We start from the raw sequence: 59,763 nt of genomic DNA, 5'->3' as shown, positions 1-59,763 counted from the left end.
TCATTGAAGGGTTTTCGAAGATTGCGAAACCAATGACAGCGTTGCTAGGCAACAAAGTTGAGTTCAAGTGGACCCAGAAATGCCAAGAGGCCTTTGAAGCGCTGAAAGAGAAGTTGACAACAGCGCCTGTCCTAGTCTTGCCTGATGTGCACAAGCCCTTCTCGGTGTATTGCGATGCTTGTTACACAGGTTTGGGATGTGTGTTGATGCAAGAGGGAAGAGTTGTGGCTTACTCGTCCCGACAGTTGAAGGTTCATGAGAAGAACTACCCAATCCATGATCTAGAGTTGGCAGCAGTGGTTCACGCACTGAAGACATGGAGGCACTATCTGTATGGACAGAAATGCGATGTTTACACAGACCACAAGAGTCTGAAGTACATATTCACTCAGTCAGAGTTGAACATGAGGCAACGAAGATGGTTAGAATTGATCAAAGACTATGAGTTGGAGATTCATTACCATCCAGGCAAAGCAAACGTAGTGGCAGATGCTCTGAGCAGAAAGAGTCAAGTCAATCTGATGGTCGCTCGCCCGATGCCTTATGAGTTGGCCAAGGAGTTTGACAGGTTGAGTCTCGGATTTCTGAACAATTCGCGAGGAGTTACAGTTGAGTTGGAACCTACCTTGGAGCGCGAAATCAAAGAAGCGCAGAAGAATGATGAAAAGATCAGTGAGATTCGGCGATTGATTCTAGATGGCAGAGGCAAAGATTTTCGAGAAGATGCAGAAGGTGTGGTATGGTTCAAAGACCGCTTGTGTGTTCCCAATGTCCAGTCTATTCGGGAGTTGATTCTTAAGGAAGCTCATGAGACAGCTTATTCGATTCACCCTGGCAGTGAGAAGATGTATCAGGATCTGAAGAAGAAATTCTGGTGGTACGGAATGAAAAGAGAAATCGCAGAGCATGTGGCTATGTGCGATAGTTGTCGAAGAATTAAGGCAGAACACCAGAGACCAGCTGGATTGTTGCAACCGTTGCAGATCCCTCAGTGGAAATGGGATGAAATTGGTATGGATTTCATAGTCGGATTGCCTCGCACTCGAGCCGGCTACGATTCCATTTGGGTAGTAGTGGACCGCTTGACCAAGTCAGCCCACTTCATACCTGTCAAGACCAACTACAACAGTGCAGTATTGGCAGAATTGTATATGTCTCGGATCGTTTGTCTTCATGGTGTGCCAAAGAAGATAGTGTCAGACAGAGGAACGCAGTTCACCTCTCATTTCTGGCAGCAGTTGCATGAAGCCTTGGGCACGCATCTGAATTTCAGTTCAGCTTATCACCCGCAGACAGATGGTCAGACTGAAAGAACCAATCAAATTCTTGAAGATATGTTGAGAGCCTGTGCGTTGCAAGATCAGTCCGGATGGGACAAGCGATTGCCTTATGCAGAGTTTTCCTATAACAACAGTTATCAGGCCAGTTTGAAGATGTCACCGTTTCAAGCGCTGTATGGAAGGAGTTGCAGAACTCCGTTGCAATGGGATCAGCCTGGAGAAAAGCAAGTGTTTGGGCCAGACATTTTGCTTGAAGCCGAAGAGAACATCAAGATGGTTCGAGAGAATGTGAAGATAGCGCAATCGAGGCAGCGAAGCTATGCAGACACAAGAAGAAGAGAGCTGAGTTTCGAAGTCGGAGACTTTGTTTATCTGAAAGTGTCACCGATCAGAGGAGTCAGAAGATTCGGAGTCAAAGGCAAGCTGGCACCCCGCTACATTGGTCCGTATCAGATTCTTGCAAGACGTGGAGAAGTGGCCTATCAGCTCAGTTTGCCAGAGAATTTGTCTGCTGTGCATGATGTCTTTCATGTGTCTCAATTGAAGAAGTGTTTGCGTGTGCCAGAAGAGCAGTTGCCAGTGGAAGGTCTTGAGGTCCAGGAGGACTTGACCTACGTTGAGAAGCCAGCTCAGATCCTTGAGGTTGCAGATAGAGTCACCCGAAGGAAGACCGTCAGAATGTGCAAAGTCAGATGGAGTCACCACTCTGAGGAAGAAGCAACCTGGGAGCGTGAAGATGATCTGATGGCCAAGTACCCGGAGCTCTTTGCTAGCCAGCCCTGAATCTCGAGGGCGAGATTCTTTTAAGGGGGATAGGTTTGTAACGCCCCGAATTTTGCAGTTGAATTTTTTCTTTTCTTTACTTGCCAAAATTCGGGCGTTACCTTTTCCTTTTCTTTTTCCCCTCGCTAAACCTTGACCTTTTCCAAAGTTCTAGCGGGATCCGGTTTGGAATTCCCGTACGTATAAAAACCCTAAATGCTTTATGTTGCTTGATGCACCATGCCGAACCTTGCATTTCTTTTGATTGCTTTGAAAGTGCAAATGCATTCATGTAGAAAGATCGGATTTCGAAAATGAGAAGAAGATCTTTCTTTCTCTTTTCTCTCTCTCTTTCTCTCTCCCCTCTCTCTCTCTCTCCCGCGCCCTGGGCCGACCCCGGCCGGCCCAGCCGCCCCCTTGCGCCCCCCCTCTTGGGCCCAAAGCAGGCCCAGCCGCCCCCACCCCCCCCCTCTTTTTCCCCAAATCCCCTCTCCCTCTCCCTCATTCTCTCCCTCTCTCCCTCCCCACCCAAGCCGCCGCCCCCACCCACCTCCCTGCCCTAGCCGCCGCCGCTGCCCCGACCCCGGCTGCGCGCCCTCGCCGTCGGCCACCCCCCCCTCGCCGGTGAGCCCCCTCCCCTCCCCCTTCTCCCTCCTCTCTCCTTCCCCCTCCCCTCCTTCTCCCCTTGGCCGCTGGCCCTTGGCCGCGCCGCCCGGCCGCCCGGCCGCCCCCAGCCCCGCCCGCTCGGCCCCCTGGCCGCGTCCGCCGCCCGCTCGGCCCCCTGGCCGCGTCCGCCGCCCGCTCGGCCCCCTGGCCGCGCCCGCCGCCCGCCCTGGCCCCTGGTCGCGCCCCCCCTGTCCCGGGCCGGTTCAGCCGGCCTCGGCCCCGGCTCAGCCGCCCCCGGCCCCAGCTCGGCCGCCCCCCGCGCTCGGCCGCCCCAGCTCGGCCGCCTGCCCCCGGGCCGGTTCAACCGCCCCTAGGGCCGGTTCAACCGCCCCCCCCCCCTCTGTTTTTTTTATTTTTTTTATTTTATTTTATTTACTTTCTGTGATCATAATTACCGTATTTTAAGTAGGCTAATCACTGTTCATGCTATGGGAAAATAGGAAGTTTAATTTAAAATTCCGTTATGCTATTGATTCACGTAGTTAATTGTTTACCCTGTGCAATGTTGATCAACTAAAAGTGATTAGGTTTCCATTAGTATATATAAATATGTATAACAGAATTATTTTGTTAAAAACCAATTGTGTCATTAGTGCATAAGATTTAACCCCCTGCGAGACCTTTCCCGTTTCTTTCTAACCATAACAAATGCGTTATCGAACGTCATACTTGATGCATATTCGCTTTATTTGTTATCTTGTATGGTGTACTGTTCTTTTGTATTAAATATGTGGATGTATGTATGTATGTTTGCGCTCGCATAGAGAACGATCCGGTCGAAGAGCCCGAGGAATTCGCAGGAGAAGCCCCTGAGCAGCAGTCGTTTGGTGGAGGCAAGTGTCCTTTGACCTATCTCTGTCCTATTTATTCTTTAATTCACCTCCCGCATTACACATTTAAACCTAAGGATTGACTAGCTTTTGTTATCCATGTCCTTGTTTACCTATTTGGGTCGGATTATTACTACTTAGTCTGATGCTATTGCTCAACTCTAATCAATGAACATGATGTGATTATCTATGATACGCTGTTTTCCCGTTCTTCTTTATGATTATACTTGTGGTTTTCAAGGGGACTCGAGCGGTTTCTCGAGTGCCTCTCCGTAAGGACCTGTTCTATGGATGACCGCCCGGGAAAACAGTGCAACCATGAGGGTGGAATGGGGTGCCCTTAGCTGAATAATTAGAGGATCCGGGGTGTAGTTCACTTAGCCGTCGTGCCGTCAATGGGGCTCGGTGTATGCGGCTCGCTCTGCCAAGTTTGGGTTCGCCCCTTGGGGAGGAGTGCGGTGCATTTAGGAAACCTAACGGGTGGCTACAGCCCCGGGGAATCTTTGTAAAGGCTTCGTAGTGAATCCCTGGCCATTCACCTCGGGAGTGAATAAGGGTCTTGCAAGCCCGGGCCAGAGAGGGAATCACGGCTTGTGGGTAAAGTGCACAACCTCTGCAGAGTGTTATGAAACTGATATATCAGCCGTGCTCGCGGTTATGAGCGGCCAAGGGAGCTCCAGAGATTAGTGATACTTGATCAGAGACATTGTGGTATAGGTGGTTATGAGATTGATGGTTCTGGTTATGACTATGGTGCTGGTAAGTGGTATTCTTTCCGTTTGGAAAGGGTACATCGGGTTAATAACTTGGGTTAATGCTAAAACTTGGCTTTCTACTAGTAAATAATAATCTGACCAACTAAAAGCAACTGCTTGACTTATCCCCACATAAAGCTAGTCCACTACAGCCAAACAGGATACTTGCTGAGTATGTTGATGTGTACTCACCCTTGCTCTACACACCAAACCCCCCCCAGGTTGTCAGCATTGCAACCACTGCTCAGGAGAAGATGAAGCTGTGGAAGGAGACTTCCAGGAGTTCCAAGATTACGACGAGTTCTAGGTGTGGGTTAGCGGCAACCCCCAGTCGGCTGCCTGTGAAGGCCGTGTTATCTACGTTTCTTTTCCGCACTTTGATTTATTGTAAGAACTATATGGACGTCTCAGACGTATGATGTAATCGACTATTTCCCTTATTAATACTATTTTGAGCACTGTGTGATGATGTCCATATTATGTAACTGCTGTGTACGTGAATAACTGATCCTGGCACGTACATGGTTCGCATTCGGTTTGCCTTCTAAAACCGGGTGTGACACTACATCAAGTAGAACACCCATCGATGCCTCCAAGCTCGACAACGAGGAAATGGCGCTTGTCATCAAAAGCTTTCACCAAATCCTCAAGCAAAGGAGGGGGAAAGACTATAAGTCCCGCTCCAAGAAGATTTGCTACAAGTGTGGTAAGCCCGGTCACTTTATAGCAAAATGTCCTATATCTAGTGACAGTGACCGGGGGGACGACAAGAAGGGCAAGAGAAGAGAAAAGAAGAGGTACCACAAGAAGAGGGGCGGTGATGCCCACGTGTGCCGCGAGTGGGACTCCGACGAGAGCTCCACCGACTCCTCCGACGACGAGGACGCCGCCAACATCGCCGTCACGAAGGGACTTCTCTTCCCCAACGTCGGCCACAAGTGCCTTATGGCAAAGGACGACAAAAAGAAGAAGGTTAAATCTAAATCCTCCACTAGATATGAATCCTCTAGTGATGATAATGCTAGTGATGAGGAAGATAATTTGCGTACCCTTTTTGCCAACCTCAACATGGAACAAAAAGAAAAATTAAATGAATTGATTAGTGCTATTCATGAAAAGGATGACTTTTTGGATTCCCAAGAGGACTTCCTAATTAAGGAAAACAAGAAACATGTTAAGGTTAAAAATGCTTATGCTCTAGAAGTAGAAAAATGTGAAAAAATTATCTAGTGAGCTAAGCACTTGCCATGAGACTATAGACAACCTTAAAAATGAGAATTCTAACTTATTAGCTAAGGTTGATTCTCATGTTTGTAATGTTTCAATTACCAATTCTAGAAATAGTGATGATGATTTACTTGCTAGGATTGAAGAATTGAACATTTCTCTTGCTAGCCTTAGGATTGAAAATGAAAAATTGCTTGCTAAGGCTAAAGATTTTGATGTTTGCAATGCTACTATTTCCGACCTTAGAACTAAGAATGACATGTTACATGCTAAGGTCGTAGAATTAAAATCTTGCAAACTCCCTACATCTATCGTTGAGCATGTATCTATTTGTACTAGATGTAGAGATGTTGATATCAATGCTATTCATGATCACATGTCTTTAATTAAACAACAAAATGATCATATAGCAAAATTAGATGCTAAAATTGCCGAGCATAACTTAGAGAATGAAAAATTTAAATTTGCTAGAAGTATGCTCTATAGTGGGAGACGCCCTGGCGTCAAGGATGGCATTGGCTTCCAAAAGGGGGACAATGTCAAACTTAATGCCCCTCCTAAAAGATTATCTAATTTTGTTAAGGGCAAGGCTCCCATGCCTCAGGATAACGAGGGTTACATTTTATACCCTGCCGGTTATCCCGAGGACAAAATTAGGAGAATTCATTCTAGGAAGTCTCACTCTGGCCCAAATTATGTTTTTATGTATAAGAGTGAGACATCTAGTTCTAGGCAACCAACCCGTGCTAAGTTGCCTAAGAAGAGAACTCCTAATGCATCAAATGACCATGACATTTCATTCAAAACTTTTGATGCATCTTATGTTTTGACTAACAAATCCGGCAAGGTAGTTGCCAAGTTTATTGGGGGCAAACACAAGGGCTCCAAGACTTGTGTTTGGGTTCCCAAAGTTCTTGTTTCTAATGCCAAAGGACCCAAAACCGTTTGGGTACCTAAAGTCAAGAACTAAAATTGTTTTGTAGGTTTATGCATCCGGAGGCTCAAGTTGGATCATCGATAGCGGATGCACAAACCACATGACAGGGGAGAAAAGGATGTTCTCCTCCTACGAGAAAAACCAAGATCCCCAACGAGCTATCACATTCGGGGATGAAAATCAAGGTTTGGTCAAAGGTCTTGGTAAAATAGCTATATCTCCTGACCACTCTATTTCCAATGTTTTTCTTGTAGATTCATTAGACTACAATTTGCTTTCTGTATCTCAATTATGCAAAATGGGCTACAACTGTCTTTTCACTGATGTAGGTGTCACTATCTTTAGAAGAAGTGATGATTCAATAGCATTTAAGGGAGTGTTAGAGGGCCAGCTATACTTGGTAGATTTTGATAGAGCTGAACTCGACACTTGCTTAATTGCTAAGACTAACATGGGTTGGCTCTGGCATCGCCGACTAGCACATGTTGGGATGAAGAATCTTCACAAGCTTCTAAAGGGAGAACACATTTTAGGACTAACAAATGTTCATTTTGAGAAAGACAGGGTTTGTAGCGCATGCCAGGCAGGAAAGCAAGTTGGAGCCCATCATCCACACAAGAACATCATGACGACCGACAGGCTGCTTGAGCTACTCCACATGGATCTATTCGGTCCGATTGCTTACATAAGCATCGGCGGGAGTAAGTATTGTCTTGTAATAGTGGATGATTATTCTCGCTTCACTTGGGTATTCTTTTTGCATGAAAAATCTCAAACCCAAGAGACCTTAAAGGGATTCTTGAGACGGGCTCAAAATGAGTTCGGCTTAAGGATCAAGAAAATAAGAAGCGACAACGGGACGGAGTTCAAGAACTCTCAAATTGAAGGCTTCCTTGAGGAGGAGGGCATCAAGCATGAGTTCTCTTCTCCCTACACCCCACAACAAAATGGTGTGGTGGAGAGGAAGAATAGAACTCGATTAGACATGGCAAGAACCATGCTTGATGAATACAAGACTTCGGATCGATTTTGGGCCGAGGCGGTCAACACCGCTTGCTACGCCATCAACCGGTTATATCTTCACCGAATCCTCAAGAAGACATCGTATGAACTCCTAACCGGTAAAAAGCCCAACATTTCATATTTTAGAGTCTTTGGTAGCAAATGCTTTATTCTTGTTAAAAGAGGTAGAAAATCTAAATTTGCTCCTAAGACTGTAGAAGGCTTTTTACTAGGATATGATTCAAACACAAGGGCATATAGAATCTTTAACAAGTCCACTGGACAAGTTGAAGTTTCTTGTGACGTTGTGTTTGATGAGACTAACGACTCTCAAATAGAGCAAGTTGATCTTGATGAGATAGGTGATGAAGAGGCTCCATGCACCGCGCTAAGGAACATGTCCATTGGGGATGTGTGTCCTAAGGAATCCGAAGAGACTCCAAATACACAAGATCAACCATCCTCCTCCACGCAAGCATCTCCACCGACTCAAAATGAGGATGAAGCTCAAGTTGATGAAGTAGAAGATCAAGCAAATGAGCCACCTCAAGATGATGGCAATAATCAAGGGGGAGATGCAAATGAGGAAGACAAGGAGGATGAAAAATAGAGGCCGCCACACCCAAGAGTCCACCAAGCAATCCAACGAGATCACCCCGTCGACACTATTCTCGGCGACATCCATAAGGGGGTAACTACTAGATCTCGTGTTGCACATTTTTGTGAGCATTACTCTTTTGTTTCGTCTATTGAGCCACACAGGGTAGAGGAAGCACTACAAGATTCAGATTGGGTGGTGGCTATGCAAGAGGAGCTCAACAACTTCACTAGGAATGAGGTATGGCATTTAGTTCCACGTCCTAATCAAAATGTTGTAGGAACCAAATGGGTCTTCCGCAACAAACAAGATGAGCATGGTGTGGTGACAAGAAACAAAGCTCGACTTGTGGCCAAGGGATACTCCCAAGTCGAAGGTTTGGATTTCAGTGAAACCTATGCACCCGTAGCTAGGCTTGAGTTAATTCGCATATTATTAGCATATGCTACTTACCATGGCTTCAAGCTTTACCAAATGGACGTGAAGAGTGCCTTACTCAATGGACCAATCAAGGAAGAGCTCTATGTTAAGCAACCTCCCGACTTTGAAGATAGTGAGTACCCTAACCATGTTTACAAACTCTCTAAGGCGCTTTATGGGCTCAAGCAAGCCCCAAGAGCATGGTATGAATGCCTTAGGGATTTTCTCATCACTAATGAATTCAAAGTCGGAAAGGCCGATCCTACTCTATTCACTAAAACTATTGAAAATGACTTGTTTGTATGCCAAATTTATGTTGATGATATTATATTTGGGTCTACTAACGAGTCTACATGTGAAGAATTTAGTAGGATCATGACACAAAAGTTCGAGATGTCTATGATGGGGGAGTTGAAGTACTTCTTGGGATTTCAAGTAAAGCAACTCCAAGAGGGCACCTTCATTAGCCAAACTAAGTATACTCAAGACATTCTCAACAAGTTTGGGATGAACGATGCCAAGTGAAAGGGAATTAGGCTTACACCTAGTTCCTAAATAATTTTGGTGGTTGAATTGCCCAACACAAATAATTGGACTAACTAGTTTGCCCAAGTGTGTAGATTATACAGGTGTAAAAGGTTCACCCTCAGCCAATAAAAAGACCAAGTTTTGGATTCAATAAAGGAGCAAAGGGGCAACCGAAGGCACCCCTGGTCTGGCGCACCAGACTGTCCGGTGTGCCACCGGACAGTGAACAGTACCTGTCCGGTGCACCAGGGGACTCAGACTCAACTCGCCACCTTCGGGAATTTCCAGGGCGACTCGGCTATAATTCACCGGACTGTCCGGTGTACACCGGACAGTGTCCGGTGCGCCAAGGGAGGTCGGCCTCAGGAACTCGCCAGCTTCGGAAAAGCCAACGGCTCGTCCACTATAATTCACCGGACTGTCCGGTGTACACCAGACTGTCCGGTGCGACTCCGGAGCAACGGTCATCTCCGCGCCAACGGCTCTCTGCCGCGCATTTAATGCGCGCTCTGCGCGCGCAGGAGTCAGAATCGCCCATGCTGGCACACCGGACATCAAACAGTACTTGTCCGGTGTGCACCGGACACCCAGGCGGGCCCACAAGTCAGAAGCTCCAACGGCTAGAATCCAACGGCAGTGATGACGTGGCGGGGGCACCGGACTGTCCGGTGTGCACCGGACTGTCCGGTGCGCCATCGAGCAGACGCCTCCAGCCAACGGTCAAGTTTGGTTGTTGGGGCTATAAATACCCCAACCACCCCACCATTCATTGCATCCAAGTTTTCCACTTCTCAACCACTACAAGAGCTCTAGCATTCAATTCTAGACACACCAAAAGAGATCAAATCCTCTCCAATTCCACAAAAGGCTTTAGTGATTAGAGAGAGAGATTTGCCGTGTTTCTTTTGAGCTCTTGCGCTTGGATTGCTTCTTTTCTTTCTCACTTGTTCTTGTGATCAAAACTCCTTTGTAATCAAGGCAAGAGGCACCAATTGTGTGGTGGCCCTTGCGGGAAGTTTTGTTCCCGGCTTTGATTTGAGAAGAGAAGCTCACTCGGTCCGAGGGACCGTTTGAGAGAGGGAAGGGTTGAAAGAGACCCGGCCTTTGTGGCCTCCTCAACGGGGAGTAGGTTTGCAAGAACCGAACCTCGGTAAAACAAATCTCCGTGTCTCACTAGCTTATTCGCTTGGGATTAGTTTTGCGCCCTCTCTCGCGGACTCGTTTATATTTCTAACGCTAACCCGGCTTGTAGTTGTGTTTATATTTGTAAATTTCAGTTTCACCCTATTCACCCCCCCCTCTAGGCGACTATCAATTGGTATCAGAAGCCCGGTGCTTCATTAGAGCCTAACCGCTCGAAGTGATGTCGGGAGATCACGCCAAGAAGGAGATGGAGACCGGCGAAAAGCCCACTACAAGCCAAGGGAGCACTTCATCGGAAGAGTCCCACACCAAGAGGAAGGAGAAGAAGAAGGACTCCTCCAAACGGAAGGAGAAAAAGTCTTCCTCTTCTCACCACAAAGAGAAGAAGGAAAAATCTTCTTCTCACAAGCCGCATCGGAGAGGGGACAAGCACAAAAGAATGAGGAAGGTGGTCTACTACGAGACCGACACTTCATCAACATCAACCTCCGACTCCGACGCGCCCTCCGTCACTTCTAAGCGCCAAGAGCGCAAGAAGTATAGTAAGATTCCCCTACGCTACCCTCGCATTTCCAAACATACTCCTTTACTTTCCGTCCCATTAGGCAAACCACCAACTTTTGATGGTGAAGATTACGCTAGGTGGAGCGATTTAATGCGATTTCATCTAATCTCGCTCCACAAAAGTATATGGGATGTTGTTGAGTTTGGTGCACAGGTACCGTCGGTAGGGGATGAGAACTATGATGAGGATGAGGTGGCCCAAATCGAGCACTTCAACTCACAAGCAACGACAATACTCCTCGCCTCTCTAAGTAGAGAGGAGTATAACAAAGTACAAGGGTTGAAGAGCGCTAAGGAGATTTGGGATGTGCTCAAAACCGCGCACGAAGGAGATGAGCTCACCAAGATCACTAAGCGGGAAACGATCGAGGGGGAGCTCGGTCGGTTCCGGCTTCGCAAAGGGGAGGAGCCACAACACATGTACAACCGGCTCAAGACTTTGGTGAACCAAGTGCGCAACCTCGGGAGCAAGAAGTGGGATGACCACGAAGTGGTAAATGTTATTTTAAGATCTCTCATTTTTCTTAATCCCACTCAAGTTCAATTGATTCGTGGTAATCCTAGATATACTAAAATGACCCCCGAGGAAGTTATCGGGCATTTTGTAAGTTTTGAGTGCATGATAGAAGGCTCGAGGAAAATCAACGAGCTTGGCGACCCATCCGAAGCCCAACCCGTTGCATTCAAGGCAACGGAGGAGAAGAAGGAGGAGTCTACACCAAGTAGACAACCAATAGACGCCTCCAAGCTCGACAATGAGGAAATGGCGCTCGTCATCAAGAGCTTCCGCCAAATCCTCAAGCAAAGGAGGGGGAAGGACTACAAGTCCCGCTCCAAGAAGGTTTGCTACAAGTGTGGTAAGCCCGGTCATTTTATTGCTAAATGTCCTATATCTAGTGATAGTGACCGAGGCGACGACAAGAAGGGGAGAAGAAAGGAGAAGAAAAGGTACTACAAGAAGAAGGGCGGCGATGCCCATGTTTGTCGGGAATGGGATTCCGACGAAAGCTCAAGCGACTCCTCCGACGACGAGGACGCCGCCAACATCGTCGTCACCAAGGGACTCCTCTTCCCCAACGTCGGCCACAAGTGCCTCATGGCAAAGGACGGCAAAAAGAAGAAGGTTAAATCCAACTCCTCCACTAAATATGAATCTTCTAGTGATGGTAATGCTAGTGATGAGGAGGATAATTTGCGTTCCCTTTTTGCCAACCTTAACATAGCTCAAAAAGAAAAATTAAATGAATTAGTTAGTGCTATTCATGAAAAGGATGACCTTTTGGATGCCCAAGAGGATTGTCTAATTAAAGAAAACAAGAAACATGTTAAGGTTAAAAATGCTTATGCTCTAGAAGTAGAAAAATGTCAAAAACTATCTAGTGAGCTAAGCACTTATCGTGAGATGATTGACAACCTTAGAAATAAAAATGCTATTTTAAATGCTAAGGTTGATTCACATGTTTGTAATGTTTCAATTCCCAATCTTAGAGATGATAATATTGACTTGCTTGCTAAGATTGATGAATTGAATGTATCTCTTGCTAGCCTTAGATTAGAGAATGAAGATTTAATTGCTAAGGCTAAAGATTTTGATGTTTGCAAAGTTACAATTTCCGATCTTAGAGATAAAAATGATATTCTTCATGCTAAGATTGTTGAGCTTAATTCTTGCAAACCCTCTACATCTATTGTTGAGCATGTATCTATTTGTACTAGATGTAGAGATGTTGATATTCATGCTATTCATGATCATATGGCTTTAATTAAACAACAAAATGATCATATAGCAAAACTAGATGCTAAAATTGCCGAGCACAACTTAGAAAATGAGAAATTTAAATTTGCTCGTAGCATGCTTTATAATGGGAGACGCCCTGGCATTAAGGACGGCATTGGCTTCCAAAGGGGAGACAATGTCAAAATTAGTGCCCCTCCTAAAAGTTTGTCAAATTTTGTTAAGGGCAAGGCTCCCATGCCTCAGGATAACGAGGGCTACATTTTATACCCTGCCGGTTATCCCGAGGACAAAATTAGGAAAATTCATTCTAAGAAGTCTCACTCTGGCCCTAATCATGCTTTTATGTATAAGGGTGAGACATCTAGCTCTAGGCAACCAACCCGCGCCAAGTTGCCTAGAAAGAAAACTCCTAATGCATCAAATGATCATGCCATTTCATTTAAAACTTTTGATGCTTCTTATGTGCTTACTAACAAATCCGGCAAAGTAGTTGCCAAGTTTGTTGGGGGCAAACACAAGGGTTCCAAGACTTGTGTTTGCGTACCTAAAGTTCTTGTGTCTAATGCCAAAGGACCCAAAACCGTTTGGGTACCTAAAGTCAAGAACTAAAATTGTTTTGTAGGTTTATGCATCCGGGGGCTCAAGTTGGATACTCGACAGCGGGTGCACAAACCACATGACCGGGGAGAAAAGGATGTTCTCCTCATATGAAAAAAACCAAGATCCCCAACGAGCTATCACATTCGGGGATGGAAATCAAGGTTTGGTCAAAGGACTTGGTAAAATTGCTATATCTCCTGACCATTCTATTTCCAATGTTTTTCTTGTTGATTCTTTAGACTACAATTTGCTTTCCGTATCCCAATTGTGTCAAATGGGCTACAACTGTCTATTCACTGATGTAGGTGTCACTGTCTTTAGAAGAAGTGATGATTCAATAGCATTTAAGGGAGTGTTAGAGGGTCAGCTATACTTGGTAGATTTTGATAAAGCTGAACTCGACACTTGCTTAATTGCTAAGACTAACATGGGCTGGCTCTGGCATCGCCGACTAGCACATGTTGGGATGAAGAATCTTCACAAGCTTCTAAAGGGAGAACATATTTTAGGATTAACAAATGTTCATTTTGAGAAAGACAGGGTTTGTAGCGCATGCCAGGCGGGAAAGCAGGTTGGAGCTCATCATCCACACAAGAACATAATGACGACCGACAGGCCACTGGAGCTCCTACACATGGATCTATTCGGCCCGATCGCTTACATAAGCATCGGCGGGAGTAAGTACTGTCTAGTTATTGTGGATGATTATTCTCGCTTCACTTGGGTATTCTTTTTACAGGAAAAATCTCAAACCCAAGAGACCTTAAAGGGATTCTTGAGACGGGCTCAAAATGAGTTCGGCTTAAGGATCAAGAAAATAAGAAGCGACAACGGGACGGAGTTCAAGAACTCACAAATTGAAGGCTTCCTTGAGGAGGAGGGCATCAAGCATGAGTTCTCCTCTCCCTACACGCCACAACAAAATGGTGTAGTGGAGAGAAAGAATCGAACTCTATTGGACATGGCAAGAACCATGCTTGATGAATACAAGACACCGGACCGGTTTTGGGCCGAAGCAGTCAACACCGCCTGCTACGCCATCAACCGGTTATATCTTCACCGAATCCTCAAGAAGACATCATATGAACTCCTAACCGGTAAAAAGCCCAACATTTCATACTTTAGAGTTTTTGGTAGCAAATGCTTTATTCTTGTTAAAAGAGGTAGAAAATCTAAATTTGCTCCTAAAACTGTAGAAGGCTTTTTACTTGGTTATGACTCAAACACAAGGGCATATAGGGTCTTTAACAAGTCCACTGGACTAGTTGAAGTCTCATGTGACGTTGTGTTTGATGAAACTAACGGCTCTCAAGTAGAGCAAGTTGATCTTGATGAGATAGGTGAAGAACAGGCTCCATGCATAGCGCTAAGGAACATGTCCATTGGGGATGTGTGTCCTAAGGAATCCGAAGAGCCTCCAAGTGCACAAGATCAACCATCCTCCTCCATGCAAGCATCTCCACCAACTCAAAATGAGGATGAGGCTCAAGTTGATGAAGGGCAAAATCAAGAAGATGAGCCACCTCAAGATAATGGCAATGATCAAGGGGGAGATGCAAATGATCAAGAAAAGGAGGATGAAGAAGAACCAAGGCCGCCACACCCAAGAGTCCACCAAGCAATCCAACGAGATCACCCCGTCGACACCATCCTCGGCGACATTCATAAGGGGGTAACTACTAGATCTCGGGTTGCTCATTTTTGTGAACATTACTCTTTTGTTTCCTCTATTGAGCCACACAGGGTAGAGGAAGCTCTCCAAGATTCGGATTGGGTGGTGGCGATGCAAGAGGAGCTCAACAACTTCACTAGAAATGAGGTATGGCATTTAGTTCCACGTCCTAACCAAAATGTTGTAGGAACCAAATGGGTCTTCCGCAACAAGCAAGATGAGCATGGTGTGGTGACAAGGAACAAAGCTCGACTCGTGGCCAAAGGTTATTCACAAGTCGAAGGTTTGGATTTCGGTGAAACCTATGCACCCGTAGCTAGGCTTGAGTCAATTCGCATATTATTAGCCTATGCTACTTACCATGGCTTTAAGCTCTATCAAATGGACGTGAAAAGTGCCTTCCTCAACGGACCAATCAAGGAAGAGGTCTATGTTGAGCAACCTCCCGGCTTTGAAGACAGTGAGTACCCTAACCATGTCTATAGGCTCTCTAAGGCGCTTTATGGGCTCAAGCAAGCCCCAAGAGCATGGTATGAATGCCTAAGAGATTTCCTTATTTCTAATGGCTTCAAAGTCGGCAAGGCCGATCCAACACTCTTTACTAAAACTCTTGAAAATGACTTGTTTGTATGCCAAATTTATGTTGATGATATTATATTTGGGTCTACTAACGAGTCTACATGTGAGGAGTTTAGTAGGATCATGACACAGAAATTCGAGATGTCTATGATGGGGGAGTTGAAGTATTTCTTAGGATTCCAAGTAAAGCAACTCCAAGAGGGCACCTTCATCAGCCAAACAAAGTACACTCAAGACATTCTAACCAAGTTTGGGATGAAGGATGCCAAACCCATCAAGACACCCATGGGAACAAATGGGCATCTCGACCTCGACACGGGAGGTAAGTCCGTGGATCAAAAGGTATACCGGTCGATGATAGGTTCATTACTCTATTTATGTGCATCTCGACCGGATATTATGCTTTCCGTATGCATGTGTGCAAGATTTCAAGCCGACCCTAAGGAAGCTCACCTTACGGCCGTGAAACGAATCTTGAGATATTTGGCTTATACTCCTAAGTTTGGGCTTTGGTATCCTAGGGGATCCACATTTGATTTAATTGGTTATTCGGATGCCGATTGGGCGGGGTGCAAAATCAATAGAAAGAGCACATCAGGGACTTGCCAGTTCTTGGGAAGATCCTTGGTGTCTTGGGCTTCAAAGAAGCAAAATTCGGTCGCTCTTTCCACCGCCGAAGCCGAGTACATTGCCGCAGGCCATTGTTGCGCGCAATTGCTTTGGATGAGGCAAACCCTGCGGGACTACGGTTACAAATTGACCAAAGTCCCCTTGCTATGTGATAATGAGAGTGCAATCAAAATGGCCGACAATCCCGTCGAGCATAGCCGCACTAAACACATAGCCATTCGGTATCACTTTTTAAGGGATCACCAACAAAAGGGGGATATCGAGATTTCTTATATTAACACTAAAGATCAATTAGCCGATATCTTTACCAAGCCTCTTGATGAACAATCTTTTAACAAACTTAGGCATGAGCTCAATATTCTTGATTCACGCAATTTCTTTTGCTAGATTGTACACATTGCTCTTTTAAATACCTTTGATCATGTCTCTTTTGTATGCTATGACTAATGTGTTTTCAAGTCTATTTCAAACCAAGTCATAGGTATATTGAAAGGGAATTGGAGTCTTCGGCGAAGACAAAGGCTTCCACTACGTAACTCATCCTTCGCCGTCGCTCCAAGCAACTCTCCGTTCTAGGGGGAGAAAACATGAGCACCAAGCAAAAGGACTTCGTCTTTGGTATAATCTTAACTCATTTATTTATGACCCAAAGTGAAGAAAGCACTTTGCGGGCTCTAATGATTCCGTTTTTGGCGATTCATGCCAAAAAGGGGGAGAAAGGAGCCCAAAGCAAAAGGACCGCACCACCACACAGATTTCAAAAACTTAGTGTTGAATATTTATCAATTGGTTTTCCTATTGTGTTCAAAAAGGGGAGAAAGTAGTATTTCAAAATGATATATCAAAACCCTCTTGAACACTAAGAGGAGGATTTAATTTAGGGGGAGTTTTGCTTAGTCAAAGGAAAAGCATTTGAAACAGAGGGAGAAAATTTCAAATCTTGAAAATGCTTTGCAAAAATCTTATTCATTTACCTTTGACTATTTGCAAAAGAACTTTGAAAATGATTTACAAAAGAGTTTGCAAAAACAAAACATGTGGTGCAAGCGTGGTCCAAAATGTTAAATAAGAAAGAAACATTCCATGCATATCTTGTAAGTAGTTATATTGGCTTAATTCCAAGCAACCTTTACACTTACATTATGCAAACTAGTTCAATTGTGCACTTCTATATTTGCTTTGGTTTGTGTTGGCATCAATCACCAAAAAGGGGGAGATTGAAAGGGAATTAGGCTTACACCTAGTTCCTAAATAATTTTGGTGGTTGAATTGCCCAACACAAATAATTGGACTAACTAGTTTGCCCAAGTGTGTAGATTATACAGGTGTAAAAGGTTCACCCTCAGCCAATAAAAAGACCAAGTTTTGGATTCAATAAAGGAGCAAAGGGGCAACCGAAGGCACCCCTGGTCTGGCGCACCGGACTGTCCGGTGTGCCACCGGACAGTGAATAGTACCTGTCCGGTGCACCAGGGGACTCAGACTCAACTCGCCACCTTCGGGAATTTCCAGGGCGACTCGGCTATAATTCACCAGACTGTCCGGTGTACACCGGACAGTGTCCGGTGCGCCAAGAGAGGTCGGCCTCAGGAACTCGCCAGCTTCGGAAAAGCCAACGGCTCGTCCACTATAATTCACCGGACTGTCCGGTGTACACCGGACTGTCCGGTGCGACTCCGGAGCAACGGTCATCTCCGCGCCAACGGCTCTCTGCCGCGCATTTAATGCGCGCTCTGCGCGCGCAGGAGTCAGAATCGCCCATGCTGGCACACCGGACATCAAACAGTACTTGTCCGGTGTGCACCGGACACCCAGGCGGGCCCACAAGTCAGAAGCTCCAACGGCTAGAATCCAACGGCAGTGATGACGTGGCGGGGGCACCGGACTGTCCGGTGCGCCATCGAGCAGACGCCTCCAGCCAACGGTCAAGTTTGGTGGTTGGGGCTATAAATACCCCAACCACCCCACCATTCATTGCATCCAAGTTTTCCACTTCTCAACCACTACAAGAGCTCTAGCATTCAATTCTAGACACACCAAAAGAGATCAAATCCTCTCCAATTCCACAAAAGGCTTTAGTGATTAGAGAGAGAGATTTGCCGTGTTTCTTTTGAGCTCTTGCGCTTGGATTGCTTCTTTTCTTTCTCACTTGTTCTTGTGATCAAAACTCCTTTGTAATCAAGGCAAGAGGCACCAATTGTGTGGTGGCCCTTGCGGGAAGTTTTGTTCCCGGCTTTGATTTGAGAAGAGAAGCTCACTCGGTCCGAGGGACCGTTTGAGAGAGGGAAGGGTTGAAAGAGACCCGGCCTTTGTGGCCTCCTCAACGGGGAGTAGGTTTGCAAGAACCGAACCTCGGTAAAACAAATCTCCGTGTCTCACTAGCTTATTCGCTTGGGATTAGTTTTGCGCCCTCTCTCGCGGACTCGTTTATATTTCTAACGCTAACCCGGCTTGTAGTTGTGTTTATATTTGTAAATTTCAGTTTCGCCCTATTCACCCCCCCCCCCCTCTAGGCGACTATCACCAAGCCCATCAAGACACCCATGGGAACTAATGGGCATCTCGACCTCGACACGGGAGGTAAGTCCGTGGATCAAAAGGTATATCGGTCGATGATAGGTTCTTTGCTATATTTATGTGCATCTCGACCAGATATTATGCTTTCCGTATGCATGTGTGCAAGATTCCAAGCCGACCCTAAGGAAGCTCACCTTACGGCCGTAAAACGAATCTTGAGATATTTGGCTTACACTCCTAAGTTTGGGCTTTGGTATCCTAGGGGATCCACATTTGATTTGATTGGTTATTCGGATGCCGATTGGGTAGGGTGTAAAATCAATAGAAAGAGCACATCGGGGACTTGCCAGTTCTTGGGAAGATCCTTGGTGTCTTGGGCTTCAAAGAAGCAAAATTCGGTCGCTCTTTCCACCGCCGAAGCCGAGTACATTGTCGCAGGCCATTGTTGCACGCAATTGCTTTGGATGAGGCAAACCCTGCGGGACTACGGTTACAAATTAACCAAAGTCCCTTTGCTATATGATAATGAGAGTGCAATCAAGATGGCGGATAATCCCGTCGAACATAGCCGCACTAAACACATAGCCATTCGGTATCATTTTCTTAGGGATCACCAACAAAAGGGAGATATCGAGATTTCTTACATCAACACTAAAGATCAATTAGCCGATATCTTTACCAAGCCTCTTGATGAACAAACTTTTAACAAACTTAGGCATGAGCTCAATATTCTTGATTCGCGCAATTTCTTTTGCTAAATTGCACACATAGCTCTTTTATACCTTTGATCATGTCTCTTTCATATGCTATGACTAATGTGTTTTTCAAGTCTATTTCAAACTAAGTCATAGGTGTATTGAAAGGGAATTGGAGTCTTCGGCGAAGACAAAGGCTTCCACTCCGTAACTCATCCTTCGCCGTCGCTCCAAGCCACTCTCCATCTTTGGGGGAGAGAGAAAAATGACTTCGTCTTTGGTATAATCTTAACTCACTTATTTATGACTAAAGGGGAAGAAAGTACTTCGAGGGCTCTAATGATTCCGTTTTTGGCGATTCATGCTAAAGGGGGAGAAAGTATGAGCCCAAAGCAAAAGGACCGCACCACCACCAATTTCAAAAACTTAGTTTTTCACAGAGTATTTTCAATTGGTATCTTATTGTGTTAAAAAGGGGGAGAAAGCAGTATTTTAAAAATGGTATATCAAAACCCTCTTGAACACTAAGAGGAGGATCTCATTTAGGGGGAGTTTTGTTTAGTCAAAAGAAAAGCATTTGAAACAGGGGGAGAAAATTTCAAATCTTGAAAATGCTTTGCAAAATCTTATTCATTTACCTTTGACTAATAGTTTGCAAAAACAAAACATGTGGTGCAAGCGTGGTCCAAAATGTTAAAAATAAAGAAACAATCCATGTATATCTTGTAAGTATTTATATTGGCTCAATTCCAAGCAACCTTTTGCACTTACATTATGCAAACTAGTTCAATTATGCATTTCTATACTTGCTTTGGTTTGTGTTGGCATCAATCACTAAAAAGGGGGAGATTGAAAGGGAATTAGGCTTACACCTATTTTCCCAATTGATTTTGGTGGTTGAATTGCCCAACACAAATAATTGGACTAACTAGCTTGCCCTAAGTGTATAGATTATACAGGTGTAAAAGGTTCACACTCAGCCAATAAAATGACCAAGTATTGGGTTCAACAAAGGAGCAAAGGGACAACCGAAGGCACCTCTGGTCTAGCGCACCGGACTGTCCGGTGTACACCGGACAGTGTCCGGTGCACCAGAGGACTCCAACTCAAACTCGCCACCTTCGGGAAATTCCAGAGGCACTCCGTTATAATTCACCGGACTGTCCGGTGTACACCGGACAGTGTCCGGTGCTCCAAGGAAGAGCGGCCTCAGAAACTCGCCAGCTTCGGGAAAAACGCAGCGGCTGCTCCGCTATAATTCACCGGACATGTCCGGTGTACACCGGACTGTCCGGTGCGACTGCGGAGCAACGGCTACTTCGCGCCAACGGTCACCTGCAGGCGCATTTAATGCGCGCCAGAAGCGCGCAGAAGTCAGACACGCGCGCACTGGCACACCGGACATTGAACAGTATATGTCTAGTGTGCACCGGACATCGAGGCGGGCCCAGAAGACAGAACTCCAACGGTCAAATTCCAACGGCTTTGGTGACGTGGCTGGTGCACCGGACATGTCCGGTGTGCACCGGACTGTCCGGTGCACCATACGACAGACAGCCTCCACCAACGGTCATGTTTGGTGGTTGGGGCTATAAATACCCCAACCACCCCACCATTCATGGCATCCAAGTTTTCCAGCTTCCAACCACTATACAAGAGCTAGCATTCATTGCAAAGCACACCAAAAGATATCAAATCCTCTCCCAACTCCACACAAAGCCTTAGTGACTAGAGAGTGATTTGTAGTGTTCATTTGAGCTCTTGCGCTTGGATCACTTCTTTTCTTTGGCATTCTTTCTTATGATCAAACGCTCACTTGTAATTGAGGCAAGAGACACCAATTGTGTGGTGGTCCTTGCGGGAAGTTTGATTCCCAAGTGATTTGAGAAGAGAAGCTCACTCGGTCCGAGGGACCGTTTGAGAGAGGGAAGGGTTGAAAGAGACTCGGCCTTTGTGGCCTCCTCAACGGGGAGTAGGTTTGCGAGAACCGAACCTCGGTAAAACAAATCCGCGTGTCACAATCTTCATTTGCTTGCGATTTGTTTTGCACCCTCTCTCTCGCGGACTCGTTTTTATTTCTAACACTAACCCGGCTTGTAGTTGTGTTTATATTTGTAAATTTCAGTTTCGCCCTATTCACCCCCCCCTCTAGGCGACTATCACTTAGTTTCTACTAACAAATAACAAGTTCATTAGATTTACTACAACCTAAATACTCAGGGTTATAGGTTTTTTTCGTTTTTTTTGGGTTTGTGACTTATATGCTTTTTTATTATGTCATGTCAAACATAGAAATTTAGTCACTCAACCACATATCGTTTTTCTTAGGCTCACCTTCTATTGTATATTTTTTACATATAATGCTTTCAGGCCGATTTTTATGTTTACACTTTTTCGTGAGCTATATCTCATTGGTTTCAAGTCCTTTGTGGATCTTAGAACTATCAAGTCCTAGAAATTCTTAAGCCATTATTAAGACTTCTAGGATTAATCTACGTTGAGATAATATTTTTCTAGTTAGTTTCTACTCACAAACAACGAGTACTTAGGATTTACTATATCCGAGACGAGCTCAAATGTCAGGGCCATGAGTTTTTTTCGCTGTTTTGGGTTTGTGATACTAATGGTTTTTCTTTATTCTACCATGTCAAATATTACAATCTAGACACTCAACCACATGTTGTTTTTCTTGTTCCGGCTTCCTAGTGTAGAATTTTATGTTTCATGCTATCGTACTAATTTTTATGTTTTCACTATTTTTTTGTGAGCTATAGCTCAATGACTTCAGGTGTTTTGGGGGACTATAAGTATTGAGTCTCGGGCATTCTTTGGACACTATTAAGAACACTAGGATGTACTTATGTCGAGACAACATTTTTCTAGCTAGTTTGTACTCACAAGCAAAGAGTTCTTTGGATTTACTACACCGTGGGGAGCTCAAACTCTCGGGGTCATGAGTTATTCTTCGCTATTTTGGGTTTATGATCCTAGTGTTTTTGTTTGTTTTAATATGTCAAATATGGCGATCTAGTCACTCAACTATATGTTATTTTTCTATCACTCACTTTTAGTATAATTTTTTGACATCCAATGCTCTCGCAATAGATTTCAAGCTTTTACTTTTTGTGAGCTATAGCTCATAGGTTTTCGTTTTTTTGGAGGCCTAGAACTACCGAGTCCCAAACATACTTATGCCACTATTAAGTCCTATAGGGTGTACCTAGGTTGAGACAACATTTTTCTAGCTAGTTTGTACTCACAAATAAAGTGTTATTTGCATTTGCTACACCCATGATAATCTTAAATTTGCGGGGTCATGAGTTTTTTTCGTTGTTTTTGGTTTGTGATTACTGTTATTTTTGTTTGTTCTGGCATGTCAAGTATAGAAATCTATGTGTTCAACCACATATCTTTTTTTCTTATGCCCACTTTCTATTATAGATTTTTGACATCCGATGCTCTCAGATAGGTATTCATATTTTCACCATTTTTTGTGATATAGCTCACTGGTTTCACGTCTTTTGGAGGGACTAGAACTATCGTGACCTAGACATTCTTATGCCACTATTAAGGTCTCTAGGATGTACCTAGGCCAAGACAAATATAGTTTTATACTAGTTTGTTACTCGTGCATCACTACGATTTCTATATATTATATATTGTTTCTTTGTATAACACAAACCAACTTGAGATGTAATGCTTAGAGAAGAGTGCTTTTCTCCATAAAGACCATGGTTCGAAGCTTAGTGAATGTGGTACGGCGTTCATTTTTAATACTCGTATATGCATTCAAATTTAGATGCACCATGGTTCGAAGCTTAGTGAATGTTCGATGTGACATGAGCTAAACCAAACATCGCCTCAATTCATCTTTTATTCTTCTAATTTAGATGCACCAGAGATACTTTAGACTATTTTTTTAACTAACTAGTGATAGCCCTCCCTTTTATTACAAGTATTACAATAAAAAATTGCAAAATAAGAGTAAAGCTATTGTTTCTGGTCTTGGCAAGCTTTGGGCTGGGCTGTGGGCCCTCCCTTTTGAAGGCCTGAAACAGAAGAGTGGCATGCAGGTTTAAGGGTTGTGGTAGCTGCAAATGCTACAATATTTACTTTTTATATAACGTGACGTAGCAGCAGCAACTATTGCTGCAGAAGCAGCAGCCGAACGCTAGTCCAGCAACCAAACAACGTGAGTATAAAACATCAATACATAACGACAAATGTCACTATGATATACAAAATCCGTAGTAAAATATCACTGTGACACTAATATTATATTGATGATATAAATATGTAATGTTATTATAAATATGTGGACTCAATTAAAAGGATACTCAATAACAAACAACACATTATTGCAAATAAGAAGAAAGCTTACAACTATACCGATGAAGCAAGAATAAAGTTCCATTGGGCAGTTCCATTGCTAGAATTGTGAATAGAAGTGTTAGAGACAGTTACAACAATGAAGGCCTAGCTAAAAGAATACAGGGAGGCTATTGCAACGACTACCAAAACCAGTGAAAGAGACATAAAAACAATGGCTACAAAGTTGCTCTATCTAAGCGACGTGCCTTCTAGACAATTAACAACAAAGTATCTTGTATCTTAGAGTGGCAAACTTTGCAAAATAAATCAATATTGATTGGAATACAGCCGTTGGGCATAACATATCACAACATTATTAGAGATGACGAGATGTTGATTTATTCGACATTCACAACTTAGGATAACACATCAGAATAAAACAAAGCTCGCATGGTTAATGTAAACGTATCTAGAATAGCGATTCATATCCATAGCAAGTGTTGTTTAGGTGTGGTCTGAGCGTAGTCTTACAGTCCATCTCCATGGGAAGCAGACACCTACAAGTTGATCAACTATCTTGAACCCATAATCTTACAGTCCTATCATTATGAAGGCCACCAGAAGCAATCTTGTTCTCTGTTGGATAGCAGGACACCGAGATGACAGTGTCTGTATGGCCTTCTAATTTCTGAAGGATATTTATCCCTTGGAGGTCCCATATGTACACCCAGTTGTCTTCTGATCCACTGACAATGTACTTTACATTCGTAACAGAAAACACAGACTGGATGCAGTATTGTCTGTTCACATGTCCACTGTATACCTTCAAGAACTTGCCGGTGGCAAAATTGCATAGCTTCTGCAAGGTGCAATAACAAGTTAGGAGCTTGAACGAATTAAACATCTTGTATGCAATAGAAAGCACAACTAAAATAATGTAATAAAAGAAAGGCATAACTACAATTATGAATAAAAGTGTGCTAGCAACTTAGCTACACAGACTTAATAATCATGCGTGTCTGTGTAGTATTCAGATGAACTACTAATTAATTTTTAGTATTGTTCAGATCAATTGAACATCAACTGAAATGCAAATGGAAGTGCTTATCTCTCATAATACCAGGCAAAAACACTATGATAATCATGCATGACTGTGTAGTATTCAGATGAACTACTAAGTAATTTTTAGTATTGTTCAGATAAATTGAACATCAGCTGAAGTGCAAATGGAAGTGCTTATCTCTCATAATACCAGGCAAAAACACTGATAATCATGTGTGTCTGTGTAGCATTCAGACGACCTACTAATTAATTTTTAGTATTGTTCAGATCAATTGAACATCAGCTGAAGTGCAAATGGAAGTGCTTATCTCTCATAATACCAGGCAAAAACACTATGATAATTATGCGTGTCTGTGTAGCATTCAGACGACCTACTAATTAATTTTTAGTTATGTTCAGATCAATTGAACATCAGCTGAAGTGCAAATGGAAGTGCTTATCTCTCATAATACCAGGCAAAAACACTATGATAATCATGTGTGTCTGTGTAGTATTCAGATGACCTACTAAGTAATTTTTAGTATTGTTCAGATCAATTGAACATCAGCTGAAGTGCAAGTGGAAGTGCTTATCTCTCATAATACCAGGCAAAAACACTCTCTGTGTAGTATTCAGATGAACTACTAAGTAATTTTTAGTATTGTTCAGATCAATTGAACATCAGCTGAAGTGTAAATGGAAGTGCTTATCTCTCATAATACCAGGCAAAAACACTATGATAATCATGTGTGTCTGTGTAGTATTCAGATGAACTACTAATTAATTTTTAGTATTGTTCAGATCAATTGAACATCAGTTGTAATGCAAATGGAAGTGCTTATCTCTCATAATACCAGACAAAAACACTATGATAATCATGTGTGTCTGTGTAGCATTCAGATGAACTACTAAAAGAAGGATTGGGATGTAAAAATTAAAAGGTGCCATCGACACACTGCATCTCACACATCTCCAATTTTCACACAGACACACAACAAAAAGAAGGATTGGGATGTAATCGGGACTCACCAGATGAAAGTGAAGGCGCGCAGACAGATGAAAGGGAAGGAGCGCACACGGGAACTAACGGATGAAAGGGATGACGCGAACATAGGAACTGGACGTTTAGGAGGGTGAGAAGAGGATGAGCGGATGATGATAGGGGCTGCCATCATTTTAATATTGGTGTGACTGGATCTGCGGTGACATTGGCAAAATGGTGTGGATCTCCCGTCCATGGTTGGTTGCCGCAGAATCCCCTCCACCGGTGTTTCCAAATTGGTGATGGCGGACGCTGATGGCGTCCGGGATTGGAGATCCCGGAATCGAGGCAAGGCATGGTCGAGAGCATGATTACTTCGGATGCGATTCTGCGGCAACCAACCGCGGACGGGAGGATGGAACGATGAACGTTGATGGTGAATCTGCGGCAACCAACCACAGACGGGGCGCTGATTACGTCAGTTGGGATTATGCGGCATCCGCGGAAGGGATTGGAGCGGCAACCGCGGACGGGATTCTGGGGCATGGCATGGTGGGCGCTGATGGCGTCAGATGGGATTCTGCGGCATCCGCGGAAGGGATTATGAGGCAGCCACGAAAGGGCTTCTAGGGCATGGGATTGGGGGCGCTGATGGCGTCCATGGTTGGAGATCGCGGATTCGAGGCGTGGTGTGGGCATGGCCGGGTGGAGGGGATTCTGGCATCGCCGTTGCGGGGAAGGCGAGGCGAGGTGTGGCGGCCGGTGCTTGATTGATCTGTGGGGCAGGCGAGATGGGACACGAGGTTATTGGTAGGGCCAGTATGGCAGTGATAGGGAGGCGGAGCCATGGACGCCCCAGGCGCCCACAGTCCATGCTTAATTAGTAGGAGATGCACCAGAGATACTTTAGACTATTTTTTTAACTAACTAGTGATAGCCCTCCCTTTTATTACAAGTGATAGAATAAAAAAATGCAAAAGAAGAGTAAGGGCCTGTTTGTTTACCCCATGGATTATATAATCTGGATTATTTTTGGAGGATTATATAATCTGGATTATATAATCTGGATTATATAATCTGAGTAGTCATGTTTGTTTACCCAGATTATTTGAGTTGTTAATAGGATTCTTTTGTATGAGGAAGACAAGAATGCCCTCTATATTTGTACTAGGTTGAAACTCATATATGAGATGAACAATGTAACAAACGTTTCTGAGTATTCATAATTTATTACATAAATAATTTGAAAAAAAATAATTCAATTGACATTGGCAAATATTGCATTAGCAATATTATCACGGAAGGCATTCATGTCACCTTCTTCATCCCCAAATTGACTAGTACTAGGCTGAGATGATGGCATTGGCATATAATCTTCATCTTCATCACAACGGTCAAATTCTTTATCTGCCAAAGAACTGTCACGAATAAAATTATGAAGAGCCATACATGCATGTATTATTTTGGATTGTTTGGCCATAGGATAACTGGGTAGGTGTAACAGAATTCTCCACTTCATCTTCAAAACACCAAATGAGCGTTCAATCACATTACGCAGAGATGAATGCAAATAGTTAAATGTCTCCTTTTTTCCGCTAGGTCGGGGACCCGCTCGATACTCAGGTAAATGATATTTTGTTCCTTTATATGGTGCTAGATATCCAGATCGATTAGGGTATCCTGAGTCAACAAGATAATATTTACCTAAAAATACACCGATATATGAGAGTAGACAATAATAATTTATAAATTGAAATTATATAATAAACAATATGATACCTGGTGGAGGATGTGGAAAAATAGTGGCATATTTTGTTAGAGCATTATTGAACACTCTCATATCATGTGCAGAACCCGGCCATCCCGCAACAATAAAAGTGAACCTCATGTCGAAATCACATATGGCCAGTACATTTTGGGTGAGATATCCATGTCGACCAACATGTTGAACCAATTTAGAGGATGGCACAACTACCCTTATATGAGTTCCATCAATTGCACCAATACAATCATTGAAATGAGGGTGAAATCGGTCGCCTAGTAATCTTTCATGGACAGTAGTAAATTGAGGATCTCTTGGCTTCACAATATCTTTTGATAGGAGAAATATGCAATTCAACACTTCTGAGAACTTTCTACTAATAGTTTCTTTTGACCTCTGAAATCTATTTTTTACTTGAACGACAGATTGAGGGGCACCAATAGTCCATAAAAACATACAAAGTGCTTCCAAAGAACTCATATTTTCGGTTGTCTTCAGTCCATATGATGAGATCAACAAGTCATGCAACTTTTCAATAAGAGGTCTACTCATCCGAAACATATCATAGCAATCGTTTGGATTACTAATTGTTGTCATCACCCAATCATAGCCAGTTGAACTAGGTTTTCTTCTCACTGACTTGTTAAGAAAAGTTTCACCATAATACATACCAAATGCATTGAGCATAGATCCAACTCTTTTCAACATTTGGCCTCGATCTCGCGCAGCTACAAAAGCCTCGTCCTCCTCCTCATCCTCATTCACATCTACATCAAGCTACAAATAATATTCATGCAAATTAAGTAATAGAAAGTACCAGAAGCCACACATAAAAATAAATAGATGTTCCACACATAAACAATAAATATATGTTCCACACATGAAAACAAATAGATGGTCCTAACACACGAAAATAAATACATGTTCCAGACATGAAAGTAAATAGATGCTCCTAACACACGAAAATAAATAGATGTTCCTAACATAAGCCATCCTTAGCGCAGTGCCTCTTCAACCATAGAAGTCTTCCTTCATTTGTTTTGAATGACTTAAATACATCCCTGTGCTCCGCCTTAACAAAAAGCTGAGTAGCCATGAAATGCTCAAGTGATCCTTCAGTTGCTCCACACTCAACAGCCCATTCCATGCATTGCTTGATTGATTCATACCTATACTCTCCAAGCATTACTTTGTTTGAAATATTGCAATTGATCTCCAAAGTATTATGAATCTTATTCATGACCTTAACCATGGGATTCTTTGAGCGCTTCAGTGGGCTATTAACAACAGTAGGACTAGCTCTTTTCTTTGACTGAGTTGAGCCGCCTCTCTTCGACTGAGTTGACTTGCTGGCACTAGCAAAAGGAGACGCAAATTCATCATATTGAGCATCACAGTCTGCCTCAAATGTGCCAAAATCAACTCCATCAATACCATCAACCTCAGTCTCATGATTTTCCACATCATAAAATTCACCTGGAGCGCATGATGTAGATCCATCCACTGCAATATGTTCAAACATTTGTGTCATGAAATCTTCATTTTCTAGAGGGCCATATTTCAGTTTCTTCCAATCAGGATGCCCCTGCATAACAATTACAATATTTAGTACTACATCATAGATGAAATAGATTAAAACAAGTGCAATATAACTTTAACTAATATGTTATTACCTTTGTATTTTTCTTCCAGTATTCATCACTTGCAATCACAGTCCCTAGCTTAGAATCCCATCCAAGTCCTGTATCTTTGTTTAGACCAAGCCAAAAACTGTAAAGCCCTTTCAGTAAATCCCACTTATTCTTCAATTGAGTTTTGCTGTGAAGCAAACCAGTTCTTTGTCGATACTTAACACAAATATTTTTATACGCTGCAGTAGTTAGTGTTCCATTTGGTCTGTTACCAGCTTCAACCTCTTCAACACATATTTCACAAAAAGTTCTAGTATTCATGGATGACCAATCTGCCTTGTCATATTTCTCCTTCTATACGAAAATATATGTACAAGCATATCACATATGAACATTACAACTGTCTACAAATTAGCAATAGCCATGTGTTAGAAAATTACTCACCGAATTATTTGCAGTAATTTCAGCTTCAACTTGAATTGGTTCATCATCTTCCCGAACTTGAGCATTTAAATCGATGTCAATACCAACACTTCGGCCACCACGAATGCTCCTTCCGGCACTCCTACTACCGCGTATCACACAAGTAGTGCCACGACCGGCACTACGCCCTGCCAGTGTAAATCCTGCGCCACGACGACCTGCCGTCATGGTTGGTCTGCCTCGTTCAGGTGCCGTAATATCACCAACTCCTGATTCAATGTCTGCTGGTTCTGATGTAGGATCCATCACAATACACCTGTAGATAGAGTAGCATTGTAGCAATTAGATGGTCGCACTCTGGATCTCGTCGTGACATATGCAAAGAAAAATTAGGCGCGCGGAGTCTTCTGGCGAACCTGCTGCGCGCGGGATCCTGTGCCGGGCGACGACGGCGCGGCGAGATGCTCTGCCGAGCGACGACGGCGCGGCGGGTTCCTGTGCCGAGCGCGGGACGCGTCCCTGTCCACCGCGCGGAGGCTTCTGGGCGGAATCCTGTGCCGGGCGCGGAGGCTTCTGGGCGGAATCTTGTGCCGGGCGCGGAGGCTAGCTCCCGGGCGGCGCGAGGGATGCACAAGCGACCGGAGCGGTCAACCTTGGCGTGCGCGGGTGCGGGCGTCCCCGAGGCCGCGGGCGGTGGCGGACTGGAGACCACCAGCGCGACGCGAGCGGAAGCGACGGCACGGGGCAGGGGATCGCGCGTAGAGCTTGGCGTGCGCGGGTCTGCGTCGGAGCGGCGGGTCTGCGGGCGGGATCGCGCGTAGAGCTTGACGTGCGCGCGTCGGAGCGGTCGACCTTGGCGTGCGCCGTGCGCGGGTGCGGGCGTCCCCGAGATCCTGTGTCGCGGGCGTGATCGCGCGTAGGGTGGGGGCTGGCGGCGTGTTTTCTGTTTGGCAGCGGCTTCTCTAATCCAATAGGCAAAAACGATTCGGTGGATTATAATGGCAATGGTGGGTAATTTCTAGGAAACTTGAAAGGGTAGTGGGGAAGTGGGAAAAAATAATCTGAAATAAGCACCTCCTCACTTGCTTATGGATTATCATAATCCAAGGGGTTAGATTATATAATCTCGGCAATTAAGCTGGACTGTTTGTTTGCCTCTTAGGATTATTTAATCCAGATTATATAATCTGGGGGTAAACAAACAGGCCCTAAAGCTACTGTTTGTGGGCTTGGCAAGCTTTGGGCTGGGTTCTGGGCCCTCCCTTTTGAAGGCCTGAAACAGAAGAGTGGCATGCAGGCAGCAGCGCGGTTCCCCGCCGAACTCGCGGCGTGCCACGATTCCCGCGCCCTCGTCTCTTATCCCACCGGCACCACCAGGGCAGGGCCGATGGTTGACGCCATCGACGCCATGCCCTCGCGCTCCACCTCCGCCCCGAGAGCAGCGCGCACCGCCCGGAGATGTCGTACACGTTCCCCACGCAGCCCATCGTGGCGCCGGCGAAGAAGAAGGACGCCCGCAAGGACGCCGCCGACGCCGCAGAGAGGCACTGCAGCCCTCTGCCGTCGAGGGAGCACGGGAGGGCGGCCGTCGCCGTCGACGGCGACAGGGGCAGCCAGTACGCGCTCAAGTGGGCCGCCGACAACATCCTCTCCCGCGCCCGCCCCTTCTTCCTCGTCCACGTCCGCCGCAAGCCCACCTTCCTCCAGGGCCCCGGTACGTGACGTGACCAATTTCCTGATCAATTTCGTCGACCCATCGATCAATTCGATCAGTCAGACCTCAGACGTGTTGCTGAATCTCCCTGATTGCCGTGTGTGCTTGCACGTGCAGGCGGTAAGCAGTTCGCCATATCACACGTGCAGGACGACATCCCGGCCGATCTTCACGCCCAGATGGACCTTCAGGCGAAAGATCTGATGATCCCCTTCCAGTGTTTCTGCAGCAGGAGAGGGGTATGCACAATGTTCAATACCAGTTTTTTTTGTTTTGTTCCGTGCATGTGATGAATGAATCTTAAATTAGGGAGATTGGTAACCTTATTACCTTTTTGTCTGACTTACTTTAATATCTACAGTTGCAATGCAGGGAAATTATCCTGGACGGAACAGACGTGTCGAAGGCGATCGTCGATTTCGTCGCCACCAACAAGGTCGACAAGTTAGTGCTGGGCTCAGCATCCAGGAACGCCTTTACAAGGTACGTACACACAGCTCCATCTCTCAAACATCCCTTCCCATGGCATCATGTATACATGCGTGCTTGAAGCAAAACAATGTCCAGCTTCGATGAGTGAGTGAGTGAGCGAGTGTGTGCGCCATGTTTTCCCCCTGCTTTTCCCAGGACGATATGGAAGCTGGACGTGCCGACATCCGTGACGAAGTCCGCGCCGAGCTTCTGTTCGGTCTACGTGATAGCGAAAGGGAAGATCTCGTCCTTCAGGCCCGCCACCTACGCGAACGAGACAAGCGGCAGCAGGGGAGATCCGGAACCTGATCACCCGCCTGGGAACAGCCTGCCAGTTGGTGAAAACTCCTGTGCTCCTCCTCTCATGCATGCACACTCTTAGCTTGTCTCATAGATTGCTGTGCAAATGCTCATATGGAATTATTGAACGTACGCGCGTACCTGATTCACAGGTGAACCGGCTCACAACAAGCCAGAAAACGGGCACGGCGGCATTTCGAGGTGAGTGTCCTTAATTTTTCCTACTCGTCTTCTATATAGAAAACCATCGTCTTCTCTTCAGCTGCTGGCTGAGGCTTGCTGCAAATTCTCAAGCGTACTACATAAATCTGAACACTCCGCGCGCCCAGGCCTATCCCAGTACGTGCTTCGACGCCCACCCATGGTGGCAGCTCCGACGAACCGCCGACGGAAGACGGAGGGAGCTTCATGTCATCAGACCAGACAGCGTCTTCATCATGCCCCAGTGGTGGATCTCTAAACGACGTCGATCAGCATGGCTACAGCCCGCTGTCGCCAACGGCAAGTGAAGAATTGCACTGATGAATGAACTGAATCGAATTGCCGCGCGCCATATATATTTATATATCTAACGCTATGGTCTCAGCACTTCCATTCCACGTGTTTTTTTTCCTGGTGCAGGACGAGGATGAAGCCGAACTGAGCCTCTTTAGGATTGAACGTAAGCAGCAGCAGCAGCAGGATGGCGATACTGATACGCTTCCGTGGAACTACCACGCGGAGGGATTATCGGTGATGACCATTTACTAGCTATAGTACTACACAGTGTTAAAGAAAATGTTTGTGTTCGAATCCGAACTGAATCGATCTGAAGCGGTCCAAAACGATGGCCAGAACAGAAACATGTTCGGATTCGACGTGAAAAACGTTCGTGACTGGAATGCTTTGAACGTCAGGAGCAGAGGGAGATGGGCAGGACCCCAGAAAGCTCTCACAGGAACAGACCGGAGGCGGCGGCGGCGGCAGAAGCAGAAGCAGAAGCAGAAGCGTGTTCTCAGTCAGCAATCGGCCCGAAGCATAAGCCTTCGAGCCTGGACACTCTACCTCATCAGCGTGGAGAGGAGTTCGCAGACTACGACTCGCAGGACATCATCCATCCGATCTTGAGGCGCTGGCCGCCGATTTGCTCGCCTAGGGACGACAGCAGGGGCGGGTCGTCGTCGGCTACTCCGGAAGAGGCTCGCAAGCTCGACCTGAAGCTCAGGGCCCTGCCGAGGCCGATCGAGACCAAGAGGATGCTGGAGTGCCTGCCTACCAGGCTCGAGTGCAGGATATTCACCGCGGACGATATCGCGAACGCGACCAACCATTTCGCCGATGAGCTCAAGATCGGGGAAGGAGGGTATGGGCCGGTCTACAAGGCCACGCTTGACGACACTCTCGTGGCCGTCAAGATCCTCTACTCTAATGTGACGCAGGGACTGAAGCAGTTTCGACAGGAGGTACGTACTAAACTACTACGAGCCCTGTTCTGTTGCATTGCATTCGCATGCACGCATTTGGTTGTTTCGCATTTTTTGTTTGTTTTATGGAGAAACCGTCGGCGGCGGCGGCGTCGGCAGGTTGAGCTGCTGAACAACATCCGTCACCCGAACATGGTGCGCCTGGTGGGGGCGTGCCCGGTGTACGGCTGCCTGGTGTACGAGTACATGCCGAACGGGAGCCTGGAGGACCGGCTCTTCTGCCGCGGCGGCACGGCGCCGCTGCCGTGGCGGCTGCGGTTCAGGGTGGCCGTGGAGATCGCGAGCGGGCTGCTGTACCTGCACAAGATGAGGCCCGAGGCGTTCGTGCACCGCGACCTCAAGCCGGGCAACATCCTGCTGGACGCCGCCTTCGCGGCCAAGATCGGCGACGTCGGGCTGGCGCGCATCATCCCGCGCGCCGTGGACGTGGACGGCGCCGCCACGCAGTACCGGGAGACGGCGGCCGCCGGCACCTTCTGCTACATCGACCCGGAGTACCAGAAGACGGGGCTGCTGTGCACCAAGTCCGACGTGTACGCGCTCGGCGTCATCCTCCTCCAGATGGTCACCGCCCGGGAGCCCATGGGGCTGGCGTACGCCGTCTCGGACGCGCTGGAGGAGGGCACGTTCCCCGACCTCCTGGACGGCAACGTGGCCGGCTGGCCGGTGCCCGAGGCGCAGGCGTTCGCCGAGCTCGCGCTCAAGTGCTGCGAGATGCGGCGCAGGGACCGGCCGGACCTGGAAACCGTCGTCATGCCCGAGCTGGTCCGCCTGCACCGCGTCGTCTCGCCGTCCGAGTATCCCTCGTCTTCTTCCTCGCTCCCTCATTCCATGGATCAAGCTCATCACCGTTCAGCGAGCAACAAGGTAAATCTAGCTAATCAGCACCGCGCGTCATTTCCATCTCCGGTGTGTTAAAAAGGCTGTGACTACTGCAGGATTTGCGGTTGGATAATGACCTGGTTGACATTCTGAGCGAGGGAAGACTGAAGGGAGGAGCATCATTTGCCATGTAACATGCATGAGACGAGGGCCACAATGTCTACATATAACTGCTTCCCACTGGAATATGTTGCTGTTCTATACATCTTCTGTAAACATTTATACCACCAGCTTAGCCTGGAAGCTTTTTATGCATGCCTGGCCATTATGTTTGACGCTTAGATTAACCATCAACCTGTAAACCAAGAACAAGTTTTTTCGTGTGTGTGTGTGAATCAGGGGAGGGGTTGCACCCTGCTACTGTCTCTCATGTTTGTCAGTTCATCAGGAATGGAAATTCTTTTGTGCCTGGCAAAACATCATGGTAGAGCTTTCCACGCATGTAGTACGAAGATGTGCATTCGGTGGGCATCAGCACCATAGCCCATACACCAAGCCGCAAGCACGCATTCAATGATGAAAACCAAACTACAGTGGCCATGTACAGTGTCAGTGCACTGGAATGGAATTCAAACAGGCGCAACACAAAACCGGAGGCCCTCAGACAGAACACCAGCGAACCATAAACGCAGTTGATAGAGAAGTATGAGTCAACATAAGATTAATTAATAAGGCAGACATTCTGCATCTTAAACGTCATTCCTCCCATTCCCAACAAAGTCAGCAAGAAAATGCAAAACCCCAGGTACAGCACAACCATTTCACTGACAACGTCCATACGAATCTGCTTCATCCCACAGAAAGGCGCATTCCTGGTCCAGCCTGACAATCATCCTTCGAGCAGCCACACGCCACAAAATCCACTATGCCCCAGGCTGACCGAACGATGCGGCTCATTGATGCTCTAAGGTTAACATGGACGGTACAGATGATAGCACGGTAACCTACTATGGAGCAAATGTAAAGAACGGAAAAAGAAAAAAAGAAATTGCCCATTAACTTAACCTACTGTCATTGAAAAGTTAAGTTTCAATGAAGATGTGCAAGTCAAATACTTCAGCGAAATTTCCAATGAAGAATCAATGCAACGATCTGCAACAAAAGAATGGGCCCGAATGTGTGCTCCCTACAAAGCAAACGGTAGGTGCTTGTGGTGCTTCAATGCCACAGGTCCATGCAGAAACCAGAAGGCGTCCGCTTTTTGCTATATACCGCCTCCGAGAAGCTGTCAACGAGCTGGCCAGAAAGGCTGACAGGGTCCTCAATAAGGGTATCCACATAGACACCGACTATCTTTCTCTCCTGCGGGGTGGCACGCAGGCTAAACCATGTGAGAAACTTCACCCTGAAGTTTGTCTCGATGTAGCCCTCGCACTCCAGCCACCTGACCACCCTTACACAGTACTCGTAGGACACTTCAGATGAACTATCCTTGTGACCAAGGTCCTCCGTTTTACCAGCTGTTCTTTTGTTTGACGAATTGCCCGGTTCCCTTTCAGGCTTTGAAGAGCCATTTTGGAAAATGTTGTTACAAGGTTTGGGTTTGAAGCCCCTTCCACCGCTCTCCTTGCTGTTTTCCAGACCTCTTGTTGCAATGGGTGGCACAGAACCAGCATATCGAGGTCCAACAATCACCAACTCATTTCCACCCAGTACATTAGATGCATGCTGTGATCTAGGAACTACAGTTCTTTGATTGTGTCCTAGTGGGTTTGGCTCCCTGAGAAGCACTGCTTGAACACAAGCGTTGGGTTCCTCATCCAAGGCTGAGGCTGAGAGCCCAGGCGATTCTTCCAGCTCAGTGACTTCTGTTACCCTATCTGCAGCCATCTGTATATTTTGCAAGTCATCGATGTGTTCGCTGAGGCGACGAGACGCTTTATCTGAATCTAGGATCTCAGGATTTTCACAGTACTCAAAATCACTTTCAGGGGACTTGTTTAGATCAGCATAAACAGCAGTATTATTGTTTGAGTCCACACCCTCTGAGGAAGGATCAGACTGGCCATCACTGTTTGCCTTCAGGCTCTCACTATTATGTCCTAGTCTAGTACCACCTGGCATTGAACCCCTTGGATCATCCTTTTGATAGCTTGTCTTCGTTCTAATTTCCCATGAACCCAACTCGATTGAGTTTTTGAAAGCAATAATCTTAAAGATATAGCTTGTAGCCGGTGCAAGCCCAGTGACAGGTAATTTTTTCGATGGGGGAAGTATTATGCCAGTCGGATTTGTCAGGTAAGCTTCAGTAACAGCCATTCGGTGCCATATATTAAATGAAGTTGCCTCTTGGGCAAGCATAGGATAGTGAACCAAATCCAAAAATACCATGACAGATGTTTGGGTTATAGCTTCAAACTTCACAAAATTTGGTGGTACCATACATGGTCCTGAAATTGGAAGAATGGATCAATTAATCAATTCGAATTGTATATGTGAATGTCAAACATAAAGGGTTCAAAACATACGCGGGATTCTTGAACCAGCAGGAGATACACCCGAGAACAATGATTCCATAGCATCTATTGCTTGAGCACAAAGTTTCTGAACTTCGGCACCAACAGTAAGTCGACTGACAATTCCACGACTCATATTTGGAGCTCCAGATATAGGACCGACCTCAGCCTCCAGTTTCTTCAATGCTGTATCAACAATCTCATGCAATACCAAGTACTTTTCTGTGGAGACGAGGATCTTGTGACTGAGATAAATCCGATGACACAACACATCCAATCGCCGAGCATCTTTTGCTATCACCAGTTGTTTCTTCCAGGACCTGAGAAATAAGAAAGGAAATTTAATAGTCAGATGCTAACTCAGAAGGTTGACAATACAAGCCGATTTACAATTCACACATACCAATCAATAGAACAGAGCACTAAATGCATAATATCAATCTGAAACCTTTGAAGAACTACACTTCTTCATTTTCCCTCTTGTGAGGTAATTCAAATGTTCTAACATTCAATTCTCCATGCTATACTCATATTTACATGTACATCCTACTTCAAATGCTCAAATTTTATCAAACTATGAACTCATCCATTCCATACCTTGAAACTAGAGCAGTAAGATCTCTCAAGAAGACATAAAGAAATAGCAAAAATTAAAAAGGGTTGAGGATCTGTTTTCATAGTATGCAACCTAAAATACTTGCTGCATAAAGCTGCCTGTCTCGACAAACAAATCTTACTCCAGAGGGAAATTGGACGAATTGGCCATTCGACCAGCTAGAATAGAGTATCCACAGCAATAGTTCATTCCATAAAGTTAAAGCATGACAGGTTGATTCTAAAAGTACCAAATTGAAATATATAGAGCTTGTTTCTCTACGGCTCTACCTGTGAGCATTCTTTTCCTTGAATAAATGATGACCGTACATGGATCGATCCAAAAGAACATAACAGCAAAGCTAAAAGAAAGTGATTTATAATAAGATCTGAACTTTTTCACCAGGTAAGGTCCATAAAGTGTAGTATCTGGAAGATAAGCTATGATGAAAAATATCGAAGCTAAACCTCACGACTATCAAACTAATATTTCTCAATTCTTAAGATCTATCAGTGCAAGATATACTGGAGGCTCACACTAACAGAGGGAGGCAATAACACTGGAAACATGGAAACAAAAAAAAAGAATCAGGTTGCATAAAATTGTATAACAAAAAGATGCTACAGAACAGTACCCAAGCAAATCATTCTGTTTCCAACAGCGAGTGCAATAATAGCCACCATCAAGTTTCTTGCATTGTCCACTCTGCAGAATACCTGTTCTTTCATCCTTTAGAGCACATTCAAGATGGCATGAGAAACCACAGGTATCCTTTTGTAAGTGTTGGTCTGAACTACAGGACAACCAGAGGCTTGGGTCCTTGTTATCATCATAACTGAAACAAATGCAGCATGAACAGCGTCTGCAAAAATTGTCCCTGAGAATAGCTCTGCAAGCTACATTTTGACAGAACCGTGAATTATTAGTTGGCCCAGTTACATCAGATGCTGCTGAGTTGTTTGTGATAATCGGTAATCGTGATGGGTTATCACTCTTTCTTGGTCGTTTGGCAGGGGACTGATGGTGGTTAGTTGTATTGGGCTCAGGAATTGATTCTTTTTCTCTCTCTTTCCCTTTCTCTCTCCCTTTCTCTTTCTCTTGCACATGTTCCACTGGACCAGATGATTTTCCAGACACCAACCTAAATAGATAATCTAGCATTCTCTGCTTGGATAAACCAGTATATTTCCTCTCCCTTCCAAGATCAGAACAAAGAATCTCTACAATTTCTCGCCGGGTCCATGACTGGAGCCTGTCAGGAGCACTTTCTGGGCTCTTTGATAAATCACGAACGAGTTCTCGCTTTTCATCCACACTCATCAATCGACATTTAGCAGGATCAATCACTGGTCCTGAAGTAATATAATAACACAAAAATACCATCCATTCAATATATACAAAATATATTTCAATTTTTTGCAGCATTATATAATGTTATATGCATCACCAATGTCCTTAAAAATATATCAGAAGCATGTTTGAAAGGAACTTTGTGCCATAACTCGTGACAATAAATCAACAAAGTTGAAGCCCATATTAGAATAAATTTACTAGATCTCATAAAGCATCCAAGGAAAAGATATACTGGATGCAAAGACTATATGGTAGTCATTCCAACATAATCCTTGAAACTGATAAACAAACAAAAAAGTGTTGGAACAGAACCATGTGTAATCAAGCTTCTTTTGTTTGCCAATGCACATTTACAGGTGTTATATATGTAATATGTATACCATGCTTAAGTATGCCGGTTACATGCCACAATGGTTTTTACATGATAACAAATATCTTAGCAAAAACAATTTTTATTAAGGCTCAGTTAAGCATGAGAGTAGTCTAGGGGTGACACCGTGACTAACAACTTAGCTAACATATTATGTTTCACAGAAGAAAAAAGTAACATAGGGGCATAAAAAAGGAAAGCGCGCAAATATATTCCATAAACAGAAAACGAATTAAGCACTCGGTACAAAATATAACAACTCTACTTATAATTTCCCAGTATATATAGGCCTTTTGTAGCTGACCATTTCTAATAGACCTGCATGGCACTTCTACATAATTCAGATTCTGGCACCACATATGAGGCATGTTTTATGGAGCTATAAATGTGTTCCACACAAAATTATTAGCAAGATTGGGTACATTCTACTTGCGCAGCCTCTACTTATAGACAACAAGAATGGAAGGCAAGAAATACACTCTCCTAAGAAACTCAAACCGTCTGTAAATATGTATAACAAATGAAATCAACGCAATGTTGCGCCCAACCTAAAGCAAACACACTACCAAGGTAACAAAGCAGTGCGTGCGAATAAAACCCACACAGCCAGGTCAATGCGGTGTGAATCACCCAATGGACATCCAAATTTCACGAACTGCTACAGTAGCCCCCAGCATATATTATTATTAGCTGGTGTTAGGAACCTTCTACTTGCAGAGCCTCTGCGACAATGGAAGGTAAGAAGTACACTCCACTAACAAACTTAAACCCTCTGGTAAATCTGTACACCAGACAAAATCAACATACTGTGGCCTCCATCAACCAAAAGCGGCCACACCGCCAGGGCAAACAAAGAGGCGCATCGGAATAAACATCCCACACGGACAGGTCAACGCGATTGGAATCACACAATGGGCATCCAAGTCCACGAGCGGCAACAGCCGTGGACACGTACATCCCCGGACAAGGACGTAAAGGAAGGCACCGAATCCGCCGGCCGCCCCCCGCACCACCCCCACGGGCGAAACGGCGGCAATGCGAGTAGCCGCCGCCGCATGCACCCGAACCTGACGTTACTGGCGCCGCCGGCATCCCCGCACGCGGCGCCGAGCCCGCCCCACCACGCGTCGGCGACTAGAGCAACCCGAGTACCTCGACCAGCAATTTGGAGCGCGGGAACCGCCAGGCGCCGCGCATGCACGATGAATCTCGGATTCGCGGGCAGCGACGACTGCGGGGGGGACGAAGGACGGAGAGCGCCATGGAACCTCGACGCGTAGGGGACGCGGACGGAGAATCCCGCTCCGCAGCGGCCCAATCGGCCCCGCCCCCGCGCGCGGAGACCGACGGGACGAACCAGCGGTCGCGCCGGAGAAGTAGGAGGGGAAACCGTGGAGGTAGTAGGGGACGAGGGGCGCTGACCTCCGCGTGGGGGATCCATGGCCGAATTGCCCGCCCGCCCGCCCGCCCACCGGAGAGGCTGAGGGGAGGAGGATGGGGTGGGGGGGGGGGGGGGGGAGAGGTGTCGAGATCCCTCTCCTCTCCTCCTCGCTCGCCTTCTCCCTCTCCTCACTCGCGTGGACTGCTCCTCTCTCCCCTCTGGCCCTCTCCCCACGCTGGGGTGCTGCACGGCGTACCGGACCACGCGGCGAAGGTGACACGGCACGCGGATCAACGACGCGATGATGGGCGCTTTTGCTGTGGGGGGGCCAAGAGTTCCCCTTATTCCGGAGTCACCCCGCCCCTCGTTCGTGGAACGACTCATAGTTATCTAAAAAATCTCTCTAAATTCAAGTTTAACACGTTACATGAAAAATAAAAATTAGTTTGGTCACCAACGGTTATTAATATTTAGGGAGTAGATTAATGTTAATTCTAGTTTTGGTGCGTGCGGAGCTGCCTTGGCGACGGGGGTCGTGGGCCGAGGAGTATGACGGCTCCCATCGAGGCTTAGGTCATATTCGTTTATGTCGGATTGCACCCGGAATCGTTCCAGTTAATCGAAATTTATATAAATTAGAGAAACAATTCGGTTATTAATCATTTCGACCCACCAATCCGGTACAAACGAAAATGCCTTAGCTGGTGGTGGGATCGAGGCCAGATAACATCAGTGGCGGAGATGAAGGTTGATCGGCGCGATAGCAGTGGTTCGACGGGGAAGGAGAAGCTTATGTCATCAGACGTGGTTGCCTCGCTACGTGGAAAAGGAGAAAAAAGAGTACACTGAACATTGGTTACCTTGTTGTGCGTGAAAAGTGAAAAAATAAGCGCGTAGCGTGACGAAATTGACGCTAACTGTTTTTAGTGAGCGCCTATATTAGAGCAACTTCAGTAGTTATCTAAAAGACTTCCTAAATCAATAATTTAGGTAGTTAACATGAAAACGATTCTCCAACAGTTTTCTAAATGAACTTTCTAAATTTAACAACTTGTCATCTAACCTCATTTTCTCTCTACATTTGGCAACCATTTAACAACTCCATAAACAAAAATGTTGACTCCATTATATAGTTTTTGTGACTTATTTTTTATGTGGATAGATACAAAACAAAATTACAACCTATATTTAGAGAACTATTGGAGAACTCACATTTTTTTACTCCAAAAGTCATTTAGCAACTTCTTAAATCTGTGATTTAGAGAGCTAAAATTTACATAACTATTGGAGCTGCTCTTAAGTTGCTAAATATAGAGAGTAAATAATATTGATTAGCAATTAACTAAATATAACAAGTCTATTTAGAGGACTATAAGAAAATCATTTTTTCTTTTGACTTCTTAAATTTAAGAGTTAGAGAACAGTTTAGAGAATTATTAGAGTTACTCTAAGATCTAATTTTTTGGAGAGGACGACTTAAAGAGGTTGTTGGGCAACTTTTAAACCGGCGACCGGCAAGGCTAATGTAGACGCACACTCTATGCCGTATTGATGATGTAATTGTAACAAGACCTCTTTCGTTTTGATTTTAGTTAATTCATGCAATATTTAGTGTATACGTTGTACATGTATGTCTATATTCATCACCATCGAGTTGAATATAGACATAAAATTCAAGAGAATAACATTTTGAAACGGAGGGAGTATACTGAGTGAGAACGGAATCCAGTAATTATACATACATGTGTTGGATGGTGCGGGTGTAATAATAATGTACTCCCTCCGGTGCAGTAAAAGAAGTCATCATGCGTGTGACCGAGCGTGCACAAAAAGAAGTCATAGCGCGCATGGGTCTTGGACGTTGTTGCCCCTAGTAATTGCACAAAAAAAGATGTATTTAAGAGGAATCGAACTTGAGACCTCCAGTCTAGAATGCCTTGGAGCTGCTACAACAACCAATCAAGCCTAATTGTTTTAGTAATGTTAATGCACCCATATCCCTATTTAATAGGGGCAAACAGGGAAAACTCTATGATAATTAATCACTCCTTGGTATGCACAATCATGTCCTAAACGACTACCTTTACTGCACTGGAGGGAGTACTTCTGCGTCGATCAGTGCTAGAGTACACAATTTTTTTTAGCCAGATGCGCGTCGATGGTATATTAGGGCATGTACAGTGGAGAGCAGTAGCGAAGCTAGCAAATATTTTATCGGGGTCATCAGTATTAACTACTAGATTTTTACTATAGAACTTTTGTTATTAACACTGTTTTCTATTAGATATTTAAAAAATTATCGGGGTCAGCTGACCCCAAAATAAGGGCTGGCTCCGCCCCTGGTGGAGAGACACCAAAACGGTTCTCCAAGCACAGGAGACAACTAAGAGACTCTATTGTACAATGGAGTGTCTATAAACGTAGTCTATTAATAAATACAGAATTAAATGTATTTGTATAACATCAGATCGATAGAACAGACGACAAATTCGTACAGTGGGAAGTGAGGCGTCTGTTGTTACTTGGTTTACGAGCCAGAGGCGTCTCTTCACGGAGAGACGGCTCTAAGATTTTTTTGCAAATAACCTCCTAAAACACCTTAAGAGCCCCCACATTAAACACCACTGTACATGCCCTTATGCTGTGATGAATCGAGAGAGGACGGAGGAAGACAGAAAGTTTCCTTCGAAGAGTGTGCTACGTACTATACGTGGTTGACTCCATGAAGATTTTAATTTGTCCAACACGCGGTTTAACCGTCCAACCTTATTAGGTTTTATTTATCCACGAAGGTCTTTGTTGTAGCTAAACTGGGTCCAACAGATTCGAAAGCTAGAATAAAAATACAAAACAGATTGGCTCATAGAGCCGGATTGGAATCAAACAAAACTTCCAAAACTATCATGCATGGTGCGCTGCGGCCTCGGCCTGACAGTGGGGCCCAGCCACGGCGCCGGGCGTGCGCAGGCAGGCTGTGGTGGTGGCGGTAGTGGTACCAAAGTACCAACCAACTGCCACCGTGGCAGGAGGAGGTCAGGATCAGCCAGCAGGCAGCAGCACAGGCACCAGGCACCAGCCTGCGGGACGCAGAGCCGAATACGCCGACCGGGAGGGGCCTCCCCGCATATATGACGGACGGGCGCCGGGCGCGCGCGCGCTAATCATCACCACTAATCATAATCGCGTTGGTCAAGCAAGCAAGCACACGCCAACGCCAGCCAGCGAGAGCCTAAAATATGAATTCGGAGTAGGGTACAGTTATAATTATTATTTTACTTGTACGAAGAGAGCGCGCGACTATGGGAACGAGAGTACTAGTAGTAGGATTAATTAATTGATTAATGGCATTGATTGTATACGAAAGGAAGGAGGGGAGGCGTTGGTGGGTTAATTAACGGTAGCGCTCTCGCAATCATCAGTATCTACTATACGGTTGCGCCGCCGGCCAGTGTACTCCCTCCAGTGCAGTAAAGGTAGTCGTTTAGGACATGATTGTGCATACCAAGGAGTGATTAATTATCATAGAGTTTTCCCTGTTTGCCCCTATTAAATAGGGATATGGGTGCATTAACGTCACTAAAACAATCAGGCTTGATTGGTTGCTGCAGCAGCTCCAAGGCATTCTAGACTGGAGGTCTCAAGTTCGATTCCTCTTAAATGCATCTTTTTTTGTGCAATTACTAGGGGCAACAACGTCTAAATCCCAGACCCACGCGCGCTATGACTTCTTTTTGTGCACGCTCGGTCTCTACTGCTCCTCCATACGTGTGCGTGACGTGAGGTGGGTGGGTGTCGTCGATGGCCGCTGTAACCGCTACTGCTGACGATGACTCCATGAAGAAATGGCTGTGAAATATAGAATGGAATTGTGAAGGCAGGTAGACTAGACAACTCATATCTTCTTTTTTTTCCACTGATCCTTGCAGTACAGTACATTCATACAAGATGTAAGGACAGGATCAGGATCTTTGTGGTGTAGTACGCCATATATGCTGTCGGTTCGATCGACCATGGCCGTGACCGTGAGGAAGAGAGTGTGAAAGATGGAGCTGCATGCCTTCACACACAGTGCTGTGTGGATAAGCTTCAGCCTTCCCGGCCACCCTACCTCACCTTGACTCTAGTCCTGTCTTGTCACCATAATGACCACGATTAAAACGCGAACACGATCGATCTGCTGGCTTCAACCGTTACCGAACACACGAGAAAACTTTTTTCCTGGCTTCTGGCAAGTGCACCGGTCAAAACGCAAAGCGAAATGTTGCTAGCTGCCAAAGCTGTCGGTTTTTTTTCACTGGAAGCCGTCTCACGAGGAATAGTAAAAGACGGACATGGGTACGGAGATCATCAGAAGACTTGACATGACACGGACAGTAGAGAGGCAGTCGGGAAAGGAGCTAGGAAGGAAGGAAGGATTGCCATCTCTTTTTGGTGGGCCGGCGACAGGTCAGCGGACTAGGCCTGGCCCAGAGTGCACATCTTATCTCTCTTTTTTTTTCCTGCTATCTGCACTTGCACGTTTCTCTGGACTTGGAGGAGGGCAGCGAGTAGAGATGATTGGTAACGGATCCCAGATCCAAAGTGTTTGACTTCTTAACTAATTTAGTTTAAAATGGATAAAGATAGAGTTTGATGATTATATCCTAATCTGATCTAATTCTTAAATTTCACAGTGCAAAATTTTAAGGCCCATTACTACCCCTATCCGTGAGACTTACCGCGCATGAGACTCCCACTACTCCGTGGGCAGAGTCTCAGCGTTGGACACCTGTGCTGCACAGTTTTACCAGGTCCATCAGGGTAGAGTAAAGCAATTCCGGGGAAAGGTACCCCAAAAACCTGCGCTCCTCTAGCTCCGGACTACCCGCTGACATCTTCCCTTCCTCCGTTGGGTGATGATCAAGAGTGAGGTACCATGAGACGCAGCCGTAGGTGTCATCCGGGTCAACGTGTGCCACCAGGCCTAGTGTTTCACCTTGGTCAAGGTCCAAGTACAGGCACAGGAAATCTATTGTCGCGTTCATCCCAAGGACCACCGCTTCATCGTGGAGCCAGTGGATTACTTGGCTGGCAACCTGCAGATACACAAAATAACAAGTTATCAAACTATTCTTTGGTGAGAAGATCGCATGTGGCACTGAAAATGGTTTGCAGACTCTGCATGGAACTGGCAATGGACAAAGGTTTTTACAAAGGGGCATAATGCTTGGGAGATCTACCCAAAAAAAAAGGAGGAGGTGGGCAGTTTTAATCACCTGCTGCAGAAGCATCATTGGGAGATCTTCCAAGTCACAATTGTAACTATTTACCAGGCGTCCATCGGATGGCTTCCCAGCTAACGATCCAGCAATGCTTGGAGAGCCCTCGCCCATTAAACTAATCTGTCCATCTTTCAAGATCACCTTTGTACCGAACTGTGACCTGGATTTGCACTTCAACTCACTGTAGTCTGAAGGCCTTCTGACTCGATCAGTGGCCAGGATAGGCTGAGGAACTTTCAGGCAGAGAGACCAGGAGGACGTTCGAGAATGCCATGTAGGAAGGGAACACAGATGGAGATAAGGAACCCTACTAACCTGCATTAGTGAAACGAAGTCACAATGCCAGTCTACTATAGAATAACATTAATTGACGGAGTGTAGAGCAGTCCTACCACACTTTCAAGCTCCAAATGTACTTTGCTAGAAAATATCCTGTGAGACACTGTCATGCAAAAATGACTTAGCAGGCCACACTCGTCAGGTGTACCCTGAGCAGAACTCTGGTACCGAACCACATGACGAGATTTCTCCCTGAGTTTTCTAAGGATGCCTTCATGGAACACATGTAGCAGGTAAATTTCTAAGCTTTTGGGGTTAGGAAACCCTCTCACATCCTTATTTGAAGACTCCTTCCCATTTACAGTGGCTACTGCAAGATTTCCAGTATGATCTATATCCATATGATCTTCCTGCCCTACTGTCCCCGAGTTATTATTCTGCCCAGAGAGATCATGCGAAAGGCACAAAGAACATTCCTGACCAATCGCTAATTGGAGAAAATCTTCGCACATTCCAGTAACATTGATGCCTTGAGATTGGATAAATGTCTCCTGGATCACCATATCAAAAACCTACAAGAGATATGCACTAAATTGAGTGTGATGGTACGGGTAAAAGTAAGGGAAACAGCAAGGTGAAGACTTCAACAGCTCTTTACTATACATGGTGTTCCAGTTAGTCAAAGGACATATGAAAATCTAGCCATTAACCCACCTGCTCCTCAAATATGGACTTATGGATGTCGCGCAAGATGGAATGTGCATGTTCAGTAGACTTATTGACATCATCGTTCTCCAAAACATCATTTTCGGCTCCGGTAGTAGTGTTGGTTAATGTGCCTTCTTTCCTTTTGACAGCACTGCTTTCTGCATTATTGGCTATGTCTCCATGAAATCGAAGGCTCAAGGAATGGAAACACTTCTGTGGAATTTGTACAGACAAAGTGCCTGAAGAGTCTTGATCAATTGGAATCAAAGATAATGGTGATAATCGAGGCATTGTTGTTGTGTCTAGCTGAGAAGTATCAACTAGATCAAACATGAAGCCCTCACTTCCTGGACTCCCAACAGACCGCTGCCGCTTCACTTTCCAGTTCTGCTGTAATCTGCAAATGGATCAGCAATTGGGTCAAAAACTTCAGTTTTTTTTAACAGCTTTCACATTTAGAACTTCAACAGCAGTAACTACCTTATTAAGGAGCTGTAGAACCTAGTCTCCTTTTGGAACTGTTGCTCCATTGTCGTAGCAGATTGTTTGAAGTACCGTGACAAATGCTGAGAGATCCCAAAAGGCACAAATGAATATTACAAGTACAACAATAAACAGCGGAGCTTGAAATGTCAATTACAGGAACATTTTTTACAGTCCTTTCAGCTCTGGCTTTCTTTTTTTCACTAGTCTAAGGAGCTCCATGCATTCCATCGATTTGTAAATGCTATCTATCTACACATGGTAGCCATGGTAAGGAACATACCCTAAGGCACTGGAGCTTGGTGGCAGCACACACTGCCATGTCAACTAGTATTTCGTTTGGCTGTGACTTGGGCTTCGTTGTCGAGGCGACTGCCATGGCGTCATTAGCCTCAACCTGCAGCACAATTTTCAACATGGTCATAAGTGGTCGCCAGCATTTCTGTTGCAAGGACTGAAATTGAGTGCACATCTGCATTTACCAACCGTGCCGATGAGGTCTATGACGACGGAGAGCTCCTGATGTGCCTGCTGCAGGCTCTCCATAAGGCCCTGCCAGGGCCATGCCTGCTGGGTAGTATCAGCCTCAGCCGCCTTCTTGGCCTTCTTTGCATCCTTCTCTATGACCCAAGAGAAGTCAATCCGGCGGATGGCCGCGAGCCGCTGCTCCTCGTTGCTAGTGTCCCTGCAACCGCAGATACCGCCCGGCAAGCAGAGAAAGGGAAAGAGTGTAAGCTCCTGGTGGACTTGAGAGGAACAGATTATGGGTTGTCAGCAAACTTACGGTGGGTAGTGCTCGTTGCCAGTCTCGTCGATGGCCTCAAGGCGCTTCATAGGGAGCTTGTCCAGGTCCACCAGCACGTCCCCTTTCTCCATGGTGCTCTTTTTTTTTCCCTGGAGCTCACTTTGGCCCTGTTTCCTTAGCTAGCTCTTTTCATAAGTTTGAGCCAACCATCAGTGGCGGATCTAGGATTTTAGCATAGGGGTATGAACATCAAAATTTTCATAAGCAATTTGGCAAAAAAAATCATTTAGCAATTTGGTACAAGTTGCCCCACGATTCAGTAAGTTCAGTAAGCGATAATGTAATGTTAGGCAGTCATCTAAAAATCCCAAATCGAACAACCATAAAACACACACACACACAATCACCCAAAAATCCCCAATTAGGCTCGACGGCTGGGCTGCTGCTGCTGCCCGCCAGCCGCGCGCGGCCACGCAGAAAAGGGAGGGCGACGGTCGGGGAGGAAGCTGTCGAATAGAAGCACCGGAGGCAGGAGGCGGGAGAGGGATACCTGGAGGGGAGATGGTTGCCGGCGTGTCGGCACAGCGAGGGCGAGCCACGGCCAGCGTCCGCCGAGCAGGGAGCGCTCGGCTCGACTGCCCGAGCTTGCAGCGCCAGCGCCTAGGGCGTGTGGGGACTGAGGAGGTGAGCGCGGCTATCCTCTGTGCTTGGTGCTTGCCGGTCTGAGGAGATCGCAGGCTACGCCGGTCTGACTGTCTCGGCGGCCTAGTGCGGTAGTGCCTCGGGTCGGACTGCCTTGAGCCGGAGAAAAAAAAAGGCCTTGGGCTGGATACGGGCCTTTTGCTCTACAATTATCTTCAGCCGAGCATGAGCATGTATACATACAAAAAATTCATACAAAACACTATTTTACATAGTAGACTAAGGATATGTTTAATTCTGTTTTCGTAGCTAATTTAGAAAAAACAGTTTTTCTATAGTACAAATTTTAAAAGCAGTTTGATGCTACTTTTGCTGTTTATCGAAGTTCGTTATATTAATAAACAGATACAATAAATTGAAACTAAAAATATGATTAAAATAATTAAGCGTTATAATAAATAATTTCAAATGAAATTAAACAATTATATATTTGTAAAAAATATTAGGAATATAAGTGTAAAATCAGTTTTTTAATTAGATATATTGATCAATAAATATAGTTAAACAAAGTGTAAATAAACAATATACGACTTGTTTACAGCGGATAACTCACAGCAGTTTAAACCAAACGACTTTTAACTTTTCTCATAGCAGCCTTTTCACATTAGACAGTGAAAGTCGCCTAGAGGGGGGTGAATAGGCAAATCTGAAATTTATAAAGTTTAAGCACAACTACAAGCCGGGGTTAGCGTTAGAATTAAAGTCGGGTCCGAAAGAGAGGGCAAAACAAATCACAAGCGAATAAGAACGAATGACACAGTGATTTGTTTTACCGAGGTTCGGTTCTTACAAACCTACTCCCCGTTGAGGTGGTCACAAAGACCGGGTCTCTTTCAACTCTTTCCCTCTCTCAAACGGTCATTTAGACCGAGTGAGCCTTTCTCTTCAATCAAATGGGACACTTAGTCCACTACAAGGACCACCACAACTTGGTGTCTCTTGTTTTGATTACAAGTGAGTTGAACACAAGAATAGAGGAAGAAGAAAAGCAATCCAAGCGCAAGAGCTTAAAAGAACACAAATGTCTCTCTCTAGTCACTAATTTGTTTGGAGTGATTCCGGACTTGGGAGAGCATTTGATCTCTTTGTTTGTGTCTTGGAATGAAGTCTAGAGCTCTTGTATGAGGTTTGATGGCTGAAAACTTGGATACATTGAAGTGTGGTGGTTGGGGGATATTTATAGCCCCAACCACCAAGTTGACCGTTGGTGAAGGCTTCTGTCGTATCCGGTGCGCCAGCCACGTCACCAGGATGTTGGGTTCCGACTGTTGGAGCTTCTGATAATGGGCTTACCGGACAGTCCGGTGGTGCACCGGACAGGTACTGTTCACTGTCCGGTGCGCCACCTGACGTCTGCTCTGACTCTGCGCGCGCAGTCGACACTGTTCCTGTTCACTGTAGCCATTGCAGACGACCGTTGGCGCTTGGAGCCGTTGCTCCGCTTGGCACACCGGACAGTCCGGTGCTACACCGGACAGTCCGGTGAATTATAGCGGAGCGGCCTCCCGAATTCCCGAAGGTGGCAAGTTCAGAGTGGAACTCCCTGGTGCACCGGACACTGTCCGGTGGTGCACCGGACAGTCCGGTGCGCCAGACCAGGGCTGCCTTTGGGTTGTCTTTTGGTCTCTTTATTTGAACCCTTTCTTGGTCTTTTTATTGGTTTGTTGTGAACCTTTGGTACCTGTAAAACTTATAATCTAGAGCAAACTAGTTAGTCCAATTATTTGTGTTGGGCAATTCAACCACCAAAATCAATTAGGAAAAGGTGTAAGTCTATTTCCCTTTCAATCTCCCTCTTTTTGGTGATTGATGCCAACACAAACCAAAGCAAATATATAAGTGCATAATTGAACTAGTTTGCATAATGTAAGTGCAAAGGTTACTTGGAATTAAACCAATATACATTTCATAAGATATGCATGGATGTTTTCTTCATATTTAAAATTTTGGACCACGCTTGCACCACTTGTTTTGTTTTTGCAAATTCTTTTGTAAATTCTTTTCAAAGTCTTTTTGCAAATAGTCAAAGGTAAATGAATAAGATTTTGAGAAGCATTTTCAAGATTTGAAATTTTCTCCCCCTGTTTCAAATGCTTTTCCTTTGACTAGACAAAACTCCCCCTCAATAAAATCCTCCTCTTAGTGTTCAAGAGGGTTTTAGATATCAATTTCAATTGAAAATACTTCTTTAAATACAAATTGAAAGACTAATTTTTTGGAAATTGGTGGTGGTGCGGTCCTTTTGCTTTGGGCTAATACTTTCTCCCCCTTTGGCATGAATCGCCAAAAATGGATACTTGTGAGTGAAATATAAGCCCTTTGCTAACAATCTCCCCTTTGGCAAATAATATATGAGTGAAGATTATACCAAATTGGAGAGCGGTGTGGAGCGACAGCGAAGGATGAATAATTCGATGGAGTGGAGTGGAAGCCTTGTCTTCGCCGAAGACTCCAATTCCCTTTCAATCTATGACTTAGCATGAAATGCACTTGAAACCACATTAGTCATAGCACATAAAAGAGAGATGATCAAAGGTATAAATGAGTTATGTGTGCAAAATATCAATCAAAATTCCTAGAATCAAGAATATTTAGCTCATGCCGAAGTTTGGTAAAAGTTTTCTTATCTAGTGGCTTGGTGAAGATATCGGCTAATTGTTCTTTGGTGTTAATGTAAGCAATCTCGATATCTCCCTGTTGTTCGTGATCCCTCAAAAAGTGACACCGAATGGCTATGTGTTTAGTGCGGCTATGTTCAACGGGATTATCTGCCATGCGGATTGCACTCTCATTATCACATAGAAGAGGAACTTTGGTTAATTGGTAACCATAGTCCCTAAGGGTTTGCCTCATCCAAAGCAATTGCGCGCAACAATGGCCTGCGACAATGTACTCGGCTTCGGCGGTAGAAAGAGCTATAGAATTTTGCTTCTTTGAAGCCCAAGACATCAGAGATCTTCCCAAGAACTGGCAAGTCCCTGATGTGCTCTTTCTATCAATCTTACACCCTGCCCAATCAGCATCGAAATAACCAATTAAATCAAAAGTGGATCCCCTGGGGTACCAAAGGCCAAACTTAGGAGTATCAACTAAATATCTCAAGATTCGTTTTACGGCACTAAGGTGAACTTTCTTAGGATCGGCTTGGAATCTTGCACACATGCATACGGAAAGCATAATATCCGGTCGAGATGCACATAAATAGAGTAAAGAACCTATCATCGACCGGTATACCTTTTGATCTACGTATTTACCTCCCGTGTCGAGGTCGAGATGCCCATTAGTTCCCATGGGTGTCTTGATGGGCTTGGCATCCTGAAAGTCGCCTAGAGGGGAGGTGGATAGGCGAAACCTGAAAATTAAAACTTTATCCCCCAACTAGATCCCTTGATTAGTGGTTAGAACAAGATAAACAAATATCAGAGTATAAAAAGCTAAGTCCTTTGCTTGTAAAGAATGTTGCTTTGAAATAATGCGGAAGTAATAATCAATACAACTACTAGATATATGGATAGTCAAGCAAGAGGGCTTAGATGAAAAGAGCAATAACTCAAGTTCTTTCTTGCGGAGTGTTGCTTCACTAAATGAGAATTTAACTTGAAGCAACACCAAATGATATGAGCAAAGAATAGTGCAAGAGAACTTAGAGTAAGGGAAAGCAAACAAATCTCAAGCAAAAACACAATGAACACGGGTGATTTGTTTTACCGAGGTTCGGCCCTCGAAGGCCTAGTCCCCGTTGAGGAGTCCACTCAAGGACGGGTCTTTTTCAACCCTTTCCCTCTCTCCACCGATCACACAAGGATCGGTGAGCTCTTCTTCTTCTCAAGGATCACTCTCGATCCCACAAGGACCACCACACTTTTTGGTGTCTCTTGCTAGCTTTTACAAGCCTCCAACACTTTGGAGGAAGTTCGAATGGGAGTCAAAACTCCACGCGCAAATGAACACAAAGATGAAGCTCACACTATCTCTCAATGGATCTCACAAGGCACTAGGGCTAAACTCAATTGAGTAGCTCTCAATTGCTCGCTCTTCTCTTTTGTGGCACTTGTATTGGTTGTAGTGGGCTAGATCTTGTGTATAGGATGTATCAATGAATATATGTGGTCGGGAGGGCTTGAGTATGTCAACTAGATGACTTGGAATGTTGCTTGGACTCCCACACCTTGAAGTGGCCGGTTGGGGTGATATTTATAGCCACCATCCAATTTTGTAGCCGTTGGAGAAGCTGTTGGCGATGGGCGCACCGGACAGTCCGGTGCACACCAGACAGTGTCCGGTGCGCCAGCCACGTCAGCCTACCTGTTGGGGTTGGAGCTGGTCGACCGTTGGAGGCTTTGTCCTCATGTGGCACCGGACAGTCCGGTGCCCCTCTGATTCTCTGCTCTGACTTCAGCCGCGTGTACTGTTGCGCACTGTTCACTGTCAGAGTCGACCGTTGGCGCGAGGTAGCCGTTGCTCCGCTGGCGCACCGGACAGTCTGGTGTACACCGGACAATCCGGTGAATTTTAGCGGAGCGGCCTTCCGATTTCCCGAAGCTGGCTAGTTTGAAGCCGCTTCTCTCTGGAGCACCGGACACTGTCCGGTGGTGCACCGGACAGTCCGGTGAATTATAGTGGTCTGCGCCTGAGAAAACCGAAGGTGAAGAGTTCGAAGGCAATCCTCCCTGGTGCACCGGACACTGTCCGGTGCCACACCGGACAGTCCGGTGTGCCAGACCAGGGAGCACTTCGATTTCTTTTTGCTCCTTTGTTTTGAACCATGTCTTGTTCTTTCTATTGGTTTCTGTTGAATCTTTGACACCTGTAGAACATGCAATCTAGAGCAAACTAGTTAGTTCAATTATTTGTGTTGGACATTCAACCACCAAAATCATTTAGGAAAAGGTTCAAAGCCTATTTCCCTTTCAATCTCCCCCTTTTTGGTGATTGATGCCAACACAAACCAAAGCAAATATATAAGAGCATAATTGAACTAGTTTGCCTAAGGTAAGTGCAAAGATTGCTTGGAATTAAACCAATATTGATTTCATAAGATATGCATGAATGGTTTCTTTATATTCTCAATATTTTGGACCACGCTTGCACCACATGTTTTGTTTTTGCAAATGTTTTGAAGACTCTTTCTCAAAGTTCTTTTGCACATAGTCAAAGGTAAATGAATAAGAATTTTGAGAAGCATTTATTAGATTTGAAATTTTCTCCCCCTGTTTCAAATGCTTCTTCTTTGACTAAACAAAACTCCCCCTTAATGAAATCCTCATCTTAGTGTTCAAGAGGGTTTTGATATTAATTTTGAAGAGGGTGTACCAATTTGAAATTATATCACAAGTAAGATACCAATTTGAAAATACTTCTTTAAAATCAAATTGAAAGACTATACCTATTGAAAGGTTATCTTCTTGAAAATAGGATACCAAATGAAAAATTCATCATTTCAAGATCCTTGAAATCATTTCAAGATCCTTTAAATTTTGAAAATTGGTAGTGGTGCGGTCCTTTTGCTTTGGGCTAATACTTTCTCCCCCTTTGGCATGAATCGCCAAAAACGGATATTTTGAGTGAAATATAAGCCCTTCTGTAAGTTGTCTCCCCCTTTGGCAAATAATATATGAGTGAAAGATTATACCAATGTGGAGAGCTAATGTGGAGTGATGGCGAAGGATAAATGGTACCGATAGAGTTGAGTGGAAGCCTTGTCTTCGCCGAAGACTCCATTTCCCTTTCAATCTACGACTTAGTATAGAAATATACTTGGAAACATATTAGTCGTAGTCATGGTACGAGAATAATAAGATATATGCATTTGTACCAAAATGAAAGAGATATGATCAAAAGATATGTCAATTAAGCATGATCAAAGTTCTATATAATATAGATTGCTCCCCCTAAATATGTGCCTTGATAGGAATACATATTTTGGCCTTGAAATGCCAATTGCACATAATGAGGTTAATGAGAACATATCTATACCATACAGAAAGTGAAGTGCATTGTGTCTTAGTATAAGTGTGATGCTCATGACAGTTTATGCACTTATGAAAGCATGTTATAAGGTCTTAAGCATTTTCCCTTAAGGATTTCAAAGAGGCTTAAGGACCATCCACCTTTGGAACAAAGGCAGCTTATCCTCGTTACAAGGTTAAGCTTTAAGCTCTTTGACAATAATATTACTTCATCCAGTTTTAACAAAGATGCATAAATGCAGGAAAGAAATGTTTGAGAGGTTAAAATAGGTATGAAGCAGGGAAAAATGCATGGACATGCTTTCTCTTCCTTTTATACAAGATATGTAAGAAAAGTATAGAACAGGAAGATTTGAGGTACAAGTTTGAATGAAAGGAAGTAGTTTTAACCTTTTGTACCTTCAAATAGAGATGCTCTCTTCATTGTGCTTTGTCCTTAGTCTTAGTTTCTTAAGACCTATACTCAAGACAATATATGGAAATATTTGCACAAGAGAGAGTTCTACAACTAGTGATCCTTTTCCAAGTCATGATTAACAAATATCACGTGGATCACAAATTGCATAAATGAAACATGAATTCTCCTTTTAACTTAGTGCATATCTTAGAGAGATATCGATTTGAAGGAATGAGGCACTAAGTGTCAATTGATGTTATTCTATGATCAAACAAACAATGGATGCGATCAAGAGAGTAACATATTGGAATATGAATTAAGCTTAAAATAGGAGAATCCAATAAGCAAGCTACTTTAGCAATGAAAGCAACAATCCTTGATAAAAGCGACATTATTTTAACAAGTTGGATTGATGTGAAGTAGCATACTTTATGAGAAACATTATTCTCATGTAAGAGACTATATGAAATTACTAAGATAAAGCAATAGTCTCAACATAATCAAAATATAGGAATGGACTCCCCCTAAAGATATGCATCAAGTAATTGAAAGAATTGATTTCGATGCATTCACTTTTAAAGACATAAAGGGAGACCCATTATACATCTTGATCAAGGCTAATAAAATTTGCAATAAACAACTTAAGCCATGTATTCCCATAATGAAAAAGATTTAGAATGCTTACAACCACACCATTGATTGTTGTGAAGACCTTATTGTCCAAGTAGGTGTTGTTGTTCTTGATGTTCTTCCTTTTTCATTTGAGTGTCCTCCATTTGTAGTTGTCTCTTTTTCCTCCCAAACTTATTAAAAATACTTAAGAGAGATGTCAATAGCGCAAGGGAGTATATGATGATGATTTCTTTTGGAAAATAAATATGAACAATTCATCATCTATAAGTCACACAGACATGAAGTAAAATCCCTAGCATTAGTGCACATCATAGGAAAAGAGGAATATGTACTATTTAACCATTTGATCAATCATAGGAATTTACTTCTTCATATTGAGTTTATTAATCATTACTTTGAAAACAAGTCAATATGAGAACATTTATAGCAAAGGTATGAAATAGATTCTAATGGACAAGTGCATTAATGAGATTGAGGTTGAATGTACATCTTAGCCAATTAAAATTCAATAAAGAATCTATTTCTTCACAAAGATATAATTATAGTAAACAGTCATTGATGGGAACTATATTTGGTTAAGAGGATGAGTTCCCATACCTTTGCTTTTACCTTTCTTCCTTTGGGTGAAGATCAAACCCTTTGAGGCTTGTGGCATTAAACTTGCACTTACTCTCTTGTCGATTTTCATAAGTAAGCTCAAGTGTAAAAGTTAATGGCAACACAAGTACTAGTTTCCCTTTTTGTAATCATTTTGATAAGGAATGAAAAACTAGATTACTAAAAGCATGGAAACTTCATAGCATGAACTAGATTATCCATAGAAGATGTTATGCTCAATTTTAACTCATAAAAAAAGCATAACCAATCCTTTAAGATTAGGGGAATAAATCTAATCCATAACATGGAGAGCGATAAATGTAGAAGAATCATATCCAATTTAAGCAATATACAACATAAATTATTGGATTGATTTGTCTCGTCATGATAAATTACGCATCTCCAACGAGAAACATATTCTCTACTAGTGAGACTACATGGGTTACTTAGATAAAAGCATTAGTCTCACTATTCTAGATATAAAGAAAGGTTCCCTTTTATAAGTGTCTTTAGGATTTGAATTCCTTATATGACACCTTATTCTTTTAAGAACATGGAATCTTCTTCTATATCTAGATCATGGCAATAATAGGAAAATTAAAGTAAAACATGCCATGGGAACTTGCAACAATTTTGTAGATTGCCATAATATAGAAATGAAGAATATGCAATCTACCATATGAGAGGAATTTCTTCAAAGAATGGCGACATAATTTTAAAAACATCTTAAGTGCTTCCTTTTCCTATGTGACTACACAAGACACATAAGAAATGATAATTTAAGATACATGCACTTAAAAGCATAAGTGTTACCATCCTTTGACATTCCTCCATGTTGTAGGCCTTGATTTTCCGCACATGATGATTCTTCAATTCCTACAACATCAATATCTTCCTCGAGATGATATGGGTTTTGAATACAATAAATTGAAGTAACCTTGGGTCAATCTTGAATATGTAGATCATTTGAAGATTGATAGCTTGAGTTGATAAGAATTGAATTAACTCCCTCAAGCACCCCAAGGCTTCATACCATCTCCTTTCTCCTACAAAGCTTGTCAAGCACATTTTGGTACCCATCGCTTGATGGGTCCGTTAAGGTTAGTAAACAAAGATCTAGGAACCCAAAAGTCCTTTGTGTTAGCGCTTGGTAAACTTGTTACCTTTCTAGCACAAGTTGCAATTTTGGGTTGCCTAGTTACATGCGAAATGATTGACAAGCTAGAGGTGGAGTTGTTACCAATGTAGGATTACGGGGAGGCTACGCTAGCGCAAAACAAAAATTTTCATCCCCATAATACCAAGAACTACTGCGGTTATAGGTCATGGAATTACCACTAGACGCGCAGAGCAGCGGAAGACGTCTCGATGTAGACGAACGCGTCGAGCAGTGCCGTGCAGTCGCCGGCGTCCTTCACGTCCTCGCACAGTTCGTCCAAGTGCTCCAGATGCAGCACCTCCGAGGTATCCACACGTACAGGGAGGAAGCGCTGCGTACCGAACTGCTAGGTTCGCGACGGCGGCTTGGCGAGGGCGAGAGGTGGGCGGCGGCTGTTAGTTCGCAGGTGGCGGATTAGGTTATGCTTAACCGCGCCCCTGCCCCTCATTATATAGGCGTTATGGTGGGCTTCTGACGCCGAGGCCCATCATTAACCCTAAAGCCCAGTCTAATTTCGGATCTAATCCGAATTAGGCTTCCTTCCCCTTAAGTGTGTGACCCTATAGGTTCACGTACAAATAGACATAGCCCGAGTACTCTTACTTGGCCCAATAATTGACAGCGGCCTCTAGCAAGACATGTCAACTCCTATGTGTACGTAAAGATCATATCAGACGAACCATTGCGACATTAAGTACATGCTGTTCCCTTTGTCTCACGATATTTGGTCTGGCTCTAAGCTGACCTCTCTTTCTCGATACTGTGAATTGGAATCCTTTCAATGGTTAACTCTTAACCCTAGCACGGCCATGCATTTCTTGATCCAATCACTCGAGGGGCCCAGAGATATCTCTCTCACAAAGAGAGGGACAAATTCCATCTTGACTGACCATGCCTCATAGCATGCTTCCTGACAAACCCAAAACTACCTTTATAACTACCCAGTTACGGGATAGCGTTTGATAGTCCCTAAGTAAGTCAATTCACATCTTGAGAACATGCGACAATCTCAGGTCTAAGGATACAGTATTCATGTTGCAAGAAGAGAACTATATTACAATATCTCATGTTGGGTCGGTCCAGCCTCATGTCATACATGCGCCCACATTATTAGTTTAACATCTCCATGTCCATGACTTGTGAAATGTAGTCATCAACTAATACATGTGCTAGTCATCGACTCTGACTAGGGACATCATTTAGAATAACCATATAAGTAAAGAATCTCACAAACAATTCACATAATTGCTAATCAATACAAGGTGCCTTCCATGGATATTCAATTAAGCAATATATATATCATGGATACAAAGAAATATGCTCATCACTATGATTATCTCTAGGGCATATTTCTAACAGTCTCCCACTTGCACTAGAGTTAATCTAGAAGATATCTAATACCCATAGATCTCACGTGTGCCTCATGCTTAGGTTGTGGAAGAGGTTTTGTCAAAGGATCAGCAACATTCAAATCCGTATGTATTTTGCATATCTTTATCTCACCCCGCCTAATGAATTCCCGTATGAGGTGAAACTTCCGCAGTACGTGTTTGTTTTTCTGGTGGTTCCTTGGCTCCTTAGCTTGCGCAATAGCCCCATTGTTGTCACAGTAGAGGTTCAATGGGCTAGATGCATTAGGAAACACACCAAGCTCGATGAGGAACTTCCTTATCCAAACACATCCCTTCGGAGATTCAGAAGCTGTAATGTACTCGGCTTCTGTTGTAGAATCAGTCACAGTCTCCTGTTTGGAACTCTTCCAACTAACAGCACCACCATTTATTGTGAACACAAAACCTGATTGCGATTTTAACTCGTCTGGGTCAGTTTGGAAGCTAGCATCGGTGTAACCAGTTACAACGAGCTCCTCCTTACCCCCATATACCAGGAACATATCTTTAGTCCTTCTTAAGTACTTAAGAATGCCTTTTACCGCTGTCCAGTGATCCTCACCTGGATCAGCCTGGTATCTACTCGTAGCACTTATAGCGTATGAAACATCTGGGCGTGTACTTATCATGGCATACATGATTGAACCAATTGCTGAGGCGTATGGTACCTTACTCATGCGCTCCCGCTCATTAGCCATTGCAGGACATTGCATCTGGCTAAGGTGTTTACCATGTGACATAGGTATGAAACCTTTCTTGGACTGTTCCATGTTGAACCGTTTCAAAACCTTGTCAATGTACGTATCTTGACTTAATCCTATAAGCCTCTTCGACCTATCTCTATAGATCCTTATGCCCAAAATATATGCTGCTTCCCCTAAGTCCTTCATAGAAAAACTCTTTTTCAGTGAAGCCTTGACGGACTCCAGCATAGGAATGTCATTCCCAATCAATAATATGTCATCCACATACAAGATCAGAAATACAACAGCGCTCCCACTTTCCTTCTTGTAAACACAAGCTTCTTCTTCATTCTGATGAAAACCAAGCCCTTTGATCACTTCATCAAAACGAATGTTCCAACTCCGAGATGCTTGCTTCAACCCATAAATGGATTTCTGAAGTTTGCATATCTTTCCAGCATTGATCGGATCGACAAAA

General features: G+C 44.4%; 4 protein-coding genes across 8 annotated transcripts; 1 reads left to right on the top strand and 3 right to left on the bottom strand.

Annotated features, from left to right (window-relative positions):
• Positions 1 to 28,175: 28,175 nt before the first annotated feature.
• LOC103656032 (uncharacterized) lies at positions 28,176 to 30,703 on the bottom strand. The gene is made up of 5 exons (XM_008682681.2): positions 30,659 to 30,703; positions 29,710 to 30,236; positions 29,315 to 29,609; positions 28,913 to 29,224; positions 28,176 to 28,824 (listed from the first exon to the last, which is right to left on the bottom strand). The coding sequence occupies exons 1-5, from the start codon at positions 30,701 to 30,703 to the stop codon at positions 28,219 to 28,221; spliced, it is 1,785 nt and encodes a 594-aa protein (XP_008680903.1). The 3' UTR covers positions 28,176 to 28,218.
• LOC100501180 (Protein kinase protein with adenine nucleotide alpha hydrolase-like domain) lies at positions 30,589 to 35,203 on the top strand. Of its 3 annotated transcripts, none has more exons than XM_020551724.2 (10): positions 30,589 to 31,007; positions 31,125 to 31,246; positions 31,369 to 31,490; positions 31,635 to 31,816; positions 31,931 to 31,979; positions 32,108 to 32,279; positions 32,400 to 32,510; positions 32,675 to 33,220; positions 33,341 to 34,108; positions 34,180 to 35,203. In XM_020551724.2, the coding sequence occupies exons 1-10, from the start codon at positions 30,752 to 30,754 to the stop codon at positions 34,255 to 34,257; spliced, it is 2,406 nt and encodes an 801-aa protein (XP_020407313.1). In that variant the 5' UTR covers positions 30,589 to 30,751; the 3' UTR covers positions 34,258 to 35,203. The 3 variants fall into 3 exon arrangements, with proteins under 3 accessions (XP_020407313.1, XP_035822966.1, NP_001309385.1); NM_001322456.1 differs by having other exon boundaries at positions 30,685 to 31,007; positions 32,681 to 33,220; positions 34,180 to 34,534; XM_035967073.1 differs by having other exon boundaries at positions 32,681 to 34,108; positions 34,180 to 34,532.
• Positions 34,756 to 40,585, bottom strand: LOC100502265 (uncharacterized). Of its 2 annotated transcripts, none has more exons than XM_008679522.3 (4): positions 40,050 to 40,585; positions 37,809 to 38,526; positions 36,592 to 36,899; positions 34,756 to 36,513 (listed from the first exon to the last, which is right to left on the bottom strand). In XM_008679522.3, exons 1-4 carry the CDS (start codon positions 40,336 to 40,338, stop codon positions 35,282 to 35,284), a joined length of 2,547 nt encoding a protein of 848 aa, XP_008677744.2. In that variant the 5' UTR covers positions 40,339 to 40,585; the 3' UTR covers positions 34,756 to 35,281.
• Positions 40,586 to 44,571: 3,986 nt separating this feature from the next.
• On the bottom strand, positions 44,572 to 48,570 carry LOC103654915 (mediator of RNA polymerase II transcription subunit 17-like). 2 transcript variants are annotated; one of them, XM_008681723.3, is made up of 9 exons: positions 48,305 to 48,570; positions 47,794 to 47,939; positions 47,496 to 47,694; positions 47,293 to 47,406; positions 47,007 to 47,092; positions 46,533 to 46,923; positions 45,932 to 46,390; positions 45,534 to 45,854; positions 44,572 to 45,353 (listed from the first exon to the last, which is right to left on the bottom strand). In XM_008681723.3, exons 2-9 carry the CDS (start codon positions 47,883 to 47,885, stop codon positions 45,033 to 45,035), a joined length of 1,983 nt encoding a protein of 660 aa, XP_008679945.1. In that variant the 5' UTR covers positions 47,886 to 47,939; positions 48,305 to 48,570; the 3' UTR covers positions 44,572 to 45,032. The 2 variants fall into 2 exon arrangements, with proteins under 2 accessions (XP_008679945.1, NP_001288373.1); NM_001301444.1 differs by having other exon boundaries at positions 44,866 to 45,353; positions 47,794 to 47,975; positions 48,305 to 48,481.
• Positions 48,571 to 59,763: the final 11,193 nt, after the last annotated feature.

This window comes from Zea mays, chromosome 4 (assembly GCF_902167145.1).
Source record: "Zea mays cultivar B73 chromosome 4, Zm-B73-REFERENCE-NAM-5.0, whole genome shotgun sequence".
NCBI classification, from domain to species: domain Eukaryota; kingdom Viridiplantae; phylum Streptophyta; class Magnoliopsida; order Poales; family Poaceae; genus Zea; species Zea mays.
This window is presented reverse-complemented; position numbering and strand designations above follow the sequence as displayed.

What these genes read in the sequence shown, in the direction of transcription:
- LOC100502265 (XM_008679522.3), bottom strand. Translation starts at nt 40,338, where the DNA reads ATGGATCCCCCACGCGGAGGTCAGCGCCCCTCGTCCCCTACTACCTCC. An exon ending in GCTCCAAATTGCTGGTCGAG is followed by an intron (nt 38,527 to 40,049) that starts GTACTCGGGTTG and finishes ATATTACTTCAG; the next exon opens with GACCAGTGATTGATCCTGCT. An exon ending in TGCTGGTTCAAGAATCCCGC is followed by an intron (nt 36,514 to 36,591) that starts GTATGTTTTGAA and finishes TTCCAATTTCAG; the next exon opens with GACCATGTATGGTACCACCA.
- LOC103654915 (XM_008681723.3), bottom strand. Translation starts at nt 47,885, where the DNA reads ATGGAGAAAGGGGACGTGCTGGTGGACCTGGACAAGCTCCCTATGAAG. An exon ending in GGCAACGAGCACTACCCACC is followed by an intron (nt 47,695 to 47,793) that starts GTAAGTTTGCTG and finishes CTGCGGTTGCAG; the next exon opens with GGACACTAGCAACGAGGAGC. An exon ending in CAATGATGCTTCTGCAGCAG is followed by an intron (nt 45,354 to 45,533) that starts GTGATTAAAACT and finishes GTGTATCTGCAG; the next exon opens with GTTGCCAGCCAAGTAATCCA.
- LOC103656032 (XM_008682681.2), bottom strand. Translation starts at nt 30,703, where the DNA reads ATGGCGTCGATGGCGTCAACCATCGGCCCTGCCCTGGTGGTGCCG. An exon ending in AAATTACTGCAAATAATTCG is followed by an intron (nt 29,225 to 29,314) that starts GTGAGTAATTTT and finishes ATTTTCGTATAG; the next exon opens with AAGGAGAAATATGACAAGGC. An exon ending in ACTGGAAGAAAAATACAAAG is followed by an intron (nt 28,825 to 28,912) that starts GTAATAACATAT and finishes ATTGTTATGCAG; the next exon opens with GGGCATCCTGATTGGAAGAA.
- LOC100501180 (XM_035967073.1), top strand. Translation starts at nt 30,752, where the DNA reads ATGTCGTACACGTTCCCCACGCAGCCCATCGTGGCGCCGGCGAAGAAG. An exon ending in GTTTCTGCAGCAGGAGAGGG is followed by an intron (nt 31,247 to 31,368) that starts GTATGCACAATG and finishes TAATATCTACAG; the next exon opens with TTGCAATGCAGGGAAATTAT. An exon ending in ACAGCCCGCTGTCGCCAACG is followed by an intron (nt 32,280 to 32,399) that starts GCAAGTGAAGAA and finishes TTCCTGGTGCAG; the next exon opens with GACGAGGATGAAGCCGAACT.